Source organism: Caretta caretta, chromosome 6, assembly GCF_965140235.1.
Source record: "Caretta caretta isolate rCarCar2 chromosome 6, rCarCar1.hap1, whole genome shotgun sequence".
Taxonomy (NCBI): Eukaryota; Metazoa; Chordata; order Testudines; family Cheloniidae; genus Caretta; species Caretta caretta.
This window is the reverse complement of record NC_134211.1, coordinates 12154070-12224833: the sequence shown is the minus strand read 5'-3', so window position 1 is coordinate 12224833 and position 70764 is coordinate 12154070. Positions and strand designations below refer to the sequence as shown.

The window sequence follows — 70764 nt, the reverse complement described above, 5'->3', positions numbered from 1 at the left end:
CTATTTCTTTTTGCTTTTATGAATAAACCTTTAGATTTTAGATTCTAAAGGATTGGCAACAGCGTGATTTGTGGTAAGATCTGATTTGTATATTGACCTGGGTCTGGGGCTTGGTCCATTGGGATCAGGAGAACCCTTTTTCTTTTACTGGGGTATTGGTTTTCATAACCATTTGTCCCCATAACTAGTGGCACTGGTTGTGGTACTGGGAAACTGGAGTGTTGAAGGGAATTGCTTGTGTGACTTATGGTTAACCAGTGGGGTAAAATCAAAGTCTTCTCTGTTTGGCTGGGACTGCCCTGCTCTAAGCAATTTGTCCTGTATTGATATTCTTGGAAGTGTCCCACCAAAGACAGCATCGTTACACCCCCCTCCTAATGGTAGCAGACAGCTGGGCTCCCAGCCACTCGTGGACCCAGTTAGGGAGGCTTAGGCTGTACGGCTGGGCTAGCAGGGGGCTGTGGGTCAGGAAACAGGGGCACCAGCAGTGCTGGTGGTGGGGGGAGCCCAGGGCTGGGCTAGCAGGGGGCTGCGGGTTGGGATTGTAGGGGAATCACCTGGGCTGTCCGCAGTTCACCGCTGGTGGTAGAGCGTGCATCCAAGAGGGATGGGATGGGCTGGCTCTGAGATATGGTGCTGAGCTGTTGGGGGGCTGGGACAGCAGTGGGGGTGGGAAGGGATTGAGGGGCATTGTGAGAGCCATGTGGGACCCTGGCCCTGGGATCTCACTCCAGACCTGATGTCCCCAGCGTTCTGGGCAGGGAGCAGCAGTGGCTGGGGGCCTCAACACTCTCCTCCTCCCCCACCTTCCCTGGGAAACTCCCCCAGCAGGGAGAGTGCCACATTGGTCAGTGAGGCAGGACACTTCCTGGTACTGGGCAACATGTCACAGTGGGCTGGAAGGACCCAGCTCATTGACTTCTGGCAGTTCCTCAGCACCCAATGCTGCAGGGTGCTGCGTGTCAGAGGCATGTTGGCAGGGCTGGGGGGTGGGGGAGGTCAGGGCTGGGCTAGTAGGGGCTGAGGGTCAGGACTGAGAATCGCTGTTGTCAGTCGCATGCCCCTGCTCTCCCCTCCGCGCACACATCCCCCCCCTACTCCCAGGACCAGCCGCGTACTGGCTCGGGGTGTACCCGCAGATAAGCGTCTCCCCACCAAGCTGGGCAGGTTTCACAAGGGCATTTCACACAGTAACAGCCGCGCTGGGACCCCGCGTCTGGGCCGTCCTGATAATCCTGGGGATGTTTCATTGCAGGCCACAGAGCTGGTGCCAACGACTCCCTGAGTGCCAGGGTCGGGGTCCTCTCCTCTCCCCCACCAGCTCCCAGCCCCTTCTGCTTCCCTTCCCCACAGCTTGCTACACCCCCACACCCAGCCTGGGCTCTGACCTACAAGCTGCCCCATGTCACCACCTAGGGGTCATTGGTGGAGTTTATAAACGAGTTGCCCCCAACTCCCCATAGACCATAGGGGGTCTTGGGTTCACCCCCCTCCCGATAGTAGCAGAGAACTGCGCTCCCAGACACTTGGGGACCTGCTTTAGAGAGGCCCAGACTGGGCTGGGCTAGCAGGGGCTGTGGGTCAGGAGAGAGGGGCACCGGCAGAGCTGAGGAGGAGGGGAGCCAGGGCTGTGTAAGCAGGGGCTGTGGGTCGGGATTGAGGAGCGCTGCTGCCAGGCCTCCACCCCACCCCCATCACTGCCCTGCTCTGAGGCCTCACTGTCTCAGCGCGTCGCTGCAGATAAGTAAAACCTGCCCAGCGTGGCAGGGAGATACAAGGGCATTTCACACTGTAACAGCCACGCTGGGACCCCGCGTCTGGGCTGTCCCGAGAACCCCGGGGCCGTTTCACCGCAGGCCACAGTGCTGCGTGCCCGGCCACAGGGAACAGGGCAGTAGCCAATGGGCTGGTGCCATCTACTCCCTGAGTGCCAGCATAAGGGTTCCCTCCCCTCCCCTGCCAGCACTCCCTTGGGGGTGGCCAGGAATCCCCCGCACTGCCATGGGACCATGCCCAGTGGGCTCCCCTCACTTCCCATTGTACCCCCCCACACACAGCTGGCACTGATGCCCCTTGCAGAGTTCATCTAGCCCTTTGAGCCCCACTTCCAACCCCCTGGAGAACGTGTGGGCCTGGGGGCCCCGAGGAGGGGCTGAGTGGGGCCTCTGCCATGGAGCTGCTGTTAGTCCAAGTGTAAGCTGGGGAATAGTCCCGCTATTGTGGGGAACTTCCTGGCTTCTGCACCACCCCGGTGAAGTGGCTAGTGAAAGGATCTGAGTCCTTGCTCCCACTTCCTTTACCCAGTGGCTCCCTGCCCTTGAGGACTCCCCTTCCACTCTCCTGTCTGGCAGAGTCCTCGTAACCCCAACAAGGCTGGGCCCAGGATTCCTGCGGGGCTCAACCCCCAAACCTACTGTGGTCACCTAGGACAGGGGCTAGGGTGTCCCCACTCTGGGGTACTCTCTCTGCACTGGGCACTTCTCTGACCCACTGACCACTACACACAATTTAAAGCAAATGCAAGTTATTTAATCAACAATTAATCTTAAAAAGAATAAGGAAAAATGGGAAAGGTTAAAGGAACCACATCAACCTGCTCTGTGGCAGGGAACATCACAAACAGTGTCTCGGGAATGTCAGGGCAGTTCAGTCTGTTCCTTGTAAGTCCCAGGCCTTCTCTGTGCTGCAAGGATGCTGTGCATTGGAAACTTGTTCTGGTGGTGGCCTCATGCTCTCGGGCACCAAGTGGTAGGACCCTTCTTCCCAGTCTAGCCCCTGCCCTGTCGGGGTTACGATCCAAGCCTGGCCTGCAGAGCCTCTTGGCTGAGGCGTCTCCCTGTGCTGGGCCTGATGCCCAGGGTCCCTCTCAGTCTCCCCAGCTCCAGACTGCTCCAGCCCCAGCTGCACCACTCAGTCTCAGCACTGCTGCTGCTCTGCTTCCAGCTCCCTGGGCTGCTTCTCTGGCCGCTCTGCCTCTGGTTGCTGCAGCTCTGCTCCCAGGACAGGTCTGCTCTGCACGCTGCTTCTGTGACTCTGCTCCCAGCACTGACCTGCTTCGTGGGCTGCATTTCTGGCCCCTCCGGTTCTGGTTGCTGCAGCTCTGCTCCCAGAGCAAGTCTGCTCTCTCTGGGCTGTGCCTCTGGCTTTGGGGCTGCAGCTCTGTTCCCAGGACAGGGTCTGCTCTCTCTGGATCTGTCCCAGCTCTGCTCCCCAGCTCAGCTTGAGCCCCTCTGTCTCCTTAGCTCGGCCCCACTCTCTCTGACCCAGGCAATTCCAGCTCACATGGAGGACAGGACCTCCCTGGCCTCCTGACTCCCTGATTAGCTAGCCTGCCCACCCTGTCATTCATAGAATATCAGGGTTGGAAGGGACCCCTGAAGGTCATCTAGTCCAACCCCCTGCTCGAAGCAGGACCAATTCCCAGTTAAATCATCCCAGCCAGGGCTTTGCCAAGCCTGACCTTAAAAACCTCTAAGGAAGGAGATTCTACCACCTCCCTAGGTAACGCATTCCAGTGTTTCACCACCCTCTTAGTGAAAAAGTTTTTCCTAATATCCAATCTAAACCTCCCCCACTGCAACTTGAGACCATTACTCCTCGTTCTGTCATCTGCTACCATTGAGAACAGTCTAGAGCCATCCTCTTTGGAACCCCCTTTCAGATAGTTGAAAGCAGCTATCAAATCCCCCCTCATTCTTCTCTTCTGCAGGCTAAACAATCCCAGCTCCCTCAGCCTCTCCTCATAAGTCATGTGTTCCAGACCCCTAATCATTTTTGTTGCCCTTCGCTGGACTCTCTCCAATTTATCCACATCCTTCTTGTAGTGTGGGGCCCAAAACTGGACACAGTACTCCAGATGAGGCCTCACCAATGTCGAATAGAGGGGAACGATCACGTCCCTCGATCTGCTCGCTATGCCCCTACTTATACATCCCAAAATGCCATTGGCCTTCTTGGCAACAAGGGCACACTGCTGACTCATATCCAGCTTCTCGTCCACTGTCACCCCTAGGTCCTTTTCCGCAGAACTGCTGCCTAGCCATTCGGTCCCTAGTCTGTAGCGGTGCATTGGATTCTTCCATCCTAAGTGCAGGACCCTGCACTTATCCTTATTGAACCTCATCAGATTTCTTTTGGCCCAATCCTCCAATTTGTCTAGGTCCTTCTGTATCCTATCCCTCCCCTCCAGCGTATCTACCACTCCTCCCAGTTTAGTATCATCCGCAAATTTGCTGAGAGTGCAATCCACACCATCCTCCAGATCATTGATGAAGATATTGAACAAAACCGGCCCCAGGACCGACCCTTGGGGCACTCCACTTGATACCGGCTGCCAACTAGACATGGAGCCATTGATCACTACCCGTTGAGCCCGACAATCTAGCCAGCTTTCTACCCACCTTATAGTGCATTCAGGGTGCATTGGTCTCTCCCCATTGTTCCTGGGGACTATCAGTCTCAGGGTCCTGATTTCCCATAGACCCTTCCCCTTTTAGTACTGGGAGTTAGCACCTAAAACACCCCCACTGAATGTTAGTAAGGGGTCAACAGTCCCCTTACACAAGCAGAGCTTCGTAGACTCCAAGAGCAGGCAGCTCATTGTGCCGTCTGTCTGCGCTCTAGCGTCACCATGGGTCCCAGCCTTGACCAAGGGCTCCTGCCTCTCGCCCCGACTGAGCCAGAGCGCAGCTTCTGGAAAGAGGCCCCAGTCTGGACTGAAAGACTCTGAATGGTAGAGCATCTGCCCCCGCCAGGCGAGTTGTCCCCAGAGCTGTGAGCACTGGGGTTACCCCTGCACCTACCCACTGAGTAGCCTGGTCAGGTCAGGACTTGGTCTGGGGCATCCTGGGAGAATCGTTAAGTGGGGAGGTTAAGATGGCTTTAGCTGGCTCAGTGGGCAGAACAGCAAGTGGGAGTCAGGAGATCTGGGTTCTTTGCCTGGCTTTGCACCTATCTGTGATGTGACCATGGGTCAGTCACATCCCAGCCCTGTGTCTCAGTTTCCCCTGCCCACCGTTCTCTTTTCAGACTGAACTTTTTTGGGTAGCGGCTGTTTCTTGCTTGTTGATCCACCAACAGCCATCACATGCTGTACTGAATGGAGGAGAGCTTGGCTGCAGTTGCTTGGCAGAGCTATGATGGTGACAGCTGTGATGAGGTGCCCTGGGGGGCTGTGCCCCTCTGGGGGTGTATGTGAGCCCCCTCCCATGTTTCTGATAACAGGTGAGGTGCACATATACCTGGGGAGATCTGATCTGCCTCATTTCAGTGCTGAGTTGTGTACGTCATGTCACTAGCAGAGCACAGGGGCTTCTTGCTGTGGGGATTGTCAGCAGTGAGGTAGGAGCAGAGGGTGGGCAGTGGGGTTAATGAAGGTGTGACACTGCACCCCATATTCTTCCTCGTTATATTATTATGATGTAATTATGACATAATTATGATGCATTTTGTACAAGATATTTCTTGTTAGGTGAAAAGAAAAGGAGTACTTGTGGCACCTTAGAGACCAACAAATTTCCACTGCATGCATCTGATGAAGTGAGCTGTAGCTCACGAAAGCTTATGCTCAAATAAATGTGTTTGTCTCTAAGGTGCCACAAGTACTCCTTTTCTTTTTGTGGATACAGACTAACACGGCTGCTACTCTGAAACCTTCTTGTTAGGTGTCATTGAAAAAGTTATGATTTGCTGAATATGATTATCCTAGTTGTATACATGTATCATTTTTGTATCTGAAGTTATGAATATTGACTAAGTATCTATATTTCAAATGTGCTTAATCTGGAAACACCCACAGCTAACCTTTCAGGTACAGCAATGAAGAAGGTAAACAGCACTGATGACCCTTCAGCAAAGACAATGGGCCATGGAAGAGCTTAGCTTTCCTGAGAAAGCTCCAGCCAGCCTGTAAGTAATGGCTGCTATGACTCAGCAGGGCATGCAAGGGCATGTGACAAGTCCATTGGACACTGAATTCCATTTTGATATCTGTATTTTTCCACAAGCTGGTCTGGGAACTGAGTTTCAAACAAAGGGTTCCCGCTGTATGGTAAAGCTATATAAGGCAGGGTGTGACCTCATCTAGTGACCTCACTCCCCACACACGGACACACCTGGAAACCACCAGAGGAACAAAGACTGAACTGGGGGAAGTGCTGGTCCCAGATTAAAAGGATTTCTAGCATGTGTATGGAAACCTGGTGGACTACTTGTATCATGAGTCAGGGTGAGAAATTGCTAATTCATATCCAATCTTTCTAGTATGTTATGCTTAGTTTGCATTTTTGTTTATTTACTTGGTTATCTTTGATCTGTTTTCTATTTCTTACAATCACTTAAAATCTATCTTTCTGTAGTTAATAAACTTCTTTTTGCTTTATCTAAACCAGTGTGCCTTTGAGTGAAGTGTCTGGGGAAAAATCTCAGCTTGGTTAACACAGGCTTGTTGCATATCTTTCCCACATCGAGGGGAAGGCAAACTTTATTAATAAGCTTACATTGTACAGATCCCTGTGCAGCACAAGACAGTACAATTTTGGGTTTATACTAGGGCTGTCAAGCCATTTAAAAAAAATCATGATTAGTTGCGCGATTAAAAGATTGTGATTAATCGTACAATTAATCACACTGTTAAACAATATTTGAATACCTTTTGGAGGTTTTCTACATTTTAAAATATATTGATTTCAATTACAACATAGAATACAAAGTGCACAGTGCTCACTTTATATTTATTTTTGATTAGCAGTATTTGCACTGTAAAAAAACCAATTGTATTTTTCATTTTACTTAATACAAGTACTGTAGTACAATCTCTTTATCATGAAAGTTGAACTTACAAATGTAGAATTATGTACAAAAAACCTGCATTCAAAAATAAAACAATTTAAAATTTGAGCCTCCAAGTCCACTCAGTCCTACTTCTTGTTCAGCCAATCACTCAGACAAACAAGTTTGTTCATATTTGCAGAAGATAATGCTGCCTGCTTCTTGTTTTACAATGTCACCTGAAAGGGAGAATAGGCATTTGCATGGCACTGTTGTAACCGGCATTGCAAAATATTTATGTGCCAGATGTGCTAAAGATTCATATGTCCTGTCATGCTTCAACCACCATTCCAGAGGACATGCATACATGGTGATGATGGGTTCTGCTCGATAACAATCCAAAGCAGTGCAGACAAATACATGTTCATTTTCATTGTCTGAGTCATATGCCACCAGCAGAAGGTTGATTTTTATTTATTTATTTAGGTGGTTCAGGTTCTGTCGTTTCTGCATTGGAGTGTTGTTCTTTTAAGACTTCTGAAAGCATGCTCCACACTTTGTCCCTCTCAGATTTTGGAAGGCAGTTCAGATTCTTAAACCTTGGGTCAAGTGCTGTAGCTATCTTAAGAAATCTCACATTGGTACCTTTTGTGTTTTGTGAAATCTGCAGTGAAAAGAAAAGGAGGACTTGTGGCACCTTAGAGACTAACAAATTTATTTGAGCACAAGCTTTCATGAGCTATAGCTCAGTGTTCTTAAAATGAGCCACATGTGCTGGGTCATCATCCGAGACTGCAATAACATGAAATATATTATGTCCCCTGCTCTGGGTAAAAAAGAGCAGGGGACATACAATTCTCCCCCAAAGAGTTCAGTCACAAACTGAATTAACGCATTATTTTTTTAATGAGTGTCATCAGCATGGAAGCATGTCCTCTGAAATGGTGGCCGAAGCATGAAGGCTCATATGAATGTCTCCTGTAAACTAAAACAAACTTGTTTGTCTTAGCCCTGGTTTACACGAGGGGTTGAGGTTGAATTTAGCAGCGTTAAATTGATTTAACCCTGCACCTGTCCACACGACGAAGCCCTTTTTTTCGACTTAAAGGGTTCTTAAAAATCGATTTCCTTACTCCACCCCCAACAAGGGGATTAGCGCTGAAATTGGCCTTGCTGTGTTGAATTTTGGGGACTGTGGATGCAATTAGACGGTATTGGCCTCGGGGAGCTATCCCACAGTGCTCCATTGTGACCACTCTGGACAGGACTCTCAACTCAGATGCACTGGCCAGGTAGATAGGAAAAGGCCCACAAACTTTTGAATTTCAATTTCCTGTTTGGCCAGCATGGCAAACTGCAGGTGACCATGCAGAGCTCATCAGCAGAGGTGACCATGCTGGAGTACCAGAATCACAAAAGAGCTCCAGCATGGACCGAATGGGAGATACAGGATCTGATCGCTGTATGGGGAGAGGAATCCGTGCTATCAGAACTCCGTTCCAGTTTTTGAAATGCCAAAACATTTGTCAAAATCTCCCAGGGCATGAAGGACAGAAGCCATAACAGGGACCCGAAGCAGTGCCACGTGAAACTTAAGGAGCTGAGGCAAGCAGACCAGAAAAACAGAGAGGCGAACGGCCGCTCCGGGTCAGAGCCCCAAACATGCCGCTTCTATGATGAGCTGCATGCCATTTTAGGGGGTTCAGCCACCACTACCCCAGCCATGTTGTTTGACTCCTTCAATGGAGATGGAGGCAACACGGAAGCAGGTTTTGGGGACGAGGAAGATGATGATGATGAGGTTGTAGATAGCTCACAGCAAACAAGTGGAGAAACCATTTTTCCCCGACAGCCAGAACTGTTTCTCACCCTGGACCTGGAGCCAGTACCCCCCGAACCCACCCAGGCTGCCTCCCGGACCTGCTAGGTGGAGAAGGGACCTCTGGTGAGTATACCTTTTAAAATAAATATGGCAGGCGACCAGCTTGGCTTAACAGTAAAATCCTTGCTGATCTTAAACACAAAAAAGAAGCTTACAAGAAGTGGAAGATTGGACAAATGACTAGAGAAGAGTATAAAAATATTGCTCGTGCATGCAGGAGTGAAATCAGGAAGGCCAAATCACACTTGGAGTTGCAGCTAGCAAGACATGTTAAGAGTAACAAGAAGGGTTCTTCAGGTATGTTAGCAACAAGAAGAAAGTCGAGGAAAGTGTGGGCCCCTTACTGAATGAGGGAGGCAACCTAGTGAGAGAGGATGTGGAAAAAGCTAATGTACTCAATGCTTTTTTTTGCCTCTGTCTTCACGAACAAGGTCAGCTCCCAGACTACTGCACTGGGCAGCACAGCATGGGGAGGAGGTGACCTGCCTCTGCGGAGAAAGAAGTGGTTCGGGACTATTTAGAAAAGCTGGACGAGCACAAGTCCATGGGGCCGGATTGCACTGCATCCGAGAGTGCTAAAGGAGTTGGCAGATGTGATTGCAGAGCCATTGGCCATTATCTTTGAAAACTCATGGCGATCGGGGGAAGTCCCGGACGACTGGAAAAAGGCTAATGTAGTGCCCATCTTTTAAAAAAGGGAAGAAGGAGGATCCTGGGAACTACAGGCCAGTCAGCCTCACCTCAGTCCCTGGAAAAATCATGGAGCAGGTCCTCAAAGAATCAATTCTGAAGCACTTAGAGGAGAGGAAAGTGATAAGGAACAGTCAGCATGGATTCACCAAGGGCAAGTCATGCCTGACTAATCTAATTGCCTTCTATGACGAGATAACTGGCTCTGTGGATGAGGGGAAAGCAGTGGATGTGTTGTTCCTTGACTTTAGCAAAGCTTTTGACACAGTCTCCCACAGTATTCTTGTCAGCAAGTTAAAGAAGTATGGGCTGGATGAATGGACTATAAGGTGGATAGAAAGTTGGCTAGATTGTCAGGCTCAACGGGTAGTGATCAATGGCTCCATGTCTAGTTGGCAGCCGGTATCAAGTGGAGTGCCCCAAGGGTGGGTCCTGGGGCCGGTTTTGTTCAATATCTTCATAAATAATCTGGAGGATGGCGTGGATTGCACCCTCAGCAAGTCTGCAGATGACACTAAACTGGGAGGAGAGGTAGATACGCTGGAGGGCAGGGATAGGATACAGAGGGCCCTAGACAAATTAGAGGATTGGGCCAAAAGAAATATGATGAGGTTCAACAAGGACAAGTGCAGAGTCCTGCACTTAGGACGGAAGAATCCCATGCACTGCTACAGACTAGGGACCGAATGGCTCGGCAGCAGTTCTGCAGAAAAGGACCTAGGGGTTACAGTGGATGAGAAGCTGAATAGGAGTCAGCTGTGTGCCCTTGTTGCCAAGAAGGCCAATGGCATTTTGGGATGTATAAGTAGGGGCATTGCCAGTGATCGTTCCCCTCTATTCGACATTGGTGAGGCCTCATCTGGAGTATAGTGTCCAGTTTTGGGCCCCATACTACAAGAAGGATGTGGAAAAATTGGAAAGCGACCAGCGGAGGGCAACAAAAACGATTAGGGGATTGGAACACATGACTTATGAGGAGAGGCTGAGGGAACTGGGATTGTTTAGTCTGCGGAAGAGAAGAATGAGGGGGGTTTTGATAGCTGCTTTCAACTACCTGAAAGGGGGTTCCAAAGAGGATGGCTCTAGACTGTTTTCAGTGGTAGCTGATGACAGAACAAGGAGTAATGGTCTCAAGTTGCAGTGGGGGAGGTTTAGGTTGGAAATTAGGAAAAACTTTTTCACTAGGAGGGTGGTGAAACACTGGAATGCGTTGCCTAGGGAGGTGGTGGAATCTCCTTCCTTAGATATTTTTAAGGTCAGGCTTGACAAAGCCCTGGCTGGGATGATTTAGTTGGGGATGGGTCCTGCTTTGAGCAGGGGGTTGGACTAGATGACCTCTTGAGGTCCCTTCCAACCCTGATATTCTATGATTCTATCATCCTAAAGCTCTCGCTCTCTGTGGGGCATGGTGGCTCTGGCTCCCCGGGCTCCTCCTCGCCTTGCTCGGCTGGTACCTCCTGCTCCAGGGAGCCCTCATCTGAGGGTGGGTGCGAGAGACACCAATTGGCCCTTCCAGCAGCAATATGCAGCCCAGATCTCAAACAATCAGGGAGATGGAGCCGATCCAGTGGCCGGGGACACAGGTGTCCGGGATAGAGAGGGTCAGGGTGTCATTGGGGGGTCAGGGGACCCTGATGTTCCAGATGTAGAGGGTCGTAGGGTTATTGGGGGGCCAGGGGACCCTGGTGTTCAGGCTGCAGTGGGGCTGAAGGTTATTGAGGACAGGTGACTCAGGTGTCCAGAACAGAGTGGGCTTGGAGACAAGCTGAGCACAGATCTGGGGTTACTGAGCCCCGTACTGTGCTTGCTTGGGTCTGACCGAAGCCCATGGGGCACATACAGTGTCTACTGGGGGTGTGGAGGTTCCCACTGGGGCAGTGGCCTGTGGGTCAGGCTCCCCACAGGGTGGGGGAGGGGCTGTAGCCACAGAGACTTGGGCCCCAGGACTTACAGAGCTGGCAAACAGAGATGGCCCCCAGCAGGACGAGTGCCATGACCAGGAACACCTTCATCTTGGGCAGACCTGGGGTGGTGAACTGCTGTGAGACAGAAACAGATTGAGCCCCTTCTACCCAGCCCCCCCCCCCAACAGTTAGTGAGCCCATACTAACCCCCCTGCCTAGAGCCCATCCCCCTCCATCCACTTAGCTCGGATTGACCCCCGCACCTAGGGACCTCCTGCCACTGCACCCTGACCTACCACCTGTCATAAATATAAAGGGAAAGGTAAACCCCTTTAAAATCCCTCCTGGCCAGAGGAAAAATCCTCTCACCTGTAAAGGGTTAAGAAGCTAAAGGTAACCTCACTGGCACCTGACCAAAATGACCAATGAGGAGACAAGATACTTTCAAAAGCTGGGAGGAGGGAGAAAAACAAAGGGTCTGGGTCTGTCTATGCTGCTTTTGCCGGGGACAGAACAGGAATGGAGTCTTAGAATTTTTAGTAAGTAATCTAGCTAGGTATGTGTTAGATTATGATTTCTTTAAATGGCTGAGAAAAGAGCTGTGCTGAATAGAATGACTATTTCTGTCTGTGTGTCTTTTTTGTAACTTAAGGTTTTGCCTAGAGGGATTCTCTATGTTTTGAATCTAATTACCCTGTAAGGTATCCACCATCCTGATTTTACAGAGGTGATTCCTTTACTTCTATTAAAAGTTTTCTTGTAAGGAAACTGAATGCTTTTTCATTGTTCTCAGATCCAAGGGTTTGGGTCTGTGGTCACCTATGCAAATTGGTGAGGATTTTTACCAAACCTTCCCCAGGAAGTGGGGTGCAAGGGTTGGGAGGATTTTGGGGGGAAAGACGTGTCCAAACTACGTTTCCCAGTAAACCCAGACAAAGTTTGGTGGTAGCAGTGGAAATCCAAGGTCAAACGGTAAAATGAATTTGTACCTTGGGGAAGTTTTAACCTAAGCTGGTAAAAGTAAGCTTTGGAGGTTTTCATGCAGGTCCCCACATTTGTACCCTAGAGTTCAGAGTGCGGAAGGAACCTTGACACCACCAAACTCCTCTGGGCTGATGACCGCCCTCCAGCCAAGGCAGCCATTTCCAGCTAAGGTAGGGCTGGGCCAAGCAAGGGGGAAGAAGAGAGCCTGGGGCCTTGGCTCAGCTGGTGGGGAGGCAGGGGGGCTGTCACTCGCCTGCCCTGTAACACAGGGATAATGGGCTATGGGCATCCATTGACTATTGACAGAAAGTGGCAGAGAGAACCCAGCATGAGCTGTTAGCCTGTGGTACTCCCTGCCACAGGATATACGGGGCTGAGAGTGCTGAGCAATGCCAGGCCTTTCTGAGCATCAGAGCAGCCTCAGTGGCCAACAGTGAGGCCTCGTGATCTCAGTCTCCAGGGCAGGAGCTGAGCAGCCCCTGGAGTCAGGCAGCAATCTGCTCCTCCCTGCCACAGAGAGGTGAATAATGGCAGTCACTTCTCCAAGGAAACCAGCACTGGCTGCTGTAAGAGCCAGGCCCCAACCAAGTGATCCCACTCTGGAGTGGGTCCCCATCACCCCCCATAGTCCCTGGGGTCACCCAGAGACCCCTCCCACATCCACCTCTGTGATGGCTGTGGGTCCTCAGCAAGCTCTGATGGCTACAGCCAGCCCAGCCCCTTATATTGGGCTGGAATAGGAAGCTGGGGTTGTGGAAAGAGCCAATATCAGCTCCCAGCCCCTTGTGCTCCTCTTCCCCTCACCCCACGGCTTGCGACACCCCCACACCCAGGCTTGGCTCTGACTCACCAGCTGCCCCTTGTCACCCTCCAGGGGCCATCAGAGGAGTTTACAAACGAGCTGTCTACAAAGTGCCCCCAACTCCTATAGACCATAGGGGGTCCTGGAGTCACCCTCTGCCGATGGTAGCAGAGAGCTGGACTCCCAGGCACTCGAGGACCCGCTTTAGAGTGACCCAGACTGTTAGGCTGGGCTAACAGGGGCTGTGGGTCAGGAGAGATGGGCACTGGCAGAGCTGAGGAGGGGGAGAGCCAAGGCTACGCAAACAGGTGCTATGGGCAGGATTGAGGAGCGCTGCTGTCACTCCCCCCCATCCCCTCGTCACCAGCCCACTCTCAGGCCCTGCTGGCTCAGGGCGTCCCTGCAGATAAGCATCTCCCCCAGGTGCTGGGCAGGTTTCACAAGAGGATTTCACAAAGCAACGGCTATGCTGGGACCCCGGGGCCGTTTCACCGCTGGCTGCAGTGCTGGGCGCCTGGCCACAGGGAATGGGACAGCAGCCAACGGTCTGGTGCCATCTACCCTGTGAGTGCCAGCATTAGGGTTCCCTCCCCTCCCCGCCAGCACTCCCTGGGGGGCGGCCCCCTCAGAGCCATGGACCCCCTCCACTGCCATGGGACCCTGCCCAGCGGGCCTGGGACTGGAGTGGGGTGATCACCCAGAGCCTGGCAAGTGGCCCTTCCCTGACTGTGGTGAGCAGGGGCACTGGGACCCCCAAGTCTGGGGGGGACTGGCCAGTGCTGAGCCCTGGGGCACAAATGCACCCCCCCAGCTTTCCATAGTGCCCCCCTCCCACACACACAGCTGGCACTGATACCCCTTGCAGAGTTCATCAGGCCCCATGAGCCCCACTTCCAACCCCCTGGAGAATGTGAAGGCTCTGGGGGCCCTGAGTGGGGGCTCTGCCATGGAGCTGCCTTTGGTCCCAGCAGAGTTTCATAGACTCCAGGAGCAGGCAGCCCATTGTGCCGTCTGTCTGTGCTCCTGCATCATACCAGGCACTAGCCGTACCCAGGGGCTCCTGCCTCCCACCCCAACGGAGCCAGAGCGCAGCCTCTGGAAAGGGCTGGACTGAAAGACTCCGAGTGACAGAGCATCTGCCCCCTCCCCGCCCCCACCCTCCACAGGCGAGTTGTCCCCAGGGCTGTGAGCACTGGGGTTACCCGTGCACCTCCCGGCACCTGCCCAGACAGCAGCTGGGTCAGGCTGGGCCTTGGCTTGGTGCATCCTGGGAGATGCGTTAAGTGGGGAGGTTAAGATGGGCTTAGCTGGCTCAGTGGGCAGGACAGAAGGTGGGAGTCAGGACAGCTGGGTTCTTTGCCTGGCTTTGCACCCACCTGTGTTGTGACCTGGACCAGTCACATCCCAGCGCCATGCCTCAATTTCCCCTCCCCACCCTTCTCTATTCAGACTGTGAACTCTTTCGGGTAGGGGGCTGTCTCTTGATTGTCTGTGCAGCACCTAGTACAATGGTGGCCCTGATCTCAATCAGGGTCTGTCTGGTGCCTGGCACAAAGGGGGCCCTGATCTTGGTCAGCAAAGCCAGGCTGAAAGGCGGAGGGGATTTGCTGACAATCAGTGCTGAGTGCCAGTTGCCTGGTGGGAGCTTGGGCCCATCCAGAACAGTGAGTTCAGCCAATCTTAAATCTCTGGCAGCCAGGAGCTACAGTGTGAGGGTAAATTGACACCGTGCTGTGGCGAGATAAGTAGCAAAAATTCCCAGGCCAGTGGTCCTTCCACTAGACCACAAGGTTGCTCTCCAATTCTGCCTGCCCCCTTCTGTACAGTTTGGTGCAGTGCAATTGAAACATTTGCAACATGTAGCTGCTAACTGGACCGCTGTGAGACACCCCACCCCCTCCCATGGACTCTCTGGTCCCGAACCTTGGCAGTTTGATGACCTGATTGTCACTGTAGCTGACAAGGTGTGTGTGGGGATCTCTCTCCTTCTCCACCCCCTGCCCCACCACAGGAAGTCCCCCAACCTTGCCCACTCCCCTCCCCTGCCCAGTCCAGGAAGCCATTTACTAGCTCTGCAGAGTCCCTGAAAATGAAAGCGGTGGCCCTAGCTGTCTCCTGCCCTAGGCTGTTGTGTGCAGCTGTCACAGGCAGCTGCTTATTGGGGGGGGGGGGGGGCGCCCGCTGCCGCCCAAGCTTCACAGTGTGTGGGGTCCCCCACTTTGCTCTCCACCCCCGGTGGAGCGCCTGCCCCTGCTGCAACCACGCTTCCCCAGCCCAGGTCCCTCCTCCGAACCCAGCCCCTCACCCCCACTCCAGCTGGCCCCTCCCACAGGGGTGGTGTGTGTCCAAATGGGCCATTTCCTGCTTTTCAGATGTTCCTGATCCCCTCAGTTCCCCCCTTCTGTCCCCTATCCCAGCACACATGGTGGGCAGGGATGAGGGGCTCAGGCACCTGCAGAGGGACAGAGCCTCTCAGAACCCCTCCCATCCGAACCCCTCACCTGAGCCCCTTTCCTCCCCTACCACTCATTCACCCCTCCCCATAATACCCCACCCCTCGCCACAGTCCCAACCTTCTTGCCCCTGCTAGCACCCCAAATCCACCGCCCCGTGAGCATTCCCATGTGCCATTTATCTTCTCTTCTGAAATAGTTTCCACCCATTCTGGCTGATTTGCCCTGCTCAGATCCCCATGCGAGTCCAAACCCCACACCCTGGATGAAGGTGGCTTTTCCCCACTCGGCTCTACCTTGTTGACAGATTCCAGCCAAGGGCCGGTTTCAAAGTTGCCTGACCTGTGAACTTTATGAAATGCTGGCATTTTGCTGGGGGTGCTGTATCTCAGCAACCCCTCAGGCCAACGACCCCACATTTGGGTTGCTCGCCCTGCCCTATGCGCCTATAAGGCCTGGCGCATTTCAAGCCAGTCCATGGCCGCGGGCGGATTTTGGAGTACTGAGAAGACTCACAGAGTCGGCCTTTAACTGGCAAAGGCATCCTGCCACAAACTATAGCCTGGCTGGCGCCAGGCTGGCAGGAGCTCTGAAGGGGCTCTACACAGCTCTCTGCAGTACTGTGGGATCAGAGTGGGACACTCCACACAGCTGAAGGAGAACGCCCCGTGGAGATGAAAACAGCCTGAAAACAATAGTTCGGAGCTGCTCCCTGCATGTTAGCAGCTGTTCCCATCCCCCTGGCCCAGGGCTGCAGGGCCTGTGATATTCATCAAGCATGCCCAGTCTCAGCTCCTCAGCACAGTGTCCTTGGAGCATGCACCAAAATGGCAGGGCTTAGGCCAGTTTACACCAGCTATGGCCCATTGACATCAGCTGGGCTAGAAGGAGGCCATGGGTCGGGGTTGAGGGATGTCGGCAGGCTGGGAGCGTGGGGAGCTCAGGGCTGAGCTAGCAGGGGTCGTAGGTCAGGGATGAAGGCAGCTGGCAGGGCAGAGTGTGTGGGGACCCCAGGGCTGGGATAGCAGGGGCCATGGGTTGGGGCTGAGTAGGGTGACCAGATAGCAAGGGTGAAAAATCAGGACAGGATGTGGGGGGTAATAGGTGCCTATCTAAGACAAAGCCCCAAATATTGGGACTGTCCCTGTAAAATCAGGACATCTGGTCACCCTAGGGTTGAGGGATGTCGGAGGGGCTGGGTGTGAGGGGAGCTCAGGGCTGGGCTAGAAGGAGGCCGTGGGTCAGAGCTGAAGGCGGTTAGCAGGGCAGAGTGTGTGGGGAACTCTGGGCTAGGCTAGCAGGGGGCTGTGAGTTGTGGTTGAGGGAAGCTGGCAGGGCTGGGTGTGTGGGGAGCTCAGAGCTGGGCTAGCAGGGGCCGTGGGTCAGGGTTAAAGGAAGCTGGCAGGGCTGGGTGTGTGAGGACCTCAGGGCTGTGCTAGCAGGGGCCGTGGGTGAAGGCGGTTGGCAGGGCTGAGTTCGTAGGGAGCTCAGGGCTGGACTAGAAGGGGGCCATGGGTTTGGGTTAATGGAAGTCTGCAGGACTGGGGGGTGGGCGGTCTAGCAGGGGCCATGGGTTGGGGTTGAAGGAAATCTGCAGGCCTGGGTGTGTGGGGAGCTCAGGGCTGCTGTAACGATGCTGCCTTTGGTGGGACACTTCTGAGAGTATCAATTCAGTACAAATTGCTTAGAGCAGGGCAGTTACAGCCCAAGGCTGGGGTTCCTTTGCACAGACAGGCAAACCAAACCAGCCAAACAAACAGAGAAGACTTCAGTTTTACCCCACTGGCTAACCACAAGTCACACAAGCAATTCCCTTAGACATTCCACTTTCCCAGTATCACCACCAGTGCCACTCGTCATGGGGATGAATGGTTACAAAAACGAATATGCCAGTAAAAGAAAAAGGTTCTCCCAGTCCCAATGGCCCAAGCCCCAGACCCAGGTCAATATACAAATTAGATCTTACCCCAAATCACGCTGTTGCCAATCCTTTAGAATCTAAAATCTAAAGGTTTATTCATAAAAGCAAAAAGATCTAGATGAGAGCTAGAATTGGTTAAATGGAATCAATTACATACAGTAATGGCAAAGTTCTTGGTTCAGGCTTGTAACAGTGGTGGAATAAACTGCAGGTTCAAATCAAGTCTCTGGAGTACATCCACAGCTGGGATGGGTCATTCAGTCCTTTGTTCAGAGCTTCAGTTTGTAGCAAGATTCCTCCAGAGGCAAGAAGCAGGATTGAAGACAAAATGGAGGAGTTTCCATGGCCTTTTATATTTTTTCTCTTGTGGGTGGAAACCCCTTGGTTCTCCTGTGCAAGAAGACAGTAAGATGGAAGTTTGGAGTCACATGGGCAAGTCACATGTCCATGCATGACTCAGTTCTTTACAGGCCGACGCCATTGTTTACATGTTAGTTTGAACCTTCCCAGGAAAGCTCAGATGTGGATTGGCGTCTCCATTGTCATTAAGTGTTTCTTGACTGGGCACTTACTGAGAACAGCCCCTTCTCAAGAAGCTGACCAAATGCTTCACAGAGGCTACTTAGAATTAAAACACATTGATATACAAGTACATAGCCAATATTCATAACTTCAACAACAAAAATGATATACCCATACAATAGCATACTCATAATCAGCAAATCATAACCTTTCCATAGACACCTTACACGAGGACCTTAGTTCAATATTTGCTGCAAATATATAACAGTGGTTGCAACAATGATCTATATGGTCACAGTTTATCTCAGTAACATCACAGGGGAACTCAGGGCTGGGCTAGCAGGGGGCCGTGGGCAGGGGTTGAGCGAAATCGGTGGGCGGGTATGTGGGGAGCTCAAGACTGGGCTAGCAGGGGGCTGTGGGTCAGGGTTGAGGGAAGTTGATGGGGCTGGGTGTGGCTCAGGGCTAGGCTAGCAGGGGGCCACAGATTGGGGTTGAGGGAAGTCGGCGGGGCTGGGTGTGTGGGGAGCTCAGGGCTGGGCTACCAGGGGGGCATGGGTGAGGGTTGAAGGAAGTCTGCAGAGCTGGGTGTGTGGGGAACTCAGGGCTGTGCTAGCAGGGGCCGTGGGTCGGGGTTGAGGGAAGTCGGCGGGGCTGGGTGTGTGGGGAACTCAGGACTGGGCTAGCAGGGTCCATGGATTGGGTTTGAGGGAAGTCTGCAGGGCTGGGTGTGTGAGGGAGAGTAACAAAAGTGAGAATTGTCTGTAATACTTTTCTTAGGAAGAGGCATCTCCATTCCGCCATTGGCCTTGGCATGGTCACCTGCTGGGTGCGAAGGGGCTTTCATTCTTCTCCTGGCACAGAGCCAGAGGCATGAGGCCTTTGAGATGGTAGCTGGCTGAGGTGATAAGAATACACCATGATGAGCTGTTTGCAACTATCACGTGCTAACAGAGGAGACAATGGCCATAGCCAATGATCGACTATACCAGCCATCAGCCCCAGCAGGCGGAATGGGTGTAAAACCCGAGTGCCTACGACTATGATCCAGGCAATCGCAGAGGGGCTCAAGGCAGCGAGGGGTCCCCTGAAAGCCAGATCTGGCCCGCCTGGCATCAGGTGCTCCGTCCTGCTCACTGTCCTCTGTACAGCATGGCCTGGCAGGTATCATATGTGGGAGCACCCTGGAGTTGCTGTTGGAGCCCCCTGGGACAAACACCGTCACTGATTCCGGTAACTGTAGCTAGATGGATGGACTCTTTCTTCTGTCTCCCTAGCCATGTCTACACTGGGGGTTAGGTCGGCCTAGCTGTGGCGCTCAGGGGGCGGGGTGGGGGGTTGCATTTTTCACACACACACACACACACACACACACACACACACACACACACACACACACAGAGTGGCTTAGCTCGGTGGATCTAAATTTGGGGTGTAGGCCTGGGTGAGCTCAGCGGGACTGGAGGGGTCAGGAACCAGCATTATCGGGACAAGGTTCCCAGACACACAGGAGCTTGGCTTGGGACAGAGGCTGTGTCTACACTACCCAACCTGTGCCAGCACAGCTCCCGGGGCAGACAGACCGTAGGCCAGTAGAGGAGCCTTTGCTGCTGCTGTAGAGACGCCATCGCCCTGAACAGCGTTCCCTGGGCCAATGGCAACACCCGTCCATCAACCTAGTTGAGTCCACTCTGGAGGTTGTGCCACCACAGCTACTCTGGGTTCCCTGACGTTGCCGTGCCAGTGCTTTCAGTGAGACCAGGCCTGAGAGGCAAAGGGACGTAGCAAGCCAGAGCCACAGCGTGGTTGGCTGGAGCCCTGGCTGCTGCCAGGCTGAACTCGGCCTCTGTGCCCAGTGAAGCTGGCCCGCTTGGGGCAAGGCTGCCTGGTGCTTATGCGAACACAGGAAGCTGTGCCCCTGCCAAGGGGAAAAGCCTCTGCACCTGGCAGTGCTAGCGGGGAGAAGCAGGAGGGCTGGAGGATGCAGCCGTGTGGCCTGTCCGTGGAAAAATCATGACTTTTTGGGGGGCTGGGAGGAAGAGGCAGACCCAGAAGACCAGGGACAGGTCCCATGGGAGCAGATCTCTGAGACAAGATGGCTCCAGGCTGTAGTGGCCAAAGGCCGAGTGAGACCCGATGGCCGGAGATGGAGGCTAGAGAGATTCGGGGCAAACCTAAGGCAGCTTTGAACAGTGAAGGGGATTCTCCCTGGAGACAACTCACCCAGGTGGGGGCAGATGCTCCGTCACTCAGAGTCTTTCAGTCCAGGCCGGGGTCTGGCTCTGTTGAGGGGGGAGGCAGGAGCCCCTGGGCAGGGCCGATGCCCAGTGTGACGCAGAAGCACAGACAGACGGCGCAATGGGCTGCCTGCTCTTGGAGTTTACGGAGCTCTGCTGGGACTAAAGTCAGTTCCATGGCAGAGCCCCCACATCAGCCCCCACTCAGGGTCCCACACATTCTCCAGGGTTGGAAGTAGGGCTCATAGCACCAGATGAACTCTGCAAGGGGCATCAGTGCCAGCCGTGTGTGTGTGAGGGGCGGGGGGCACTATGGGAAGTGGAGGAAGCCCATTTGTGCCCCCAGGCTCAGCACTGGCTAGTTCCCCCAAGGTTCTGGGGTAGCTCGTAGGCCAGTGCTCAGACTGGGTGTGGGGGTGTCGCAAGCCATGTGGTGCGGGGGAGAAGGGAGGAGCACAAGGAGCTGGGAGCTGATAATGGCTCTTTCCTCAGCTTCCTGTTCCAGCCCAATATAAAGGGCTGTGATGGCTGTAGCCATCGGAGCTTGCTGAGGACCCACAGCCATCACAGAGGTGTGTGGGGGTCTCTGGGTGACCCCAGGGGCTATGGTGGGTGATGGGGACCTGCTCCAGAGTGGGGTCACTTGGTTGGGGCCTGGCTCTTACAGCAGCCAGCGCTGGTTTCCTTGAAGAGGTGACTGCCATTATTCACCTCTCTGTGGCAGGGAGGAACAGATCGCTGCCTGACTCCAGGGGCTGCTCAGCTCCTGCCCTGGAGACTGAGATCACGAGGCCTCACTGTTGGCCACTGAGGCTGCTCTGATGCCCAGAAAGGCCTGGCACTGCTCAGTGCTCTTGGCCCCTTGTATCCTGTGGCAGGGTGTTCCATAGGCTAACAGTACATGCTGGAATTTTCCTGACTGCTTCTGCTCATAGCCAATGTGTGCATGTACCCCCTTGACCCTGTGTTTCTGTGCAGGTGAGTGAGAGCCCCTGTGCTCCCAGATTGAGCCAAGGACCCAGGTTCCCTCCTCCCGCTTTGCTTGGCCCAGCCCTACCTTTGCTGGGAAAGGCTGCCTTGGTTGTGGGGTGGTCATCAACCCAGGGGCGCTTGGTGATAGGTCATGGCTCAGTGATTGGGGTGTCCCTAGATGAGGGGGTCAGTCTGAGCTAAGTGGAGGGAGGGAGTGGACTCTAGGCAGGGGCGTCAGTCTTGGCTCAGTGATTGAGGGGGGTCTAGATGGGGGGGTCAATCTGTCTCTGTCTCACAGCGGTCCACCACCACCCACCCCAGGTCTGCCCAAGATGAAGCTGTCTCTACTCCTTGCCCTCCTGGGGGCCATCTCTGCTCGCCAGCTCTGTAAGTCCTGGGGCCCAAGACCCCGTGGCTACAGCCCCTCCCTGACTCTGTGGGGAACCTGACCCACAGGCCACTGCCTCCAATGGGAACCTCCACCCCCTGTCCCCAGCAGACACTGCATGGACCCCAGGGGCTTGGGTCAGACCCCAGCAAGCACTGTACGGCACTCCGATACCCCAGACCTGTGCTCAGTTAGTCCCCAGCCCTACTCTGTTCCAGACACCTGGGTCCCCTGCCCCCAGTAACCTTCTGCCTCACTGTAGCCTGGACACCAGGGTCCCCCGGCCCTGCAATGACACCCATATCCTCTCTATCCTGGACACCTGTGTCCTCGGCTGCTAGAGCTGATCCTGCTTCCAAGGATTGTTTGAGATCTGGGCTGCGTCATTCGGCTGGAAGGGCCAGTTGGTGTCTCCCGCACCCACCCGCTGATGAGGGCACCCCAGAGCAGGAGATACCAGCTGAGCAAGGTGAGGAGGAGCTGGGGAAGCTAGAGCCACCATGTCCCATGGGGAGTGAGAGCTTCAGGATGATAGTGCCGAGCACTGAGGGCCACACCTGTCACTATGTGTTTGTGAACAATTGCCAGCCATTTTAGAGAGCCCAAGTGAGTGGGGCAAGGGGACAGGTGGTGGGGAGGACTCGCAGAAGAGTCAGAAAGTGGGGTGGAAAGCCCATGGTGCTGGTGGATGGCCCATGGAGGCAGTGGAGGAGGCATGGGGACGGTAGAGGGGTGATGGGAGGCCTGTGGAGGCAGTGGAGGGGGAATGGGGCAGTGGAGGGTTGGGACAGGGATGATGGGGGGCCCAAGTGAGTGGGGCAAGGGGACAGGTGGTGGGGAGGACTCGCAGAAGAGTCAGGAAGTGGGGTGGAAAGCCCATGGTGCTGGTGGATGGCCCATGGAGGCAGTGGAGGAGGCATGGGGACGGTAGAGGGGTGATGGGAGGCCTGTGGAGGCAGTGGAGGGGAAATGGGGGCAGTGGAGGAGGCATGGAGCTGGTGGAGGGGTGGCATAGGGGTGATGGGGGGGGGGCCCATGGAGGCAGTGGAGGAGGCTTGGGGCTGGTGGAGGGGTGGCATAGGGGTGATGGGGGGGCCCATGGAGGCAGTGGAGGAGGTATGGGGGTGGTGGAGGGGGCATGGGATGGTGGCATAGGGGGTGATGGGGGGGGCCATGGAGGCAGTGGAGGAGGCATGGGGCTGGTGGAGGGGTGGCATAGGGGTGATGGGGGGGCCCATGGAGGCAGTGGAAGAGGCATGGGGGCAGTGGAGGGGGCATGGGGTGGTGGCATAGGGGTGATGGGGCACCCATGGAGGCAGTGGAGGGATAGTAGATGGCAGTGGGGTAGTGGAGACAGTATAGGGGCAGTGGAGGGGACGAAGGGGTGACATGGGGGCATAGGGGCAGTGGATGGTGCATGGGGTGGTGGCCGGTGGATGTGACTCTGTGCCTGGGCCCTGACTGCCCCATGTCCCCCTCACTCTCTCCCCACAGAAACTGTGTGCTCGCTGCTACCGTGGCTGCCTGGCCTCCATCCACAGCCATTCAACCAATGAACGCCTGCACTGCACAGCGCCCCCCACACCAACCGGGGCCAGGTGTGGATCGGAGGCGTCACCTCCCGCTGGGTAAGGAGAGTGTCTGGCCCTGCTGCCTCCGTTCCTCCCTGCCTGGGCCTGGCCCAGAACACACACACACCGACTCCCTCATCAGGGCCCTGCCAGCTCTGAGGCTGGCCTCCCCTCCAGTGCAGAGCGGACAGGGGGATCCATCCTCCACTGCAGCTCAGTGTGTCCCCAGCTGGGACCCTGCTCAGGGCAGCCCCAGCCCACCCCTCGCTTGCACCCTGGGAGGTAGGCCTGGGCAGCTCAGGTGTGGGTCCCAGCTGACCCCCGACAGCTGGCAGTATCCTTGTGACTCATTGACCTTGGCTGCCCATGAGGTGCCAGGGCTGGTGCCAGAGCAGAGACTGGTGCCAGCAAGTCACAGGTACTTCCCAGCAAATCCAGAGCCCCTCACTGTGGCCCCCGGCAGGCTCCAATGCAGGGGCTGGAGGGGAGGGGATTTCCTGGGACACTCTGCAGATGGGACAGCACAGATCCTACTCCAGCCACTTCCCCACACTTCTAGCGTGTGCGCTCCTGCTGGATCAGCCACAGTCCCTGGAACTACTCCAGCTGGGCTGGAGGGAACCCCTGGTGCTTTTGGAAAATGTGTGTTGCCCTGAGCACTGCAGATGAGGATCCCCCTGAGGGGGGAAGGGTGGAGATGGTGATCTATTCACTGCTTGTGGGAACAAAAACCCTTGGGCAGGGAAACCGGGGATCTGAGTGTAGGTGGGGTCATGGGGTGTAGGGCAGGGGATGCGAAGGGAGGTGAAGCCGTGGGGTAGGGGATCTGAGGGTAGGTGGAACCGTGGGGTATGGGGCAGGGGATCTGAGGGTAGATGGGGCTGTGGGTTTGGGGCAGAGGATCTGGGTTAGTGGTGCTATGGGAGTCTGGGGCAAGGAATCCAGGGTTTGCTGTGAGCTGGGTGCCAGGTGCCAGCTAGGAGCGGACTAACCTCTCTCTCTGCCAGGTGATCACTGGAGAAGCGTCAGCTGCCAAACTCGCCTGCCCTTTATCTGCAAGTACTGAGGGGGCTGTTCCCCCCCATGGGATCCTGCTGCCCACACCTCTCCGCTGGCCTGAGACTCCCCACTCTGCTCTGCCAGAGACGCCCCTGCTCCCTGGACTCAGCTCTACTCCCGGCCCTGCCCCAGCTCCCTGAGGGGGCGGCCCCTACCCTCCACCCTCGCTCATTGCCTGTGACTCACTGCAATAAAACATTGCTTCACTCATCACCCCTGGTATTGCTCCTTCCTGCCCCGGGACAAAGAGGGCCCTCCAGGGGACAGGGCCAGGGTTGGGGGAGGGCAAGAGGTGGCCTGGGGGGAAAGGGGCTGGGGGTTACCTCCACCCAGGGATGGAGTTGGGAGTGGGAGTTACCACTTCACAGGGCATTATGGAGCCTACTAGTGGGAACTGCATCCAGTTCTGGGGTTCCCCTACCCCCGGGACATTCCCAGCAAGCAAAGGGCTCAGAAAAGCCCAATCAGAACGGAGCTGAGGGCTGCAGCCCCTGCCGTAGGCTGCACCGTCAGGAAGTGCCAGCCATTTTGTTCAGCAAGAGCAGCTTTGGGGGTTCTTGCGCCCACTCTGGGCGCCCCGTCGGTGGGAGGAGATTTCTCACAGCAGAGGCTCTTCAGTCTGGCAGGGGCTGGGCACAGGCACGCACCAAATTCAGACCAGGAACAGGGGGCATGTTTTTTACATGGAGGGTATCTAACTCCTGGATCCTCTTCCCAAGAGATGGTGGGTTCTCCAGAGCCTGGGGGCACCGAATCAAAACTGGACGCCTGTCTCAGACAATACGCCATACTGGAGCCTCCTGCGGGGGGTGGGGGTGGGGGGGGAGAGCGCTGTGGGAGGTTCAGGCAGTCAGACAAGATGGGCACAAGCCGGGCAGAGTGGGCCAGGGGCCTCCAGTGACCTCTGGAGAAGGTTAAATGCAGATCTGGATTAGTTCCTCGTTAGCATTTATGTGATTTCAGGGAGGAAGGCGCTGGGGTGTCCTGCTCCCTCGCTTTTACAAAGAAGCACAGAAATAAATCTCTGTAATAAAAGAGAAGGAAATAGGGGGGATTGAAATACACCCTGTCAATAAGGGGAACTAGAATACACCTCCCATCCCCCTCCCTCCGCCACGCACCCTGGGAGCAGGGAGAGGGAAAGGCTGGATTTATACCAACTGAGCTATACAAAAACCTAGAAAATCAAGTATCTGTAAAAATAACCCATTGTGACCCCCCACCCTGCCACTGGAGAGGAGCGAGTGTATGGCTGGAGCAGATGGTGACAATGCTGGGCTGGAGGGACACAGCTGGGGACTGGCTGGGGCTCAGCTGCACTCCTAATTCCCTTTCCTCATTCCCTTTTGGGCGGGAGGAGCCCTTGAAGATTCCTGCTGGGGGTGGGGGGTCTGATGGATGACTCCACACCAGCCTTGGCCAGGGTCAGGGGGTGTGAGTCAACGTGTTGCTTTTTCTGCTCCCTCTCCCGGTGCTGGTACTCCCGCAGCACCACCAGTGGGCTGATGAAGGCCAGGAGGATGACGATGATGAGGCCAATGTTCACCTGGATGGGAAAATAAGGTTCTGAACAACACAGAAGTGGGGTGTCAATAAAGTTCCCCAGGTCCCTTATGGGGCACCCCCCCCGTCTCTCACTGCAGGGTGTTGATAAAGTTCCCCAGGCCCCAGACAGGGCATTCCCCGTCTCTCACTGCAGGGTGTCGATAAAGTTCCCCAAGCCCCGACGGAGCACTCCCTGTCTCTGACTGCAGGGTGTCAATGAAGCTCCCCAAGTTCCAGATGGGACAGGACACTCACATAGAAGGGGTCATCGCTGAGTGGTCCCTTGATGAGTGCGAAGCAGGGGTACTGAAGGAGTGACACCACGGCTGATATACCCATCACCAGCCCATACAGCTTCCCAAAATGGTCCAGGGGGAACCTGTGGAGAGCCAACCCGGGGGGGCGGCGGTAGGGGAGGAGGGTGTTACAGATGCAGGGGGCATTGCTGTGAGACAGGCCAGAGGCATACCCTGCCCCACTGCCAATGGCTGGGCATCTCTGTGCCCTGCCATCCCTCCCCTCCATTTCCTTTCCTCCACCCCAGCTCTGCACCCCTGCCCCTTTCTGCCCCCTCCATGCCTAGGATCTTCCCTCCCGCAGCCTGTGCCCCGAGGTGACTCACGCGATGGCCAGGAAGGCGGCATTGCCCCCGTACAGGAAGGAGCGGCTCAGCACCTGCAGGACGAAGGTGGCGTACTGCACTGGCAGCACTGGCATGGAGGCACACACCGAGAAGGCCACGCACTGCAGCACCGTCACTGCCAGCGACAGGACGCAGGAGTGCAGGTCCGCCAGGGAGTCTGAGCCACCTGAGAGACAGGAGACACACTGGCAAGGGGCAAGGGAAAGGCATGGGGCACTGGCTGCGGGGAAGCTCGCAGCACTGGGATCCCGGATGGGCACTGGCTGCGGGGAAGCTCGCAGCACCGGGAGGAGCAGCAGTGGGCAGAGCTGGGTCCAGCAGCTGGTGATGGATGGGGTGATTACCTTTGGCACTGCCATCCTTGCTCTTCCCACGTTTGTGCCGGTCTAAGATGAGCCCGTTCCAAGGGGCGCACAGGACCCCACAGAGCTGGGTGAAGGCGAAGGCATTGGTGTAGGTGCTCACTGGGAACAGAGACAGGCAGCAAGACATAATGCTTGAGACTCCACCCCGCATGCTCTGCTCACTTCCTGATCCACTGGACGGGAGGATGGCTTACATTGGCCAGGCACTCCTGGGTCCCGCACCCAGCCCTGGGTGACCTTGGCTAAGCAACTGCCCCTCCCTCTGCCTCAGTTTCCCATGCATGACAATAGTACCAAGCTCATCAGGTCACTCGAGACACTGGGCAGGAAGGGCCAAGGTTTGTACTTGTTCCAGCCTCCCTCCCCTCCTCTGAAGCCTACCCCATTCTCCCCTTCAGTTCTCCTCAAACCATCCATACCAATAAGTACAATGCATTCATCAGACAGCAGGGGGAAGAACTGCCCAGCTCAGAGACATCGCTGCCTACCCAACCTTACCTACAAAATCTCTCTCCATCCCACCTGTTCTGATTTCCATCCCTGCCTGCTCCATTACCCAATCTTTCCCTCAATCATCTCTCCATCCTTCCCTCTACCATCTCTCTCCATCCCCACCTGCTCCATTCCCCCGTCTTTCCCTCAATCATCTCTCTCCATCTCTGCCTGCTCCATTGCCTCCGTCCTTCCCTAGACCATCTTTCCTCCCCCTCTGCCTGCTCCATTGTTCTGTTCTCCCCCTTCCCCTGTACCCCCGCTGTGGTAGGCCAGGTGCCCCATACCTAGCGTGGTGTCACGGGCAGCCAGGTGCTCCAGCATGGGGTTGAGGGTGCCGATGAAGAGGTAGTGCCGCAGCTGCATCACCGACAGCCACATGAGGTGCCAGAAGAAGAGCTTGGAGAAGACACAGGCCCGGAAAGACATGGCAGGGAGCTCTCCGTGGCCTGGCCCGGCCCCCGACTCTCCTGGGGATGGACACAGTGCACTCAGTATTAGCCCTAGATCTGGAGGTGGGGTGGGGTGGGGGGGAGCCCGCACCCGGAGGGGGTGTAGTTTCAGAGTGGGGGCCCATGCCTAGGCGATCCAGAAAGACAGGGAGGCTGCAGGGGGCCTGAGGGGAGCAAGTGACCTGAGGCTGTGAAGGCTGGAAAGAGAATGAGGAGGGAGAGTAGGGATCAGCTCCCGGCCCTGCTGGTTCACCCCACCCCAGCCCAGGTGGCGGTGGCTGTCCATCCTGGGATCCTCCACAAACCATCCCCCAACCTCCCCCGCGGGCTCCTGTGGTCAGAGGTGCCTGCCTAGGAGAGGGCCGACCCCAGGGAGCCCAGAAAGACGCCTGCATCTGCGCTGTGGCTCTGCTGCCCTGGAGGGGGCTCCTCCAGGGGACGCTGTCTGCCCGGGAACAAGAACAAAGGGCTGAGGTGGAGGTTAAGGGCGGGGGGGGGGGGGGTGTTAAATGTGGGCTGTTGGGAGCTGGAGTCTCCCCTGAACTGGGCCAAAAGCAGGGTCAGAGGGCTCAGGGCTGCCCAAGCTGGCCCCTGTTTTACCTTTCCGTTCTCTCCAGATGTCGCAGCACTGGCTAGTCACTGCAGAGGCTGGGGGGGCTGCCCTGCTCCCTTTGGGGGCACAAGACTCTCCTCGCACCCATCTCAGATGGAGTCACTGAGGAAGCTCATGGCATGAAGCAGAGGTGCTGAAGTCTCTGAGGTTTGGGCCCCAGAGGCAATGGCTTACCCCAGTGACAGAGTGAGAGCCTAAAGGGGGGTGGTCCTCCAGGGACTGTCCCAGAGCACCAGGCCTGTGGATCTGTGGGGGGCTCACTGGAGGCCATGGGTGCTGCAGGGGCAGAGGGGATTTTGGGGGCATTTCTTGGGTGGGGCCCCAGGAGACAGAGGAGGAATTTGTGGTGGTGGTGGGGACTTCTCCAACCCTACCTTTGCCCATGATGGCTTTGCTGGCATCAGCACCTCCTGGGCCCACCTCCAAGCACGGGTCGCTGGGCTCGTGGGCTCCATTGCCCAGGCCTGGCCGCTGCTCCTCATGGGTATGGTACGAGCACCCTTGCCTCTGGCACCTCAGCCTGTGGGCACAGCAAGCCAGTCACTGCCCGCCACAGCCCAGGGCATGGGCAGAGACAGCACCCACCCAGGCCCACCACTAGGACCAGCGACCCCCATGCAAGAGCCAAGGCTCCCCAGCACCCACCAGTGCTCACCTGCAGGATGGGAGCAGCCCCGAGGTAGCATGGCTTGGGGGCCAGGGGAGAATCGCTCCCAGGGGTTCGGCACTGGTGCTGCCAGGACTGAGCCCCATTCACCCAGCAGAGCCCATTCCCTGAGGGAGGGCAGCAAAGGTGCAGTGGAGTTATGAGACAGACTGCGATGGAGGCATCCATGGGAAGCAGATTGGGGGGCACAGAGCCCAAATGGGGGACAGAGAGGTCCACAACAGGCAGATGGGGGGGTGGAGGGGCTTGGGGGAGGCAGAAGTGGGGACAAAGAGGTGCATGGAACACAGATGGGGAACGGACAGCGCAAAGACACCTATTGGAGGCAGATGAGGGGTGATGGGGCCCATGGGGAGCAGAGGGGCCCACAGGAGGCAGATGGGGGATGGAGGGACCCATGGGGGGCAGAGGGACCCAGGGGAGACGGGGGGGGGTAGATGAAGGGACCCAGGGGAGGCAGAGGGGCCCACGGGAGGCAGACGGGATGGAGGGACCCATGGGGGGCAGATGGTAAGGGTGGAGGGTGACTCACCCATATGTGTATCCTGGGGGCAGCGGGTAGGGGATGTGCCACCTAGGCATGAGGAAGAAGGTGCGGGTCAGGTGCCAGGCACTGCAGGCCGAGAGGAAGAGGAACATGTCTCGCAGGGTCAGGCCTTGCTCGTACATCAGCTGGGGGCGGAGCAAGTTGTCAGCGGTTGCATATGAGGCCAACCTAGACTCAGTGACTTGTATTGTTCTTAGGCTGGCTCCCAGAGGCTGCAGCCAGGATCAGGGCCCCCATTGTGCCAGGCCCTGCACAGACACATAGCAAGGGACATCCCGTGCCTTGAAAAACTCAGTCTAAACAGATAAGGGGAAACTGAGGTATGGGGAGGGGAAGTGACTCAACCTGCCCCCTGAGTCAGTGACAAGGCCAGGAATAGCTCCCACATGGCCTGATTTCCAGACCCGTCGTTTAACCACATCCACACTTCGTCCTGCCCTCATCCCAACAGCCCAGCACCTGTGTGCCCCTGAGTGGCTCAGGTGCCCTTCATACATTTCAGCACAGGGCTGGAAGATCATCACAGGATTATTATGTATGAAGGGGCAGACAGGTGCTGGGCTGTTGGGATGAGGGCAGGACGAAGTGTGGATGTGGTTAAACGATGGGTCTGGAAATCAGGCCATGTGGGAGCTATTCCTGGCCTTGTCATTGACTCAGGGGGCAGGTTGAGTCACTTCCCCTCCCCATACCTCAGTTTCCCCTTATCTGTTTAGACTGAGTTTTTCAAGGCACGGGATGTCCCTTGCTATGTGTCTGTGCAGGGCCTGGCACAATGGGGGCCCTGATCCTGATCCCAGCAGAGAGAAATGGGGTACTGGAACCTGAAGACTTGGAGGCATAGGGGCCACCTGGCCTGGTGGGGGCCACCCAGCACACTAAAAATGCACCACCAGGGGCAGAGCACCTCAAGGCCTCTATGGAGATCAGAGCCACCCTGCACTAGGTACTGTAATCCAGAAAGAAAAGGAGGACTTGTGGCACCTTAGAGACTAACAAATTTATTTGAGCATAAGCTTTCGTGAGCTACAGCTCACTTCATCGGATGCATTCAGTGTAGCTCGCGACAGCTTATGCTCAAATAAATTTGTTAGTCTCTAAGGTGCCACAAGTATTCCTTTTCTTTTTGCGAATACAGACTAACACGGCTGCTACTCTGAAACCTGTAATCCAGAAGGAGACAATTCCTGCCTCGGTGAGCCAATGCCATCTACATGGACAAAGGGCAGGAGGGGACACTGAGGCACAGAGAGGGGGTGGGACTGGCCCAAGGTTAGAGCAGGAGATAGAAGCCAGGTGTCCTGAGGTCCAGCTCTGTGCTCTCTCCACTGGGCCACACTGTCTTTCTACTCTCCTGGCTACGGACAGCCCCAGTCCTGCTACACACACCAGTGGTTTTCTCTGGTACCCTTGCTGGACTAGAGTTGACTTGCAGCCCAATGTTGCTCCCTCAGAGGGGCAGCTGGGGCTGGGCGCTGGCTGAGCTCAATCCTGCACAGGTGAGGCCAGTCTGGGGAAACAAGAACACAGTGCAAACCTCAGGGGGTGTGCAGGAAGGGTGATAAGAACCTGAACATTTGCATGTCACAAGGTTTAGGAGGTGGCTGTATCTAGAGAACTCCTTGCTTAAATGGATCCCAAACATGCACATTTAACCCTGCCCTCGGCCCCCATGCAGCAGAGCTAATTTTGATACAATGCAAGTTGGCACATGGGCGCTAAGACAAAACAGTGCTTAGACAATGCAAGAGCTGCAAGCTTAACTCTAGCAGCTGCCTCTTGTTGCTGGGCCAGCCAACATGAAACTCACCCCAGCGCTACCAGGTCAGGGGTTTTGAGGGGAACCCCAGAACACACCCAGCATTCCCCCTGGTCAGCTGTCTCCCTCTGGGGAATCCCAGAGCAGGCCCCACATTCCCAGGGTCTCTGGGGGGATCCCAGAGCACATCCCACATTCCCAGGGGCTCAGGCCTCTTCCTCTGGGGGCTCTCAGAATACATCCCACGTTCCCTGGGACTCAGGCATCTCCTTCTGGGGGACCCCAGAACACTCCCTGCATTCTCCAGGGCTCAGCTCTCTCCCTCCGGGGGATCCCAGAACACACCCTGCATTCCTAGGGTGTCTGGGGGGATCCCAGAGCACTTCCTACATTCCCAAGGGCTCACCCTCTCCCTCCGGGGGGATCCCAACCCTCCAGTTGCTGGCTAACTCCATCACTGGTGGGACCCAGGACCTGCCAGATCCAGATCAATGACAGAGGAGACATTATCTGATATTGTGACACTCAGGCTGGGGTTTCCAGGAGGTGTTCTGACCCACTCCTCCCACCCTCCCTATTGCTCTTTCCTCCAGCCACCTCCTCTCCCCCCGTCCCAGGAGCTAGGGCTCAGGGGCTCACCTTGACCACTAGGAAGACGGCGGAGGACGAGTCGAAGGCCCCATTGTAGAGGGTGATGATGGTTGAGCGGTGCTTCCCAAACAGGTTCCCCACCTGAAGGAACGATACACCCCCACACCCAATCAACACCACCCCAAGGGCACCCCAGTCCTGCCAGGCCACAGGAACCATGGGATGGGGGCTGATTGAGCACTGTGGGGTCTGGGACCCACAGGGAGCTGGATGGGGGAGAGTGGCACCATGTGGCCTGGGGTGCCTAGGGAGCTGTGCTGCGGGCTCCTGCAGGGTCAGGGTTCCCCCAGGAGGCTGGGATGTGGGAGTGGCACTATGGGGTATGGTGTCCCTGTGGAGTTGGTCTGAGGGGGGCACTGTGGGGTTGGAGATCTCCCAGGGAGCCAGGCTGGGGGTGCTATGTGGGCTGGGGTCTCTGGGGAGCCAGGCTGAAGGAGGGCCTTTTCTCTGCCTCCATTACTCAACTGGCAGCTGTTCTGGCAGGGCAGCTGGAGCTGGGGGCATCTGCTCCCATGAGGATGCCCTCACCCCCAGCTCTCTGCTTTTCTGTGGGGGGCTCTGATTCTATATACTATATATAAGTGGGATTTTGATTGGATTCATGCTAACACAAAAAAAGAACAAAACAATCATTTGTGGCCCCTGCTGACAGTGATTTTGTCCCCGTTTCTGAAATTTTCACACTTCAAGTGTAATTAATTTTTTTCAGAGACTTTCAGTTGCTGGAGACAGGGGTGTGAATTGGTGGCACTAATCACCGTTTTCTGGCTGCTAATGGTAGTACTGCACAGTGCTTTATTAGTATTGTTTGAACCTCCCTTCAACTGGATGTCACGTTCGAGAAGGAACGCTAAAGTTAGAAAGAGAAAACACTAAGCAAGCTACCCAAATGTACAAACTATTTCTCTGCTAGTACGGCTTCTAAATCAGCTTCCAAAGATACCAGGTCAGATTACTCCAAAAATGATTATCACAGTGAAGCTATGGCTTTGAACTTCTTCCCTCAGGAGAGGGCAAAAGAAAAGGCAAGCATTCCTGAAATCCAGACAAATGTCATGATGAAAGAGAAGACCCACTTTTCCTTCCACCTGTCTGAACAGAAGGTGGAGAGACGAGTCGTGATAAGGAGGATAAAGTCGCCATTAAGATAAACTAAGATCTGGATAAATGGCCTTTGATAATGGAGGAGTTTTGCACACAGTGTATGGAGGAAGGTCGGCTCTATTTTTGAACTGCATCCTGGAGGGAAGTTTTAAGGCTTATTGTGACAATTGAGCTTCTCGCTGAATATGGTTTAGCATTTAGAGGAAGGAGGGACATTATCGGCTCTCCTGAAAATGGAAATTATCAAGGTATTCTTGAAGCTATTGCCCGAATATGATCTGTGTCTATGTGAGTGAGTTAAACACATTGGAAACATCCTACTTGTTGAAAACAATCTGTGATGAGTTCATTGAGCCAATGGGATGTAAGGTTTTGGAATTCATTGTAAGTGAAGTCAAAGAGGCGAAATACTACTCTTTGATCACAGGTACAACTCCTGCTATCACTCATGTTGGACAGTTATCTGTCATTTTCCGATATGGCTTGCTCATATCTGGCACTGTGTGTCTCGTTGGGTTTATACCCATCAAAAGACACACAACAAAGTCGCTCTTCCAGCCCGCAGACCCTTTATTGGACACAAACAACACTGCTATTGAAAACTGCAGAGGTCAATCCAACGATAATGCAAGTTACAGGTCTGGAAAGTATGAAGGTCTTCAAGCTCAGATCAAAAGACTAAGCTCACTAGCTGGGTACGTGCCACACACAGCTCATCTCTGAACGTAGCTGGAACGTGTAGCATTGATGCATGCATGAAAGCCATAAACTTTCTCTGTTTTGTTCAGAAACAGAAATGTTTTTGTTTTGCAGCATCGCCCAGGCGATGGCAGCATCTGTGCAAGAAGCTGACCAAGAGTAAACAAGTAACTCTCCTTGTCCTGAAAACCCTGCCAGATACAAGCTGGTCCTGTCAGGCTGAATCTTGTAAAGCAATTGTAGTGAACCGTGAGGACATTCAGCATTGTTTCAAAGAACAATGGACAACGCCGAGGAAAAAAGTGAAACTCAAAGGAAAGCGCAACCACCTGCACCTTATGAGTACCCTATGGAATGGGATATTAGAAAGGTTGGACAAAATTAGCCTAAGGATTCAAAAGCCAGGCCTGGGTCTTGTCATTGCTGTTCATCTGCTGCCTTCCTTGCAAGAATTCACCACAAGCTTCCGATCTCAGTTTGACTATTTTGAGATGCAAGCGAAAAGAATTGGGAAGTGAAGGTGATGAGTCCTACATGCAAACCACAAATGTTCTGTAACCCAAATACTTCCAGATGGCAAAGTGAGGAAGGAGGAAATCGGAAGTTGAGTGCTGTTCTCCTCTCCTTCACCAGCTAAGTTGAGAACTGAAAAGAAGAAGTGAACGTTGTGCTGAACTGTAATGCATGCCAGCACTACTCAGCGCTTACCCAAATGATTTAAAGCCTCAGCTTATCCCCAAAATGGATCAATTTTCAGCATTTATAAGATACTGTGATGTGCAGGGTGAGTATGCTCCTGAAATCATCACATTTTTGCACGACCAAGGTCTGAGTAATGTCTTCCTGACTGTTTGCATCATGTTGAGGCTGTATTGGACTGTGCCCATTGCCAGCTGCGGAGCAGAGCGAGCGTTCTCAAAGCTTACCTTAATACTCAAAGCTCAGGGGGAGAGATAGCTCAGTGGTTTGAGCATTGGCCTGCTAAACCCAGGGTTGTGAGTTCAATCCTTGAGGGGGCCATTTAGGGATCGGGGGCAAAAATTGGGGATTGGTCCTGCTTTGAGCAGGAGGTTGGACTAGGTGACCTCCTGAAGTCCCTTCCAACCCTGATATTCTATGATTCTATGAATAAAAAAATGTCTTCTGCCAACGATGGCAGAAGCAAAGCCCAGAGCTCTTGCTATGGTGGCAGCTGAACGGGCTGCATTTTGCACACTGCCATTGCCCAGACGGAGGGGGGTGGGAGGGTCAGACCTGCATGTTGGTGAGGATGAGGAGGATCCCACCAATGGAGAGCAGACACATAGCCGGGAAGAGGATCAGCGCAGTGGCTGCAGGAGACACACAAGCACCACATGTCAGGGAGCTGCACACCACAGACACGTACCATACACCGCACACACCAAGGCACCAGGCACGCACACAGACAGCAAGTGCAACACACACACAGGGACATACACTATCGGGCTTTTTAACAAGCCCCAGTGAGTGTGACACACACACACATGCACAATCATGAGATATAACAATTCCTTGCGAGTGTAGCACACACACACCCATCTGGCCTCAACAAACCCCAGTGAATGTACACACACACACACACACACACAGAGTCAGGTCTCATAACAAGATGCAGCGTAACACACACATGCACACACACAAAAGTAGGCCTCATAACAAGCCCCAGCGAGTGTTTCACACACACATACAAACACACACACCCACACACCCTGTCGGGCCTCCTAACAAGCCTCAGCGAGTGTCACACACACAAAATTGGGCCTCATAACAAGCCCCAGTGCATGTCACACATACACAGACCCTGTCGGGCCTCGTAACAAGCCCCAGCAAATGTCACACGCACACACACACACACACACACACACACACACACTGTCAGACCTCATAACAAGCCCCAGCGAGTGTCACACACACACACACACCCTGTTGGGCCTCATAACAAGCCCCAGCTAGTGTCACAGACACAGACACATCTGTCAGGCCTTGTAACAAGCCCCAGCGAGTGTCACACACACAGACACAGAGGTAGGTGCCCAGCCACACTCGCCCAGAGGAGACTCCAAGTGACGGTGGCTCAGGACTGGCTCTCTCTGCCCAGAAGGAGGCAGAGCTGCGCCCAGAGCCCAATCATAAGCGGAGACAGAGTTACCGGCCCAGTGGGGGTGCTCCTACACTGAAGGGCTGGGTCCCCCCAGTGCTGCCATGAGGGTGCTTGGTGCCCCAACCCCAGCTCAGGTCATCAAGAGGTACCCTGCCCCATTGCGCCCCACATGCAGAGGCCTCACCTGCTGTGGAGAAGGCAATAAGCAGCGTGCCGCTGGTGTAGAGGGATCTGAAACACACATACACAGGGCTATGCTGGGGGAGCGACCGGGGGTGCGGGGCAGAGGACACCCCCTCCCCACTGTGGCTCCTGTCCCACATGAGGAGGCTGCAGCTCCCATCACAGCTCTGGGGATGGGGGGAGTAAGGGAGGGGCTAACTGAAGGCAGTGGTGGAGTAGACAGTGGGGGAGCTAGACACTTGGGGTGCAAGGGGGGCAGGGAGAGGGAGTGGAAGGAAGAAGGAGGACAGGGAAGGGGTGATGGTGGGGGTGGGGGGCAGGGAAGGATGGGGGACAGAGGCAGGATTTAACCCCACAGTCAAGGCGGTGGAGGGCAGGAGACAGGGCTGGGAGGGGGGCCCAAGTGAGCCAGGAGCAGCAGGCTGGAAGCTGCAAACACTGGTTGTACCCCAGGGGATGCTGGGAGCAATAAAAGCGGGTTGGCTGTGCACGACAAGGGAAGGGATGGAACAGGTGACACTACGTGGTGGCTGGGGTAGAGCTGGGTTGGGGTCAGGGGGCTATTGGTGGGTGTTGGCAGCTGGGGCACAAATGGTCACAGCATGGCCCTGGACACTGGGGCTCAGGCCAGTCAGCTTGTCTGCACCTGGGATACTGACCCCAGTACTGCACCGCTCTAAAGAGTGAAGAACCGGGTCCCCCAGGGAGTTACCCTGGTCTCAGGTCAGCCAGGAATGGTACAGCCTGACTGGTTAATATACCTGGGCAGACCTGCCCTCAGTTAGTGCCCTTCCTGAATGGGATAGATAGATGGCTAGATGGATGGGGTGCTTGTAGACAGATGGATGGATGGATGGATTGGGTGTATGTAGATGGATGGATAGATGGATGGATGGGGTGTATGTGAGTGGAGGGATGTATGGGATGGATGGATGGATGGATGGATGGATGGATGGATGGATGGATGGAAGTGGGGGTTGTATGTCAATAGATGGATGGATTGGGTGGGTGGGTGGGTGGGGTGTATGTCAATAGATGGATGGATAGATGGATGAATTGGGTGAATGTGGATGGATGGATGGATGGATGGATGGATGGATGGATGGAGTGTATGTTGGTGGATGGATGGATGAGGTGTATGTGGATGGATGGATGGATGGATGGATGGATGGATGGTGTTAGGACATAGATATTCAGGCCTGTTTGCAAAGGCCTATACTTTAAGAATGTAGGTATATGTTTATCATTTAGCTAGTTATAGAGGTATAAAAGAAAGAATCAAAATCACTGTCTGACTGTATAAGGCATTTTCTCACTGTGACAGTCTGAGGCCCTGTTCTTAGGCTAAGGCCTTTGGCTAAGCAGCAGAGGCAGCCATAAGCTGGGAAGCGAACGGTCACATCTTCACATTCCAAACCACTCACATTGAAATAAGGTGCTATTGGGCTGTTGGGAATACAATCCTGTCCTGATCGTGCCTATCACCTCCAGAGAAAGGGAAGTGCCTAGAAGGCACTTTTAAAAAAGGGAAGAAGGAGGATCCTGGGAACTACAGGCCAGTCAGCCTCACCTCAGTCACTGGAAAAATCATGGAGCAGGTCCTCAAGGAATCCATTCTGAAGCACTTAGAGGAGAGGAAAGTGATCAGGAACAGTCAGCATGGATTCACCAAGGGCAAGTCATGCCTGACTAATCTAATTGCCTTCTATGACGAGATAACTGGCTCTGTGGATGAAGGGAAAGCAGTGGACGTGTTGTTCCTTGACTTTAGCAAAGCTTTTGACATGGTCTCCCACAGTATTCTTGCCAGCAAGTTAAAGAAGTATGGGCTGGATGAATGGACTATAAGGTGGATAGAAAGCTGTCTAGATTGTCGGGCTCAACGGGTAGTGATCAATGGCTCCATGTCTAGTTGGCAGCTGGTATCAAGTGGAGTGCTCCAGGGGTCGGTCCTGGGGCCGGTTTTGTTCAATATCTTCATTAATGATCTGGAGGATGGTGTGGATTGCACCCTCAGCAAGTTTGCAGATGACACTAAACTGGGAGGAGTGGTAGATACGCTGGAGGGTAGGGATAGGATACAGAGGGACCTAGACAAATTGGAGGATTGGGCCAAAAGAAATCTGATGAGGTTCAACAAGGACAAGTGCAGAGTCCTGCACTTAGGACGGAAGAATCCAATGCACCGCTACAGATAAGGGACCAAATAGCTTGGCAGCAGTTCTGCAGAAAAGGACCTAGGGGTTACAGTGGACGAGAAGCTGGATAAGCCCTGGTCTACACTAGGACTTTAGGTCGAATTTAGCAGCGTTAAATCGATGTAAACCTGCACCCGTCCACACAATGAAGCCCTTTATTTCGACTTAAAGGGCTCTTAAAATCGATTTCCTTACTCCACCCCTGACAAGTGGATTAGCGCTTAAATCGACGTTGCCGGCTCGAATTTGGGGTACTGTGGACACAATTCGATGGTATTGGCCTCCGGGAGCTATCCCAGAGTGCTCCATTATGACCGCTCTGGACAGCACTCTCAACTCAGATGCACTGGCCAGGTAGACAGGAAAAGAACCGCAAACTTTTGAATCTCATTTCCTGTTTGGCCAGCGTGGCAAGCTGCAGGTGACCATGCAGAGCTCATCAGCACAGGTGACCATGATGGAGTCAAAGAGCTCCAGCATGGACCGAACGGGAGGTACGGGATCTGATCGCTGTTTGGGGAGAGGAATCCGTGCTATCAGAACTCCGTTCCAGTTTTCGAAATGCCAAAACCTTTGTGAAAATCTCCCAGGGCATGAAGCACAGAGGCCATAACAGGGACCCGAAGCAGTGCCGCGTGAAACTGAAGGAGCTGAGGCAAGCCTACCAGAAAACCAGAGAGGCGAACAGCCGCTCTGTGTCAGAGCCCCAAACATGCCGCTTCTATGATGAGCTGCATGCCATTTTAGGGGGTTCAGCCACCACTACCCCAGCCGTGTTGTTTGACTCCTTCAATGGAGATGGAGGCAATACGGAAGCAGGTTTTGGGGACGAAGAAGATGATGAGGAGGAGGAGGTTGTAGATAGCTCACAGCAAGCAAGCGGAGAAACCAGTTTTCCCGACAGCCAGGAACTGTTTCTCACCCTAGACCTGGAGCCAGTACCCCCCGAACCCACCCAAGGCTGCCTCCTGGACCCAGAAGGCGGAGAAGGGACCTCTGGTGAGTGTACCTTTTAAAATACTATACATGGTTTAAAAGCAAGCATGTGAAAGGATTACTTTGCCCTGGCATTTGCGGTTCTCCTAGATGTAGTCCTAAAGCCTTTGCAAAAGGTTTCTGGGGAGGGCAGCCTTATTGCGTCCTTCATGGTAGGACACTTTACCACTCCAGGCCAGTAACACGTACTCGGGAATCATTGTAGAACAAAGCATTGCAGTGTATGTTTGCTGGCATTCAAACAACATCCGTTCTTTATCTCTCTGTGTTATCCTCAGGAGAGTGAGATATAATTCATGGTCACCTGGTTGAAATAGGGTGCTTTTCTTCAGGGGACACTCAGAGGAGCCCGTTCCTGCTGGGCTGTTTGCCTGTGGCTAAACAGAAATGTTCCCCGCTGTTAGCCACAGGGAGGGGGGAAGGTTGAGGGAGTAGTCACGCGGTGGGAGGAGGCAAAATGCGACCTTGTAACGAAAGCACATGTGCTATGTATGTAATGTTAACAGCAAGGTTTACCCTGAAAGAGTGTAGCCACTGTTTTATAAAATGTGTCTTTTTAAATACCGCTGTCCCTTTTTTTTTCTCCACCAGCTGCATGTGTTTCAATGATCACAGGATCTTCTCCTTCCCAGAGGCTAGTGAAGCTTAGAAAGAAAAAAAAACGCACTCGCGATGAAATGTTCTCCGAGCTCATGCTGTCCTCCCACACTGACAGAGCACAGACGAATGCGTGGAGGCAAATAATGTCAGAGTGCAGGAAAGCACAAAATGACCGGGAGGAGAGGTGGCGGGCTGAAGAGAGTAAGTGGCGGGCTGAAGAGAGTAAGTGGTGGGCTGAAGACAGGGCTGAAGCTCAAATGTGGCGGCAGCGTGATGAGAGGAGGCAGGATTCAATGCTGAGGCTGCTGCAGGACCAAACCAGTGTGCTCCAGTGTATGGTTGAGCTGCAGCAAAGGCAGCTGGAGCACAGACTGCCACTGCAGCCCCTCTGTAACTAACCGCCCTCCTCCCCAAGTTCCATAGCCTCCACACCCAGACGCCCAAGAACGCAGTGGGGGGCCTCCGGCCAACCAGCCACTCCACCACAGAGGATTGCCCAAAAAAAAGAAGGCTGTCATTCAATAAATTTTATCGCCACTCGCTTCTCAACTGTGAGGGCTGCTCTCATCTTGGTATTCATACGCCTCAGGGCAGGGGAAAGAAAGTCACAAAGTTCCATGAAAGTGCCCTTACGCATGCGAAAGTTTCGCAGCCACTGGGAATCGTCCCAGACCTGCAACACTATGCGGTCCCACCAGTCTGTGCTTGTTTCCCGAGCCCAGAATCAGCGTTCCACAGCATGAACTTGCCCCATTAGCACCATGATGCATGCATTGGCAGGGCCCATGCTTTCAGAGAAATCTGTGTCCATGTCCTGATCACTCACGTGACCGCTCTGACGTCGCCTCCTCGCCCGGTATCGCTTTGCCAGGTTCTGGTGCTGCATATACTGCTGGATAATGCGTGTGGTGTTTAATGTGCTCCTAATTGCCAAAGTGAGCTGAGCGGCCTCCATGCTTGCCTTGGTATGGCGTCCGCACAGAAAAAAGGCGTGGAACGATTGTCTGCCGTTGCTCTGACGGAGTGAGGGGCGACTGACGACACGGCTTACAGGGTTGGCTTCAGGGAGCTAAAATCAACAAAGGGGGTGCCTGTACATCAAGGAATATTTCAGGCAGGACTTCACGGAGGGTTCCAATAAGAAATGGTGCACCTAAGTTATCGTTCTTATTGGAACAAGGAGGTTAGCCTGGCCTCTGATTGATACATGGCTAGATTTACCTCGCTGCACCTTCTCTGTGAGTGACTGCAGTGTGACCTAGAGGAATGAGTCCCCTAGACAGGGGAGGAGGCAAATGAGTACAAAACAAATCTGGTCTATTTCTTGTTTTGACCCACTCCATCTATCTTTTACATCTTTGGCTGGCAGCAGACGGTGCAGAAGGACTGCATGCCATCCTCATCTCTTGCCTGCCTGGCAGAAGATGGTTCAGTACGACTGCTAGCAGTCCGTATCACCTGCCCGCTCACCATAAGACGGTTCAATAGGACTGACTGCAGGACTAAAGAGAATGACCTGGTCAAGTCACTCCAAATTTAGTCCCTGCGCCCATGTCTGCCCAGGCGCTCCCAGCCGACGTGGCCAGGAGCACCTCGGACACGACGAGGACGACTACCAATCGTATTGCACCGTCTGCTGCCAGAAGGCAATGGGTTGCTGCTACTGTGTAGCAATGCCGTACCGCGTCTGCCAGCACCCAGGAGACACAGGGTGACGGTTACCTGAGCGGGCTCCATGCTTGCAGTGGTATGGCGTCTGCACAGGTAACTCAGGAAAAAAGGCGCGAAACGATTGTCTGCCCTTGCTTTCACGGAGGGAGGGAGGGAACGGGGGGCCTGACGATATGTACCCAAAACCACCCGCGACAATGTTTTAGCCCCATCAGGCATTGGGATCTCAACCCAGAATTCCAATGGGCAGCGGAGACTGCGGGAACTGTGGGATAGCTACCCACAGTGCAACGCTCCGGAAGTCGACTCTAGCCTCGGTACTGTGGAAGCGCTCTGCCGAGTTAATGCACTTAATGCACTTAGAGCATTTTCTGTGGGGACACACACACTCGAATATATAAAACCGATTTCTAAAAAACCGACTTCTATAAATTCGACCTTATTCCGTAGTGTAGACATACCCTATGAGTCAACAGTATGCCCTTGTTGCCAAGAAGGCCAATGGCATTTTGGGATGTATAAGTAGGGGCATTGCCAGCAGATCGAGGGACGTGATCGTTCCCCTCTATTCGACATGGTGAGGCCTCATCTGGAGTACTGTGTCCAGTTTTGGGCCCCACACTACAAGAAGGATGTGGAAAAATTGGAAAGAGTCCAGCGGAGGGCAACAAAAATGATTAGGGGACTGGAACACATGACTTATGAGGAGAGGCTGAGGGAACTGGGGATGTTTAGTCTTCAGAAGAGAAGAATGAGGGGGGATTTGATAGCTGCTTTCAACTACCTGAAAGGGGGTTCCAAAGAGGATGGATCTAGACTGTTCTCAGTGGTAGCAGATGACAGAACAAGGAGTAATGGTCTCAAGTTGCAGTGGGGGAGGTTTAGGTTGGATATTAGGAAAAACTTTTTCACTAGGAGGGTGGTGAAACACTGGAATGTGTTACCTAGGGAGGGTGGTGGAATCTCCTTCCCTGGAAGTTTTTAAGGTCAGGCTTGACAAAGCCCTGGCTGGGATGATTTAGTTGGGGATCGGTCCTGCTTTGAGCAGGGGGTTGGACTAGATGACCTCCTGAGGTCCCTTCCAACCCTCATATTCTATGATTCTATGTAAAAGGAAACTTAGTTTGATAGCATCCTGTCTGGCAAGAACTCACTTATCAATAGCTGGGATGTGAAATCCTCATTTCTTTCAGAGTAGCAGCCATGTTATTCTGTATCCGCAAAAAGAAAAGGAGTACTTGTGGCACCTTAGAGACTAACAAATTTATTTGAGTAGCTCAAATAATTTTGTTAGTCTCTAAGGTGCCACAAGTACTCCTTTTCTTTTTCCTCATTTCTTTGTTGTTCTATCCCCATTTCCCTATTGTTTGTCTGCATAATCTCTGTCTGGTTCTGTGATTGTTTCTGTCTGCTGGATTATTCATTTTTCTGGGTGTAAACTAATTAAGGTGGTGGGATATAATTGGTTAAATAATCATGTTACAATATGTTAGAATTGGTTAGTTAAATTTCAGTAAAATGATTGGTTAAGCTATAGCTAAGCAGAACTCAAGTTTTACTATATAGTCTGCAATCAGGAAGAAAGAGGGGGAATGGGAATGGGGAATGGGGGTGGGGGAACTGGAATCATGTTTTGCTAAGGGGGAGGAAATTGGAATCATGTTTTGCTAAAGGGGGAATGGGAACAGGGACACAGGCAAGGTTCTGTGTTGTCATAGCTGGGAATGGGGACACTAAGGAAGGAAATTGGAATCATTGCTTGATGGAAGTTTACCCCAATAAACATCGAATTGTTTGCACCTTTGGACTTCGGGTATTGTGGCGCTCTGTTCATGCGAGAAGGACCAGGGAAGTGAGCGGGTGAAGGAATATGCCCCTAATAGATGGATGGATGGATGGATGGATGGATGTAGATTGATCAATCAATGGAGGGCATGTCGATGGATTGATGGAGGGTATGTCGATGGATGCAGATCAATCAATCGATTGATGGAGGGGATGTTGATGGATGGATGGATGGGATGTATGTCAATAGAGAGATGGATAGACAGATAGCTGCCTGCATTCTTTCACCTCTCGGGCGCGGATCAAGACCTCGGGAGGGCAAAGGCATGTGTCAGAGGCCCAGGTAGTGGGTGGCTAACCTTAGCCCTGTGGCAGGGCCTGGATCCCTAGGAGGGGGCTGGCTGAACCCTGCCAAGCACAGGGGGAGTGGATGAGCCCTAGTGGGGGCAGGTGGCACCTGGAGCCTTTTGCCTGGAGGCCAGTGGGTCCAGTTAGTGCCAGTACCCCCCACCTCATAGCCGGAGCCTCCTCCCCAGCCCAGGCAGCAGGCCTTTGCTTTGACTGCCATGGGCTCTGGGGCTGGCCCACAGCATCCTGGTGAGGGAGCTCACCTGAGCGGGAGGGACTGGAGCTGCAGAGCTCCCAGCAGAGCCCCAGAAGCAGCAGCCCCAGCTCTGCAGTGTGGACAGGTGAGGGAACAGCTTGTGGGTAAGCAAGCAGTGAGCACTTCCTTCTGGGCACTTGTGCAACCTTAGCAGTAGCCTGCTGGCCATGCTCTGGGGTGCAGGGGAGTTAGCCCAGAGCCAGCTGCACCAGTGCCCCGGGCCCAGTCGCATACAGGACCTGCTGACTTAGTCCCTGGCCAGTTAACAGATACTAACTCAGCCAAGGAGAAACAAATGAGCTGCAGGTTCCCTGGAGCCCTAAGGGCAAGGGACAGCTGGCAAACACCGGTCCCAGCTGTGGGGAGGGGCCTGTGCTGGTGGGGCTGACCCTGTGAAAGTGTGGAGGGGCAGGGTCTGTGAGGCTGGCTGCTACAGGCACTGATCTGTGGGCCCAGGCAGGGCCGTGCTGGGCGGGAGTCAGATGGGCTCACTGGATAACCTGGGCTGGGCGTGGTCCCTAATTTTCACTGCATTGTGGGGAGAGCGAGGAAGAGAAACAACCAAAGAAAGAAAGAGTGGGGAGGGATGGGGATCCTGTCCTGGGGAACCTTCTCCCCTCCCCCCGACTCCATGGGGTTTATCCTACCCACACACACTAGCCAGACTCATGGAGATGAGGCCTGGCTCCAGAGGGGAGAGCGCCCCATCCCCCACCCCCAGGTCCCCAGGGATCCTAGGGGAGGGGTTCCGGAGGGGATTCAGTTCATGGGGAGGGATCCAAGAGGAGGGTCCCAGTGGGGTGGGGTGGGACCCAGAGAAGGTCCTAGTGGAGGGGGGTAAGGGTCGCAGTGGGGGTGGTGCAGCAGCCCAGTGGGAGTATCCCACTGGGTGGATCCCTAGGCCCCCCTCCCCCACACTCACATGGCCAGCAAGCGGGCTGGCAGAGTGCCAAAGCGGTCAAAGATGTAGCCGGTGGGGAAGGTCATGAAGTTGTTCATGAAGGAGCCGACAGTGAAGATGAGTGACAGCTGCTCGTCTTGTGCCCGGCAGTCTGGGGAGAACATGGCCTGAGACACTGAACTGACCAACCCACCCCCACAGCTCCCACATGCCCCTCATGGACTCTGACACCCCCCCACACACACACCCCCTCCTGGATCCCAACACCCCTACAGGACCCTAACATGGATTCACCCCCAGACACGGACCCCCTGCCCTGACACCCCATCCCATCCCATACACACAGCCCCCACGCCCGCTACCCTCCCTCACACCATTCACTCATGGCCCCTCACATGCCCCCTCCTCCGCCACACCCATGGCCCAAGAGGGTGTCTAGGGGAAATGGGTGGCACTGGGCCAGAGGGGAGCTCAAGGTTGGGAACCAGAAAAGGAAGGAACCTTAATTTAGGGATATGCAAATGAGACAATGCATAGTCCTGAATATGCAAATAAGGGTGTTGCATTATTTGCATATCCTCGTCAGCCTTCTGGCCCCGGTGCAGCACCTGAGATGGAGACATCCCCCTATCCCCCCGGCCCCTGCTTTGATGCCCCATCCCCCTCCAGCACTGCCCACTCCCCTGCAGCGCTCACCCCTGCCACTCTAGTGCTGCCCCCTGCCGTACCTGGGCCCTGCGTGCCATTGCCCGTGCCGTTAGCTGCTGGCACACACAGCTCCTCGAAGTAGTGCATGTCCTTGAGCACATAAACCAATGAGGCCCAGCCAAAGATGATGCCGGCAAAGCAAATGCATTCCAGCAGGCCTGAGAGCAGCGTGCCCAGCCGCTTGGCCAGCCCTGCGCCCTGCTCCTCCATGGCACCCTGTCCGCTTCCCTTCTGCTCCTGGGAGGGTCCCTTTCTGAGCCTGGAACCACAAAGAGACACTCCAGGAGGTCAACAGTTTGCAAAGAGAGCCCATGCCCGGTGCTGAGATGCAGCTGCTTCTGGGGAAGGGGGGGATCAGATGTTCATACAGGGTTCCCCCACCCAACACTGAGATGCAGCTGCCTCGGGGGAAACCTATATCCTAATATGCGGGCTAGGAAAGACGTTGGTAAAGTACAGGTGAGGAACAGTCAAATGTAAGCATCCCGTTTAAACACAACACATGGAGGTAAGCAACTGCATATAGACAACATGCACAAGTGCTTATACACAGATGCTAGACATCGAAATACTAAGCTGGATGAACCTGAGTGCCTGGCATTAGTGTCAGTATCCCCCACCTGATATAACAGGCAGCACAGAAATTTGATGGAATGAGGATAATCCATGGGACACAAATACCAGGTAAAAGGAGGGTATGAGAGAGCAGGTTGTGCTGGTGGGAGAGTGGCACTGTATGAGAAAGAAAGCAACAAGTCAAATAAAGTAAAAATCTTAAACTACTCAAACAGTTCTATGGAAACTCTATGGATAGAAACTCCATGCTTGAACAATGAAAGTAGAGCAATAGGGATATACTACCGAACATATGACTGTGAAATGCTCAGGGACATTAGGGAGGCTAAAATAACACAAAACCCAATAATAATGGGGATTTCAACTTTCCCCATATTGACTGGGTACATGTCACCCAAGACAGGATGCGGAGATAAAGTTTATAGACACCATAAATGGCAGCTTCTCAGAGCAGCTAGTCCTGGAACCCACAAGGGGAAAGAGGATTCTTGATTTAGGCCTCAGTGGCACACAGAATCTGACCTCGGGGTGAATACAGCTGAATCACTTGGTAATAGTGGCCATAATGTGGTTAAATTTTGCAGCCATGTAGGGGAGGAAATCCAAAAAACCCACCACACTCATACTTAACTTTACAAAGGGGAACGACAAAAATGAGGATGGTAGTTAGATGGAAATTAAAAAGAGTAGTGCCAAGGGTAAAACACCTGCAAGCAGCATGGAGATACTTACAAACACCATCCGAGAGGCTCAGACAAAACCCACCCCCCAAATCCAAAAAGATGGCAGGAGGACTAAACAGCGAAGTAATGGAGACTGCTAGAGGCAAAAGTAAGGAACAAAAGATGTATCCAGCTGGAATCAAAGAGAAATTGAGTGTGGCAAACTGGAATGAACCCTCTGGGAAACAGGCCAGCGCATGGGGGGAGGTCTTGTGAAAAATGCCACTGGATCCTCCATGCCCTTGGAAAGTTCAAGAGACCTTGGTAGCATTGGGATTAGCACTGACTGTGTGAGGACAGCACCCCCTACTGATCCTCTGCCCCGCTCCCTGCAGCACAGCACCCCCTAGCATCACACTGGGGCACTGGTGTCAGCACTGACTGTGCAGGGACAGCTCCCCCTCGTGAGCCCCTGCCCTGCTCCCTGAAGCACAGCGCCCCCTAGCACTCAGGTCTGCACTGACTCTGAGGAGAGTGTGTCCTCTACCGAACCATTTGGGTTTCTCCCAGTCCCCCATCCCAGAGCTCCCCCGACTTAGTGGGAGGCCTGCAGAGTCAGAGCGAGTGTCACTTCCCCAGCGGAGATGTCTGTATTAGCTGCCACCTGCACAGAGCCAGGGGCAGATGGGTGTTGCAGACCCCAGGGCATGGCCACTAGTTAAGTCGAGGGGATGGAAGGCCATAAGGGTCGAGGAAGTCTCCCTGCTGTAGGCCTAAGGGCTTCTTGTCAACCCCCCTTAATAGAACTCAGGCCTGGCTGGTTTGAGTAAGCTCTTTTGCTCTTAAAACAATGTTGCAGTTGTAGATAATGCCTCATAGTGTAAGGTTTGCTGACGCCAAGTTAAAGATAACAGGAGAGACAGCTACAAGGCCAGACAGGATGTGCTGGCTGTTTAAGTTGCTAGGAATGCTTGTTAGAGGTTGCAGGAAATAAACATTGTTTAACCCATATAAGGAAGGCAGAGTATTTGTGCAAAGCTTTGATTGGCTGATGTGTAGTGCAATAGCATTAAGGAATATAAAAGTGTGCGTAATGACCTGCTCTGATGTGCAGGATTTGAGATTTCTCTCCCTGTACCTTTCTTTGGAATTCCAAATAAACTTCTATGCTTCTCCACCCTGCTGTGTTTATTGGGTGACGCACACCGGGCAACGAACCCCTGCTGTTGTTTTGCCTCTGGGCACTGGGTGCTGGCAACATGGGGGATCAGTAGGGGACACGTGCTGAGCTCAGCGCAAATGAATGTGGCGGTGGGGAAAATGAGGGACATGGATCAGGGAACCAACAAAAGCCTCCCCCTCCGTCTTCCATGCTCCTCCCCCTCCTTCTCTCTGTGCCTCTTTGCCCAGCCTGGACTATGTTGGGGGCTCTGGCACTGTGCCCAGGCTGAGGCGGAGCCAGTCGGGTTACTCCCTGCCCCCCAGTGCCGAGAATCAGCTCCTCACCCTGGGCAGGCTGTGCTCTGGGGACGATAAGGGCCTGGCTGGTGCTGGCCGAGCGTGGGAGCCAGCGCCTTGGGTACTGGCAAGGACAATCCTGTCAGCAGGATTTTAATGCTGAGCTAGGAAGGACACAGGGGACACTCAGGGGCAGGGCCAAGGGCAGTGATTTATGACATCCCCAGGGGACCAGCTCCCTGGAGCCCCTTGGCAGGGTGACCTGGACTCAGCACTCCAGGACCCTGGTGGGATTATAGAGACAGAGCTGGGGGGCCAAAGGCAGAATGGCCCAGGGTCTAAATCACTAGCCTGCCGCTCAGGAGATTGGGTTCTAGTCCTACCTCTGCTGGGTCATGTCTCTGCCTATGGGCAAGTCACTGCCCTGCTCTGTGCCTCTGTTTCCCCATCTGCCTTGTCTAATTGGAGTGTGAGCTCTTTGGGGCGGGGCCTGACTCTCACTGTGTCTGTGCAGTGCCTGGCACAACAGGGCCCTGATCTCAGCTAGGGCAGGGCCTGTCTCTCGCTGTGTGTCTGGGCAGTTTCTGGTGCAAAGGGGCCCAGATCTCACTTGGGGCAGGGCCTGTCTCTCGCTGTGTGTCTGGGCAGCACCTGGCACAATGGAGCTCTGATCTCTGGGTGCTACTGAAATAGAAACAGCAGCCAAACGGCAGATGCCCGCAGAGCCCAACAAATTGTTCCCACTGAATCATTTACTCTGAGCATTTCCATCAGCCCCAGTCACAGGGGATCCGTCTGCAGGACTGTGACCAGGAGGCTGGTGGGAATCCAGGCAGGGCCACCCACACAGTGCAGTTTGTGATCCCCGTTTGGGCTCATGTGATGTAGCCATGTGGCACGAACACTGCAATCGCCAGCACCATGAGGACAGAACCGGTCTGGAAACTAGCTGTTAGTGGCAGCAGAGCCCCTGGGCTGTGTAAAGGGACCAAGAGCAGGGCGGGGCTGGAATGTGCTTCCATAGTGCCAGGGAGAGGGGTCACAGGATTCCCTGCTAACCACCCACCCATCGCCTCACCCTTTATTTATCCCATATGCACCCACTAGCCTTCCACTCTTCTGTTCGTGTATTCCATCCGCACCTGCCAACCCCACACACTGCACCTGTCCCCTACTCACCCTCTGTCTATCCATCCAGCCCCATACACCTCATCTTTCTTCCCATCTATCTCCCGCCCTTCATATGATGGTCATTGTCACACTGTCTGACCACAGTATATACACCAGCGGGAAGGAAGAGGCAGGTGTATTCTTTAGATAGATAGATAGATAGATAGATAGATAGATAGATATCCCAGCCCCTAGGTGACAGCCTTCCCCAGCTCTGGCCTCTAGACTGGGGGTGCACGGGTGACTCATTAATGGCACGTTGCTGTATTGAAGCCTGTTCCTCTCAGCTGTGGGTGGTGGGAAATGTTATAAATAATCATCTGCATTTCTATGGCAGCGCCACATGCCACTATCCAGGCGCTCCCCCCTCCCCCATGCATGGAGCCCCATCGCCATGGTATGTGCCTGCTCCCCAACTCCCCGAAGGGGAAACTCAGGCACAACCAGGGGCTGTCTCATTCCAGGCTACATACCCTGGAGCAAAGGCCAGATCCCCCTCAGCCCTGACCCTCATGCACCCTGTGTGAGTTGGCATGCATATATGTGACACAACTGCCATGCAGCCTTTGTGAGATGTCACGCATGTGTGTGATACAACTGCCAGGCAGAGGGTGTGTGGTGTCATGTGTGTGTCATACAACTGCCATGCAGCCTGTCAGGTGTCACATGTGTCAGACTTGACTGCCGTGCAGCATGTGAGATGTCATGTGTGCGATATGACTGACATGCAGTGTGTGTGTGAGGTGTCACACGTGTGCAATGAGACCCTATGTAGCATGTGTGCAACACAACTGCCGTGCAGTGTGTGTGCAACATGTCACATGGATGTGTGTGACATGACAACCAGGCAGTGTGTGTGTCATGCCCCCTTGCAGTATGTGCAACACAACCCTATGAAATGTGTATGTGCAATGTCACACGCATGTGTAACATGACAACTGTGCAGCCTGTGTGTGACCCAACAGCTGTGCAAAGTGTGTGGAAATAGATAGATAGATCCATCACTGACAATTTTTCAATCAAGGGGGGCCGGTTTCTAATGATTTGGGGGCAGGTCTCTGGCCTGTGTTATCCAGGAGGTCAGGCTAGATGATCACAACATTCACGTCTGGCTTTGGAATCTATATGTGTGTAACACAGCAGCCACGTAGAGTGCCTGACACCAACCCGTGCAGCATACATGTGCCATGTCACTTGTGTTACCTGACCTCTGTGCACCATGTGCACCTGGGATTCTTCGCTTGCTGTCACCACCAGGGGCCCTGCTTTTCCCCAGGGCAAATGCCCACCCAACTCACAGCCCGCAGCTTTCCCTGCAAGGAGCAGCCTTCCAGCCTGACACAGCCCAAGAGACACAACGTGCATTGCCCTGGGGGAGGAATGGCAGTGTCGGGATCAGCTGGCTGCCAGCACCCCACTCCCTACGTGTGTCACTAGGCATCACTGCTCTCTGCCCTTGCACATGCTCCGAGCTAGACAGACACAAACCCAGGGGCATCCTCCCTACTTCCCAGGGAGTCTGAGATCCCACATATAGGGCAGGGACACTACCAGCTGCCCTGTCCCCATCTTCCCTGGCTGGGGCACAGGGTCAGCGAGCGTAACAGGGGTGGGGGCTGAAAGGGTGGAGGCACCAAGGCACTGACCATGGCCAGTGGCCTGGCTGCCCTGCTCCACCTGCAACCCAGCCCTTCCTTGGTGTCTCTCCCACTTACCTGATCATCTACCAACTCCATACATACCCCTCCATCTATCCATCCATCCAGTCATAGAATCCTAGAATACCACGGTTGGAAGGGACCTCAGGAGGTCATCTAGTCCAACCCCCTGCTCAAAGCAGGACCAATCCCCAACTAAATCATCCCAGCCAGGGCTTTGTTAAGCCTGATCTCAAAAACCTCAAAGGAAGGAGATTCCACCACCTCCCTAGGTAATGCATTCCAGTGCTTCACCACCCTCCTAGTGAAAACGTTTTTCCTAATATCCAACCTAAATCGCCCCCACTGCAACTTGAGACCATTACTCCTTGTTCTGTCATCTGCTGTCACTGAGAACAGTCTAGATCCATCCTCTTTGGAACCCCCTTTCAGGTAGTTGAAAGCAGCTATCAAATCCCCCCTCATTCTTCTCTTCCGCAGACTAAACAATCCCAGTTCCCTCAGCCTCTCCTCATAAGTCATGTGTTCCAGTCCCCTAATCATTTTTGTTGCCCTCCGCTGGACGCTTTCCAATTTTTTCACATCCTTCTTGTAGTGTGGGGCCCAAAACTGGACACAGTACTTCAGATGAGGCCTCACCAACGTCGAATAGAGGAGAACGATCACGTCCCTCGATCTGCTGGCAATGCCCCTACTTATACAGCCCAAAATCCCATTGGCCTTCTTGGCAACAAGGGCAAACTGTTGACTCATATCCAGCTTCTCGTCCACTGTAACCCCTAGGTCCTTTTCTGCAGAACTGCTGCCGAGCCATTCGGTCCCTTATCTGTCGCGGTGCATGGGATTCTTCTATCCTAAGTGCAGGACTCTGCACTTGTCCTTGTGAACCTCATCAGATTTCTTTTGGCCCAATCCTCTAACTTGTCTAGGGCCCTCTGTATCCTATCCCTACCCTCCAACATATCTACCTCTCCTCCCAGTTTAATGTCATCTGCAGACTTGCTGAGGGTGCAGTCCATGCCATCCTCCAGATCATTAATGAAGATATTGAACAAAACCGGCCCGAGGACTGATCCTTGGGGTACTCTGCTTGATACTGGCTGCCAACTAGACATGGAGCCATTGATCACTACCCACTGAGCCCGACAATCTAGCCAGCTTTCTATCCACCTTATAGTCCATTCATCCATCCATGCATCCGCATACAATATATCTGCATACACCCCTCTATCAAACTATCTGCATGCTCCCCATCTGTCTATCTGCAGATACTCTATCAATCTATCTGCTTACACCCTATCTAATCTATCTATCCCATGCACACCCCTTTCTTTCTTTCTTTCTTTCTTTCTTTCTTTCTTTCTTTCTTTCTTTCTTTCTTTCTTTCTTTCTTTCTTTCAATTCTCCTCTCTCCCTCTCTCTGTCCCCCATCCCCAGATTATCTGGGAACCTCCTGAACAGTAATGCCTTCCCATCTCTCCCCCCTTTGCGCCCCATGCCCTCCCCCCAGTGTCTGAGTCACTCATCCTTAGCAGCAGCCAGAGCCACCTCCCCCTCCCCCTACATCACTCACGATGCATCTGTTTTCTCTTAGGCTATCTCACACTAGCACTTTTGTCCGTAAAACTTTGTCACTCAGGGGTGTGATAAAAAACACACCCCGACTGACATACGTTTCACCAGTAAAAGCGCTGGTGTGGAAAGTGCTGTGTCGGCGGGACATAGCTACTGCTGCTCATTGGCGTTGGTTTAATTAGGCTGGCAGGAGACTCTTTCCCATGGGCATGGAGCGGCTACGTGGGAGACATTACATGGCGCAGCTGCTGCGATATAGCTGTGCCGCGGGAAGGTCTGTAGTGTAGACACAGCCTGAGCCACGTCACCAGCTAAGTATTTCCAAAGCCCCCCACACCCTTGCCCCTCCCCCATCCACCCTTCCCTATGTTGTCCCCCAGGTTCCTGGCTGGGCACTTGCGAGATCTGGGGTGGAGGGTGTCAAGCAATGGGGCAGCAGATGGCAGGGGGGCAGCAGTGCCAGAGGGACACAGCCTACCTGACCCCTGCACAACCAGCATCCCCCTCCTCTGCTCTTGCCCCTTCTCCTGCAAATCTCTGGGCCCCTCCCAAAACAGATGGACGGGGAGACTCACCGTGGGTCACCAGCTCAGGAGCAGGGCTGTTTGCACCGGACTACCAACAGCATGAGAGCACAGCCAAGAAACTCCAGGGAACGCCCTCTCCTCCCTCCCCACTCTGTCCCTCTTCCCAGCTCCACCCCCGCCTCTGCCCCCTCCCAGGAAACAGACGTTGGACTGAGCACTCACTGCTCACACGCACACATGCTCATGCATGCACACAACATGCACACACAGCACACACACACACATTTGTATGTGCACACACAGCACACACGGATACATGCACACACATACATACACCCAGCATGTATACACATACACTCCACTCATACATGTACACACACGCACATACATGCTGCATGCACACACAACACGCACACTCACACACACACACGCAAACACACGCACTGTTGCAAATCTCTGCTACCTTGCCCTGCCCCCCCAACGCCCAGTTGCTCTCAGGGGCTGTCACAGGGCACTGTTGAAAAAGGGATTGTCCCTTTTGCATGTCACAACATAGTATCAGACACGGTCCACTGACCTACCCCTTCTTTCATCGCCATCAGGTGACAAAAAGTCCTCAGTACCACCCTTGTTCACCTGGTGTACCTTTGGCCCCAGCCCTCCATGCGGGGCAAGTTTATAACCCTTAGCCTCCTGGCTGAGGCAGACAATAGCAGTCTGGGGCTCCAGCCCTCTGGGCAGGGCAGAACAGTCTATATCAATGATCCCCGGCTGTAATGCCTAGTGGCAAGCACGGGGTGAGGGTAGGGATATCCGGTTCCATCCTACTCCACTGGGTTCCGACCAGTGCTTAATTTGTGACAGGGCTTGGCAGGGCTGAGCTCTAGCACCTCCGGGCTTGGCAGTTCACAGTCCCAGCCCCACTGGGCTTGGCAGTTCACAGCCCCAGCACTTCTGAGGTTGGCCGTTCATACTCCAGCACCTCTGGGCTTGGCAATTCACAGCCCTGGCACTTCTAGGTCTGCCGTGGCAGTTATGAACGTAAAAAAATTGCTTAAGCCCCAGCACCTCTTTCATTACAAATTACGCCCTGGTTCTGACCCAGGGTCCTGTGAAACCTCTAACCTGCTTAAGTATTTAAGCGTCGGCTCCCAATGCAGTCTCTGGGTCACTTCTTACCCTTGAGCCTTCCGCAGCTTTGTCTTCCCTGGGCAGCGGCTTGGCGTCTCCGTAGCTGGTGGATCCCCTGAAGGATAGTCTGGGATACCCACCTCAGCAATCTGGAGAGCTGACAGTTCTTCAGCAGGAGCCTGCAGCACATCCATCCTCCTCCTCAGCCAGCCCCGACTGAACTGACCAATTGCCTTTTATTTGTTCTCTCCACCAGGAGCATGCACAGCAGGGGCGAGCGGGCATGGCTTCCTCTGCCCAAAGTGATTTGTTACCCCCCTCCTGACCAGTGCTGGGTTTATACACCCTGTCGCACATCCTCTCCCTCAAGTTAGGGCCCGATGTTACCCCCTCTCACTCAGGAGAAGTCAGCATTTGCATGAGCCCTACCCAGATGATGAAGGACCTGGAACTCATAGGGCTGGAGGGAGAGGTACCACCTCGTAACCCTGGCGTTGGTGTCCTTTGTGGAGTTAATGCACCGAAGGAGTGTGTGGTCAGTGATGAGTTGGAAAGGGCTCCCCAGCAGGTAATACCATAGGGCTTCGACTGCCCACTTGACTCCCAGGGCCTTTTTCAATTGTAGAATATTTAGTTTCATGGGGGAATAACTTCCTGCTTAAGTAAAGTATGGGATGCGCCTCCCCATCCCACTACTGGGATGGAACAGGACTGGTTCCTGACTCAACCGGCCCTTAAGGACCTGGAAGGCCTGTTCAGACTCCTTTGACCACTGTACTTTCCATGGCCAGGAGTTTTTTGTCTTTCTGTAAGGGGCGCAGCTAGGTGGCAAACTCGGGCACAAAGCGCCTGTAGTAGCCAGTCAGCCAGAGGCACTGCCTCACCTGCCTCGTGGTCATGGGCAGTCTCTCAGGGCTTGGATCTTTTCCACAATCAGGTGTAACTGACCCTGTCCCACCATGTACCCTAGGTATGTTACCTCCCTTTGCCCTAGGTAACATTTAGCCAGGTTCACAGTTAGCCCGGCTTCCCCAAGTGTTTGCAGCACTGTGGTGAGGTGTCATAGATGGTCTTCCCAGCTGGTATTGTAAATCACGATATCAGCAACATAAGCCGCTGTGTACTGGTTATGAGTCATCATCATCAGGTCCTGTTCTCTCAGATGAAAGAAGAGTACCGTAACGTGGGTGGACAATGGAAGCTGTCAAGGTTCCTTCCCCACTCTGAACTCTAGGGTACAGATGTGGCGACCTGCATGAAAGACCCCCTAAGCTTATTCTTACCAGCTTAGGTTAAAAACTTCCCCAAGGTACAAACTTTTGCCTTGTGCTTGAACAGTATGCTGTCACCACCAAGCATTTTAAACAAAGAACAGGGAAAGAGCCCACTTGGAGATGTCTTCCCCCAAAATATCCCCCCAAGCCCTACACCCCCTTTCCTGGGGAAGGCTTAATAATAATCCTCACCAATTGGTACAGGTGAACACAGACCCAAACCCTTGGATCTTAAGAACAATGAAAAATCAATCAGGTTCTTAAAAGAAGAATTTTAATTAAAGAAAAGGTAAAAGAATCACCTCTGTAAAATCAGGATGGTAAATACCTTACAGGGTAATCAGATTCAAAAAATAGAGAATCCCTCTAGGCAAAACCTTAAGTTACAAAAAGACACAAAGACAGGAATATACATTTCCTCCAGAACAGCTTATTTTACAAGCCATTAAACAAAAGAAAATCTAATGCATTTTCTAGCTAGATTACTTACTAACTTTACAGGAGTTGTAAGACTGCATTCCTGATCTGTTCCCAGCAAAAGCATCACACAGACAGACAGACCCTTTTTTTGTCTCCCCCCCCCTCCAGATTTGAAAGTATCTTGTCCCCTCATTGGTCATTTTGGGTCAGGTGCCAGCGAGATTACCTTAGCTTCTTAACCCTTTACAGGTGAAAGGGTTTTGCACCTGGCCAGGAGGGATTTTATAACACTGTATACAGAAAGGTGGTTACCCTTCCCTTTATATTTATGACAGAAGCGTTATAAGGACTTGCTGAAGGACAACCTAAAAAAATGTAATATTGACATTGCTACTTGGGAGACACTTGCCCAGGATCGCTTAAAATGGAGTGAAGTCCTTCGTGATGGTCCCCTTCATTTTGAACTTGCTTGCTGACAAGCCGAAGAGGACAAGAGGCACAGGAGGACGGAGAGACTGGTCTCCAGTCATGGTCAACAGCCTCCTCCTGAGCCTGAAAACATCTGCCCTCATTTAATAGAACTTGTGGTTCAAGGATTGGCTTTATTAGCCACCTGAGGACCCATAACTCCCACGGAAGATGATTGTACTTGGTAATGAGTGATTGCCCATCTTTGGTTATGAGGTGCAGCAGCTGGTCCGTTACCCATTGAAAGGTCGCTGTGGCCCCACGGAGTACGAACAGCAAGGTTATAAACCGGAAAAGGAATGGCAAAGACTGTTTTCTCCCGTAATGTTGGGGTCAGGGGAATTTGCCAGTATCCCTTTGGATATATATCAGCATGGATATAAATTCCCTAGAGGTTTGAGTAGCTTGTGGTATTGAGGTTTGAGTAAGCATCGAAATGCAAGACAACACCAACTTTCATAAAGTCGATGCAGAATCTCATTGACCCAGATACAATGGGGCTCCTGCACTCCCTTCAAGACTCTTCTATGACCCGCAGGGCCTGCATTGCTTTGAGCTCCTCTTGGATGACTACCCACATCTTCTTGGGTAGTGGCTGATGATGGTCTTGAACCCTCTTCCCTGGGCTGGTGGCTATGTGATAGTGCGTTAGGTTCATCCATCCGGGGCAGGATGATAGCATGGCTAGAACAGATTGGACCAGTTGTCGCATCTACTGCTGCTGCTCTCCACTGAGCTCATGTATGATTGACACAGGAGTCGGATCAGATAAGCCTAACGCTATTGGCACCAGTTCTGGTTCAGAGGGGTAGGGGGCAATCAACAAACCATCATAGGCCTTCCAGGCCTTCAACAGTTTCACATGGTACATACAGGTCTCTCGTCAATGCAACTGGACTTCATGGTCTACCAGCCCCACTTCGGATCACTTCCAATGGTCCTTGCCACTTGGCTAACAACTTGGACTTGGCTGAGGGCAGCAATAATAGTACTTGGTCCCTGGTGTTTGAAGGTCTGTAATTTGGTCCCATGGCTGTATCTATGCTCCTGGGACTGCTGGGCTCATAGTAGTTTCTCCCGGGCAAATTCCCCAAGCTTGTTAGGAATTCACAAAGTTGTAAGATGCATGGAACCAACCCCACGACTCAGGCCTCCTGTTCCTCCCAGGTCTCATGGAGGAGGTACAGGATTCCCCTGGGGTCCCTCCCACAGAGCAGTTCGAATGAGGAGAACCCCATGAAGGCTTGCGAACAATAAGGCAGGCAGTAGTTTTTCCCAGTGTCATGGATCATCGTCGACGAACTTCCTGAGCCTTAATTTCAGGGTCCCTTTCTACTAGGCCATCCGTTTATGGTTGGTAGACAGATATCTTAAGGCCATGGATGTCCAATAGCCTGGACAGTTCTGCCATGAACTGGCATGAAGAGTTAGTCCTCTTGTCCTTCAGTGTCTCTTTTGGTATCCTGACCCAGGTGAAGATGTTCAGGAGCTCTGCCACTATCATAGGTGCCATAGCCATACGCAATGGAACAGCTTCGGGATACCAGGTTGCGTAGTTTACCACCACGAGTATATGGCAGAACCTCAACTCGCTTCTTTCCAGGGGCCCCACTAGATGCATGCCGATCCTTTCGAAGGGCACTCCGACCACAGGGAACGGGATCAGGGGGGCCTTGGGTATACCTTGGGGACCAGCATGTTGGTATGTTGGGCATGAGGCACAAAAATCACTCACCTCCTTATGAATGCCAGGCCAGAACCTAGGTGCCACTCACTATAAGGTCTTCTCTCTCCCGAGATACCAGGCCCAGGGCACCAAGTGAGCTAAACGCAGCAGACTCCATCAGAATCTCCAGGTTACCAGTAGCTGTCGGTGCATCTCTTGGGTTTGCAGGTCCCTGGGTAGAACGGGATAATTGGTTGTTGTGGACCTCAAAGCGGGGCCCTTGGGGTATCTGTCAGTTGGTGCTCCCCTCCTCTTCAGAGTCAGTCACTTCTTCCCAGACTTGACTTAATGTTGGGTCTTCCTTCTGCTCCCTCACAAAATCTCCATCAACAGCTAGTCTGGCTCCACCCGGTATCTCTATCTTGTCAGGAAGTGGTTTAGGATCTTATCATAGAATCATAGAATATCAGTGTTGGAAGGGACCTCAGGAGGTCATTTAGTCCAAAGCAGGATGAATCCCCAACTAAATCATCCCAGCCAGGGCTTTGTTAAGCCTGACCTTAAAAACTTCTAAGGAAGGAGATTCCACCACCTCCCTAAGTAACGCATTCCAGTGTTTCACCACCCTCCTAGTGAAAAAGTTTTTCCTAATATCCAACCTAAACTTCCCCCACTGCAACTTGAGACCATTAATCCTCGTTCTGTCATCTGCTACCACTGAGAACAGTCTAGATCCATCCTCTTTGGAACCCCCTTTCAGGTAGTTGAAAGCAGCTATCAAATCCCCCCTCATTCTTCTCTTCTGCAGACTAAATAATCCCAGTTCCCTCAGCCTCTCCTCATAAGTCATGTGTCCCAGTCCCCTAATCATTTTTGTTGCCCTCCGCTGGACCCTTTCCAATTTTTCCACATCCTTCTTGTAGTGTGGGGCCCAAAACTGGACACAGTACTCCAGATGAGACCTCACCAACGTCAAATAGAGGGGAACGATCACATCCCTCGATCTGCTGGCAATGCCCCTACTTATACATCCCAAAATCCCATTGGCCTTCTTGGCAACAAGGGCACACTGTTGTCTCATATTCAGCTTCTTGTCCACTGTAACCCCTAGGTCCTTTTCTGCAGAACTGCTGCCTAGCCATTCGGTCCCTTATCTGTAGCGGTGCATGGGATTCTTCCGTCCTGAGTGCAGGACTCTGCACTTATCCTTGTTGAACCTCATCAGATTTCTTTTGGCCCAATCCTCTAATTTGTCTAGGGCCCTCTGTATCCTATCCCTACCCTCCAGCGTATCTACCTCTCCTCCCAGTTTAGTGTCATCTGCAAACTTGCTGAGGGTGCAATCCATGCCATCCTCCAGATCATTAATGAAGATACTGAACAAAACCGGTTCGAGGACCGACCCTTGGGACATCCCCTTGATACCGGCTGCCAACTAGACATGGAGCCATTGATCACTACCCGTTGAGCCCGACAATCTAGACAGCTTTCTATCCACCTTATCGTGCATTCATCCAGCCCATACTTCTTTAACTTACTGGCAAGAATACTGTGTCAAAAGCTTTGCTAAAGTCAAGGAACAACATGTCCACTGCTTTCTCCTCATCCACAGAGCCAGTTATCTCGTCATAGAAGGCAATTAGATTAGTCAGGCATGACTTGCCCTTAGTGAATCCATGCTGACTGTTCCTGATCACTTTCCTCTCCTCTAAGTGCTTCAGAATTGATTCCTTGAGGACCTGCTCCATGATTTTTCCAGTGACTGAGGTGAGGCTGACTGGCCTGTAGTTCCCAGGATCCTCCTTCTTCCCTTTTTTAAAGATGGGCATTACATTAGCCTTTTTCCAGTCGTCTGGGACTTCCCCTGATCGCCATGAGTTTTCATAGATAATGGCCAATGGCTCTGCAATCACATCTGCCAACTCCTTTAGCACTCTCGGATGCAGCGCATCCAGCCCCATGGACTTGTGCTCATCCAGCTTTTCTAAATAGTCCCGAACCACTTCTTTCTTCACAGAGGGCTGCTCTCCTCCTCCCCATGCTGTGCTGCTCAGTGCAGCAGTCTGGGAGCTGACCTTGTTCGTGAAGACAGAGGCAAAAAAAGCATTGAGTACATTAGCTTTTTCCACATCCTCTGCCACTAGGTTGCCTCCCTCATTCAGTAAGGGGCCCACACTTTCCTTGACTTTCTTCTTATTGCTAACATACCTGAAGAAACCCTTCTTGTTACTCTTAATATCTCTTGCTAGCTGCACCTCCAGGTGTGATTTGGCCTTCCTGATTTCACTCCTGCATGCCCGAGCAATATTTTTATACTCCTCCCTGGTCATTTGTCCAATCTTCCACTTCTTGTAAGCTTCTTTTTTGTGTTTAAGATCAGCAAGGATTTCACTGTTAAGCCAAGCTGGTCACCTGCCATATTTACTATTCTTTCCACACATTGGGATGTCCCTGTAACCTCAATAAGGATTCTTTAAAATACAGCCAGCTCTCCTCGACTCCTTTCCCCCTCATGTTATTCTCCCAAGGGATCCTGCCCATCAGATCCCTGAGGCTGTCAAAGTCTGCTTTTCTGAAGTCCAGGGTCTGTATTCTGCTGCTCTCCTTTCTTCCCTGTGTCAGGATCCTGAACTCAACCATCTCATGGTCACTGCCTCCCAGGTTCCCATCCACTTTTGCTTCCCCTACTAATTCTTCCCTGTTTGTGAGCAGCAGGTCAAGAAGAGCTCTGCTCCTAGTTGGTTCCTCCAGCACTTTCACCAGGAAATTGTCCCCTACACTTTCCAAAAACTTCCTGGATTGTCTGTGCACCTCTCTCCCAGCAGATATCAGGGTGATTGAAGTCTCCCATGAGAACCAGGGCCTGCAATCTAGTAACTTCTGTTAGTTGCCAGAAGAAAGCCTCATCCACCTCATTCCCCTGATCTGGTGGTCTATAGCAGACTCCCACCACAACATCACCCTTGTTGCTCACGCTTCTAAACTTAATCCAGAGACACTCAGGTTTTTCTGCAGTTTCCTACCGGAGCTCTGAGCAGTCATACTGCTCCCTTACATACAGTGCCACTCCCCCACCTTTTCTGCCCTGCCTGTCCTTCCTGAACAGTTTATATCCACCCATGACAGTACTCCAGTCATGTGAGTTATCCCACCAAGTCTCTGTTATTCCAATCACATCATAATTCCTCGACTGTGCCAGGACTTCCAGTTCTCCCTGCTTGTTTCCCAGCTTCTTGCATTTGTGCATAGGCACTTGGGATAACTTGCTGTTTGTCCTGCTTTCTTAGTATGAGGCGGGAGCCCTCCCCTTTTGCATTCTCCTGCTCGTGCTTCCTCCCGGTATCCCATGTCCCCACTTAACTCAGGGCTTTGGTCTCCTTCCCCTGGTGAACCTAGTTTAAAGCCCTCCTCACTAGGTTAGCCAGCCTGCTTGCGAAGATGCTCTTCCCTCTCTTCGTTAGGTGGAGCCCGTCTCTGCCTGGCACTCCTCCTTTTTGGAGCAGTATCCCATGGTCAAAGAATCCAAAGCCTTCTCTCCGACACCACCTGTGTAGCCATTCATTGACTTCCACGATTCAACCGTCTCTACCCAGGCCCTTTCCTTCCACGGGGAGGATGGACGAAAACACCACTTGCGCCTCAAACTCCTTTATCCTTCCCAGAGCCACGTGGTCTGCAGTGATCCGCTCAAGGTCATTCTTGGCAGTATCATTGGTGCCCACGTGGAGAAGCAGGAAGGGGTAGCGATCCGAGGGCTTGATGAGTCTCAGCAGTCTCTCTGTCACATCGCGAATCCTAGCTCCTGGCAAGCAGCAGACTTCTCGGTTTTCCTGGTCGGGGCGGCAGATAGATGACTCAGTCCCCCTGAGGAGAGAGTCCCCGACCACCAACACCCACCTCCTCCTCTTCGGAGCGGTGGTCGTGGAACCCCCATCCCTAGGACAGTGCATCTCATGCCTTCCAGTCGGCGGAGTCTCCTTCTGTTCCCTTCCCTCAGATGTATCATCTAGTCCACTCTCCGCATTAGTACCTGTGGAGAGAACATGAAAACGGTTGCTTACCTGTATCTGCACTGATGGTACATGGACGCTCCCCTTTCTTCTTCTGGAGGTCACATGCTGCCAAATTTCTTCACCGTCCTCCTGTCCCCGCAGTGCAGCCTGCTCTGAATCTTCAGAACATTGTGCCCATAGAAGCATATCCTGACGTCTGTCCAGGAAATCTTCAGTTTCTCTTGTGCAACGCAGGGTCGATACCTGTTGCTCCAGACCTTGAACCTTCTCTTCCAATATGGAGGCCAGCTTGTACTTTGTACAGACAAAGTCGCTTCTGTCCTGTGGAAGAAAGACAAACATGGCACATCTAGTGCAGGTCACAACAGCTGAACTCTCCCCATCCACATTACCTTTCTTCTACGAGCTTCCTCAGGAGTTGTAGTAACTACTCAGAGAAGCCGGCAAGATGTAAGCCTCAGTGGGCTCTCCCCAGGTGAACTCCCAGGCAAACTCCCTCTGTTAGCCTCTCTGCTGTTTGCCGCTCAGCTGGTTTGCAGCTGACTGGCTTTTTATAACAGTCAGGCCCACTCAAGGCTCACCTGGAACAAAGCACTCCCAATTCACACTTTTCAACCAAACAACCAATCAAGCACACGGTCAAACTGTCCCCACAACAGACACTCAGATACTCACCAACACAGCCTCCCTAATGCAGCCCTTAGCGTACCTCCTCTCTTTCCTCTGTTCCTTCGGTCTCCCTCTGGCCCAGGTCTTAGATTTGTTTCTGCCAGCAGTTGGCCACCCCATGTATGCAAAGCCTCCCCAAACTATCTCCAGTCACATCCCAGGATCACAGTACGAAAGTACCATGGCCAAGCCAACCCAGCACATTTGATCATGTCCAGGATGGTTGCCTTCATTATAGAATAATCAAATGTGTCCGTGGGGTCTACTTACTGATAAGAGGTCTGTACAGGCCTGGTCAAGTATGGGGCCACTATGATAGACAAATGCTCTGGAAGCCAGCAGATCGCAGTGGTGACCCATTTGATAGAAACCAGAAAGGCCTCCCCATTTTGGCTAGTCATTATGGTAACCCGGTTGAGGTGTTCTCCATCCCGATACACATCCCTCCCGCCACCCAACCATCCCCATACACACCCCTACAGCAACCCATCCATCCCCATACACACCCCTCCAGCAACCCATCCATCCATGTCAATACACAATCTCCATCCACCCATTGTGATGGAATAGGGAGTGGGGCGGATTGACTTGGGAATATTGCAGGGGAGCTTTATTGGGACTGTCTGCATTGGTGATGGGATACCAGGGTGTGACTTCACTTGAGGGACAACACCTGAGCATGTAACCTGAACCCAGAAGGGGGGTTGGGGCCAGGTGACACCTTTTTCCTGGAAAACTGGACAAAGGCTGGAGAAGGAGCCAGGGGGAGGGTGGGTGAGACTGCTGGAGAGAGTTTCAGTTTGGAGCTGGCTGGGGAAATGGAGGGAGGCGTAGATGGGGCTCTGGTCTCCCTGCCCCCAAGATGGACCCGACTGAGGGGTCCTGTTGTCTGTACCTTCATGCTCTGTTTTGGACTGTGTTCTTGTCATCTAATAAACTTTCTGTTTTACTGGCTGGCTGAGAGTCATGGTGAATCGCAGGAAGTGGGGGGTGCAGGGTCCTGACTCCCCCACACTCAGTGACAGCCATCCATCCACATACACTCCCCTCAGGCCACCCATCCATCCATTCACATTCATACCATTTCAGCCACCCATCCATCCATCCATCAATCCACATACACACCCCTCCAGCCACCCATTCAACCATCCCCATCCCCATCCCCAGCCCTCCAGCCACCCATACGTACCCACACACACCCCTCCAGCCACCAATCCTTCCATCTCCATACACACACCTCCAGCCACACATCCCTCCATCCACCCATCCACCCACCCCATCCAACACCCCTCCAGCCACCCATCCTGCCATCCCCATAAACAACCCTCCAGCCACCTATCCATCCCCATACACACTGCTCCATCCCCATAAATACCCCACCAGTCACCCATCCATTCATCTCCATACACACCCCTCCAGTCCCGCATCCCTCCATCCCCATACACACACATCCATCTATACATCCATTCATCTATCCACATCCACACCCCTGAAATGACACATTCATCCATCTCCATACATACACCTCCAGTCACCCATCCTTCCCTCCCCACCCCAAAAGTCACCCATCCACACTCATATATAGCCCTCCATTCAGCCATCCATCCATCCCCATACACTCCCCTTCCACCCCCATACACACCCCTCCGGCCACCCACCCATGCAGCCATCCATCCCATTTTCACCCAGGTCACATGGTCCTCCTCCACTCCATGATTGGGTGAAGGGAACTCAGAGTTGGCTTTCCAGTACCCATGCCCTTCAATGCTATCCTGACCTGGCCTCCTCACTTGACACTCATCTTAGCCCAATCTGGGCCCCTCCACACCCACTCCACCCCCTAATTTTCCCAGGCTCCCCACTCCAGGCTGTGCCCAAGGCTGTCTGCTCTCATCTCCCACATCTGCACTGACCACCACCCAACCATCCCCGCTCAGCCCTCGATGCCCACCCCAGCGCTATGTCCCCCTCTTCTCCGTCACATCCTGCCCGGTGAGTCGCCCAGCTGCATTGCTCCACCCTGCCCACTCTCTGCCAGCTGCACCCACCTGCCCTGCTGCTGCTCCACTTGCTCTCAGCAAAGCTGCTGCCTGATCCCCTTGCCACCCCCACCCCTAAAACCTACCTCTACCAATCCCTCCCCCTGGCATCAGCCTGGCAACCAAACCCCCCAGAAACACACACACATTCCTGTTTCCTCGGCACTTGCATCCCTGCTGCTCCTCCCCCCTCCCCCGGCCTGTTTTGTCCTCTGGCATGGACTGTGGGAATCCAGGGCAGAGAGCTCTGCTTTATACCTCTGCCCAGCACCTCCAACGGGCTCTCCCCACCTCTAAGCCCCCTCCCTGGTTGGGGCCCTGATGGGCTACTGCAGAGAGGGATCATCCTCATTGTCATTACACCAGAGAGGCAGTGTGGCCTAGTGGACACAGTGCTGGACTGAGGTTCACACAACCTGGGCCCTCTGTCACTGTGCCTCTCTCCCATCCTGTGCCACAGTTCCCCATCTGAAGGGATAATGATAGTGACTTTGGAAGTCATTTTGAGGTCTACAGATGGAAAGCACTAAAGATAAGCTAGGTAGTGTTACAATCTACCTGTCTGTCTCCACACACCTAGCTCCATTTTCATGCTGTGCCCCTCACCATGGCACCTGTGCAGCTCAGCCCCTAGAACTTGCACCCCAGCAGATTCTCCCAGGCTCCAAGCCTCTCTGATGAGACAACCCCCCCTCCACACACACACATTGTGTGTGGCAGCTGGCACTTACCAAAGCCAACTTCTAATCCACAGTGCTGCACTGCTCCCCATTGGGTCAGGAACAGCTAGCCATCCCCTTCTCCCCACAGGTCACTGCTGCTGGTCTCTGCCCTGACACCGGAGCCCGGCCCCATGCCCCACTAGGAGCCTCCTGCTGGGCAAGAGCTGAAATCCTGGACAAGTCTTTGGACCTTAGCCCATGGTTATTTCTGTCAATTAACAACTCTCAGTGAGGGCTCCTTATCTCCGGGGTTGAAATGTCCAAACAGTTACATCCCTGGGGATGCTGGGAGCTGCCACAGTGCCAAGAGCTCGCAAGCTTTTGAGACAGTTGGAGCCTCGCGCCTTCTATTTCTCATGGGCTATTTTTAGATAACTCAGTAGGCTGGATGCTGGGGTGAAAGCTGCTTCCAGCGGCTGGGTGAAAGTAATTTTGACCCAGGGTATGAGAGAGATTAGGGGAGTGAGGAGGAAAGTTAATGGAGGAAGAAAGAGACAAGCAACAAAGGTAGGCAGTATGGCCTAGTGGGTGGGGAGCTGGGCTCAGACTCAGAAGAGCAGGGTTCTAGTCCTAGTTCTGTCACTGGGCACGTCACTTCCTCTTGCTATGTGCCTCATTTTCCCCAGCTGTATAATAGGAATAATGCTACTGACCTGCTTTGTAAAGTGCAGTGAGATCGATGCATTATGATTGGAAAGGGTGCATTACCTCAAGCCCCTTCAAGATCTGAGCTCATCCAGCAAGCCTGCCACAACATCCGTGCTGCTAGCTTCAGCATGCTAACGCGTGTGTCTGCCTTACTTGGGCTGGGAAATTGGCGCCCAGATGAAGCCCAGATATACCCTGTGAGCTCTGGGGTAATGGATTTGGCTACAACGAAGGATGTGATCGAGTCACATGGCATCATTTTTCCTCCTACAGAGGGAAAGTCCCAAGCCAAGTTGATCCCATGGGTAACTCACCTGATATTGGTTGGGATATAAGGGATGGTTTCATAGAATCATAGAACTGGAAGAGACCTTGAGAGGTCATCTAGTCCAGTCCCCTGCACTCAAGGCAGGACAAAGTATTATCTAAGTATAATCTTATTATAATATTATATAATATATTGTATTAATTATATATTAAATTATATTTAATATTATAATATTATAATACTATCTAAGTATTATCTAGACCATCCCTGACCGGTGTTTGTCCAACCTGCTCTTAAAAATCCCCAATGATGGAGATTCCACAACCTCCCTAGGCAATTTATTCCAGTGCTTAACCACCCTGACAGTTAGGAAGTTTTTCCTAATGTCCAACCTAAGCCCCCCTTGCTGCAATTTAAGCCCATTGCTTCTTGTCCTATCCTCAGAGGTTAAGAAGAACAATTTTTCTCCCTCCTCCTTGTAACAACCTTTTCTGTACTTGAAAACTGTTATCATGTCCCCTCTCAGTCTTCTCTTCTCCAGACTAAACAAATCCAATTTTTTCAATCTTCCCTCATAGGTCATGTTTTCTAGACCTTTAATCATTTTTGTTGCTCTTCTCTGGACTTTCTCCAATTTGTCCATGTCCTTCCTGAAATGTGGCGGACGGAACTGGACACAATACTCCAGTTGAGGCCTAATCAGCAAGGAGTAGAGCGGAAGAATTATTTCTCGTGTCTTGAATCATAGAATCATAGAATATCAGGGTTGGAAGGAACCCCAGAAGGTCATCTAGTCCAACCCCCTTCTCAAAGCAGGACCAATTCCCAGTTAAATCATCCCAGCCAGGGATTTGTCAAGCCTGACCTTAAAAACCTCTAAGGAAGGAGATTCTACCACCTCCCTAGGTAACGCATTCCAGTGTTTCACCACCCTCCTAGTGAAAAAGTTTTTCCTAATATCCAATCTAAACCTCCCCCACTGCAACTTGAGACCATTACTCCTCGTTCTGTCATCTGCTACCATTGAGAACAGTCTAGAGCCATCCTCTTTGGAACCCCCTTTCAGGTAGTTGAAAGCAGCTATCAAATCCCCCCTCATTCTTCTCTTCTGCAGGCTAAACAATCCCAGCTCCCTCAGCCTCTCCTCATAACTCATGTGTTCCAGTCCCCTAATCATTTTTGTTGCCCTTCGCTGGACTCTCTCCAATTTATCCACATCCTTCTTGAAGTGTGGGGCCCAAAACTGGACACAGTACTCCAGATGAGGCCTCACCAATGTCGAATAGAGGGGAACGATCACGTCCCTCGATCTGCTCGCTATGTCCCTACTTATACATCCCAAAATGCCATTGGCCTTCTTGGCAACAAGGGCACACTGCTGACTCATATCCAGCTTCTCGTCCACTGTCACCCCTAGGTCCTTTTCCGCAGGACTGCTGCCTAGCCATTCGGTCCCTAGTCTGTAGCTGTGCATTGGGTTCTTCCGTCCTAAGTGCAGGACCCTGCACTTATCCTTATTGAACCTCATCAGATTTCTTTTGGCCCAATCCTCCAATTTGTCTAGGTCTTTCTGTATCCTATCCCTCCCCTCCAGCGTATCTACCACTCCTCCCAGTTTAGTATCATCCGCAAATTTGCTGAGAGTGCAATCCACACCATCCTCCAGATCATTTATGAAGATATTGAACAAAACCGGCCCCAGGACCGACCCTTTGGGTACTCCACTTGATACCGGCTGCCAACTAGATATGGTTACAATACTTATGCTTACAATACTCCTGCTAATACGTCCCAGAATGACGTTTGCTTTTTTTGCAACAGCGTTACACTGTTGACTCATATTTAGCTTGTGATCCACTATGAACCCCAGATCCCTTTCTGCAGTACTCCTTCCTAGGGAGTCATTTCCCATTTTGTATGTGTGCAACTGATTGTTCCTTCCTAAGTGGAGTCCTCTGCATTTGTCCTTATTGAATTTCATCCTATTTACTTTAGACCATTTCTCCAGTAGGTTCAGATCATTTTGAATTTTAATCCTATCCTCCAAAGCACTTGAAACCCCTCCCAACTTGGTATCGTCCGCAAACTTTATAGGTATACTCTCTATGCCATTATCTAAATCATTGATGAAAATATTGAACAGAACTGGACCCAGAACCAATCCCTGCGGGACCCCACTTCTTATGCCCTTCCAGCATGACTGATAAGTGAACCACTGATAGCTACTCTCTGGGAATGATTTTCCAACCAGTTATGCACGCACCTTATAGTAGCTCCATCTAGGTTGTATTTCCCTAGTTTGTTTATGAGAAGGTCATACGAGACAGTATCAAAACCTTACTAAAGTCAAGATATACCACATCTACCCACAAGGCTTCCCCCCTACCCAGCTGTTGGAAATGGGCCACATCACCCTAATTGAATTGGTCTTGTTAGCACTGACCCCCCACTGGGTAAGGCAACTCCCATCTTTTCATGTGCTGTGTATGTATACCTGCCTACTGTATCTTCCACTCCATGCATCTGATGAAGTGGGTTATAGTCCACGAAAGCTTATGCCCAAAAAATTTGTTAGTCTCTAAGACGCCACAAGGACTCCTCAGAGTTGAATTATTGTTTGCAGATGAGATTACCCAAAGATATGGTGTACAGGGAGAAGAGAAGAGAATCATGGACACTGCCCTGTGGACCCCCACAGAAGGCTGGAGGGGTGATCCTCTGAAGGACGTGCTGAAGGAGTGACTAGAGAGGTAGGAGGAGAATCAGGAGAGGACAGGGTCATGGAAGCCAGAGGAGCAGAAGATCTCAAGAACTGCGTGGTCAACAGTGTTAAAGGCAGCTGACAGGTCAAGGAGGATGAGGCTGGAGTATGGTTCTGAGCTTTGTCTAGGAAGAGCTCAGGAGAGACGGTTTCAGTGGAGTGCAAGAGGCAGAAGACAAACTGAAGGGGTTCTGGGATGGAACTGGAGGAGAGAAGCTCAAGAATGCGATTACAGACAGCGCATTCAATGTCAGCCGGAAGGGAGATGGGGCAGTAGCTGTAGAGGCCAGCGGGGGCAAGGGTGGGGTTTCTGAGATGGCAGCTGTTACCCAACATAGGGCCAGCTAGTAAGCTTAGGGAGGACTAATGACCCACCAGAGTTTGGCAGAAAGCAGCAAGTTTATTATACTGATAGCTAAGCTCAAAAGAAGTGAGGGGAGGTCACACGCACACTCGCATACTCACGCTCCCAGGACAGGCACGGCACTGGAGATGTCAGGATCCTTCAAGGTAAGTGTTCCGCAGCGCAGCAATGGATGGTGCGATGAAGGTAAGTCTTCTCGAGGCACAATGGAATGCAACATGGCGAACCACTGGCCAAGCGGTCCGGGCGAAGGGCCTTCATGGGAGGTACAAGCTTGTGAGTGCACTCCTGAGCACATGGCCCCTTCCCCTTTTAAGGACCTGCTCCTCATAGCCTGCGACTAGAGATGACTTGGCAATGTCTAGTTGGTCACACTCCACTTCAGACAGTGTCCATGCAGTGTCCATGCATTAGGGGTGTGAGCACTGCCTAATCAGAGTGTCATGACATGTGACTAGAGATGACTTGGCCGCGTCTGGCTGGTCACACTCCACCTCGGGCAGTGTCCATGCATTGGGTGTGTAATCGCTGCCTAATTAGAGTCCCAGACACCTTGTCTACCTGGGAGCTCTTCTGATCTTCCAGCTGTTCAACCAGCCCATTCATCCCACAAGCATTCTAGGAGGGAGGAAGAGCGGGGAAAGCCACTTCACAGGTATTCAAAGAGGGAGAGGAGACAAAAGGGGGGTGGGGGGAGAGGTGTAACAGGTCTTTTGAGCATAGAGGTTATACATAGCATAGTCATACAGAGCATACAGATCACTGCTGCTCCTACAACACTCCGCTCCTTGATCTATGATCATTACAGTATTCAGAGTAGCAGCCGTGTTAGTCTGTATTCGCAAAAAGAAAAGGAGGACTTGTGGCACCTTAGAGACTAACCAATTTATTTGAGCATAAGCTTTCGTGAGCTACAGCTCACTTCATCGGATGCATTGGCACAGGTCATCTGTTGCAAACAAACCAAAGAATCATAACCAGGTGAATATAACTAAAACCATTACAATTGACTAAACACCAGATATAATATAAACACAAATGCAAACAATCACAATTATAATAATTGGGAATACAATAAAACCATCACCATTAATGATATGATCACGTGTTTATTTTTTTCCATAGGACCCAGGCCCTGGTGAAGAATCAGGACTGTGCAGGGAAGGGGGCTGCTGTCTGCAAGACCCCTGCCTCGTTTGTTGCAGAAGCTAGAAGGTATGTTACACAAGAGGCAGGG

At 53.0% G+C, this 70764-nt stretch overlaps 2 protein-coding genes across 3 annotated transcripts; one reads left to right on the top strand and one right to left on the bottom strand.

Moving 5' to 3' along the window:
* Positions 1-19284: 19284 nt before the first annotated feature.
* Positions 19285-53238, bottom strand: SLC43A3 (solute carrier family 43 member 3). 2 transcript variants are annotated; one of them, XM_048852720.2, is made up of 13 exons: positions 53133-53238; positions 45479-45717; positions 44772-44901; positions 35997-36043; positions 34945-35021; positions 31876-31968; positions 29463-29602; positions 28638-28783; positions 27486-27668; positions 26686-26805; positions 26321-26507; positions 25954-26077; positions 19285-25699 (listed from the first exon to the last, which is right to left on the bottom strand). In XM_048852720.2, exons 2-13 carry the CDS (start codon positions 45666-45668, stop codon positions 25490-25492), a joined length of 1647 nt encoding a protein of 548 aa, XP_048708677.2. In that variant the 5' UTR covers positions 45669-45717; positions 53133-53238; the 3' UTR covers positions 19285-25489. The 2 variants fall into 2 exon arrangements, with proteins under 2 accessions (XP_048708677.2, XP_048708674.2); XM_048852717.2 differs by lacking the exons at positions 34945-35021; positions 35997-36043; positions 44772-44901; positions 45479-45717; positions 53133-53238 and adding an exon at positions 40616-40759.
* LOC125637756 (bone marrow proteoglycan-like) lies at positions 21400-24160 on the top strand. The gene is given in 6 exon segments (XM_048852723.2): positions 21400-21522; positions 21954-22129; positions 23018-23096; positions 23099-23160; positions 23654-23756; positions 24099-24160. Coding segments are annotated over 6 exon segments (537 nt in total). The 5' UTR covers positions 21400-21467.
* Positions 53239-70764: the final 17526 nt, after the last annotated feature.

Coding starts and splice junctions, on each gene's coding strand:
- SLC43A3 (XM_048852720.2), bottom strand. CDS start 45,668: ATGGAGGAGCAGGGCGCAGGGCTGGCCAAGCGGCTGGGCACGCTGCTC. Junction 36,044..44,771: donor CCAGCCCGCTTGCTGGCCAT/GTGAGTGTGGGG, acceptor TGTGTGTTTCAG/ATCCCTCTACACCAGCGGCA. Junction 26,508..26,685: donor CAAGGATGGCAGTGCCAAAG/GTAATCACCCCA, acceptor CCTGTCTCTCAG/GTGGCTCAGACTCCCTGGCG.